Raw genomic sequence first — 72,089 nt, 5'->3', positions numbered from 1 at the left:
TAGAGAGACAGAATCAGAACATTGGACAACCATATCAGAATAGGTTAGTAAACATTTAATTATAGCATAAAGGATAAAGGGAAAGGAAGCATCAAAAATAACTATTACTACCTCAATTTGGTAATAAACTGACAACTCAAAAAACCAATAATTTATGACAGCAAAAACATAGATGGGGAAGAGGAGAGGCATGGAACCTGCATAGGCTAATGGAGATAATAGGCTCAGTCTGAAATCATAAATAAAGAGAAAATGAAGAAGAAAATCACAGAAAACCACCAAACTGAAATAGCGGTCGGGAATACAAGGAGAAAGAAACAATGGAAATATAGAACAACCAGAAAACAAAAATAAAATGGTAGTATTAAGCCCTCAAATATCAATAATCACTCTAAATGTAAATGGACTGAATTCACCAATCAAAAGACACAGAGTGGCTAGATGATTAAAAAACAAGACTCAACACTTTGCCGCCTCCAGGAAACACATCTCAGCTCAAAAGCCAAACATAGGCTCAGAATGAAGGGATGTAAGATGATGCTCCAAGCAAATGGCAAGCAAAAGAAAGTGAATGTTGCCCTACTTATATCAGACTAAACGAACTTCAAGATAAAAAAGATAGCAAGAGATAAAGATGACCACTATATAATGATAAAAGGGACATTCCACCAAGAAGATGTAACATTTATTAATATATATGCACCTAACACAGGACCACCAAAACATATAAGGCAACTATTAACAGACCTAAATGGAGAAATTGACAGCAACACGATAATGGTAAGGAACGTTAATGGTCCACTTACGTCAATAGATAGATTATCCAGAGAGAAAGTTTGCAAGGTAAGAGTAGCTTTTAATGAAACACTAAACCAGATGGACTTAGATATATATAGAACATTCCAACCAATAACAGTATAATACACATTCTTCTCAAGTGCACATGGAACATTTTCAAAGATATACCATGAGTTGGGAAACATGACAAGCCTTAATAAATTTAAGAAGATTGAAATCATATCAAGAATCTTTTCTGACCACAATGGTATGAAACTAGAAATCAACTACAAGGAAAAGTCTGGGAAAGTCAGAAATTTGTGGAGACTAAACAACATGATACCGAACAAATATTGGATCAATGAAGAAACCAAAGGAGATATCAAAAAATACCTGAAGACAAATGAAAATGAAAACACAACATACAGTTTATGGTATGCAGTAAGAGAAGTACTAAGAGGAAAATTTATAGCATTACAGGCCTATCACAAAACCCAAGAAAAACTCAAACAAACAAATACCTAAGTGCAACTAAAAGGACTAGAAAAAGAAGGACAAAGAAAGCCCAAAGTCAGTAAAAGGAAGGAAATAATAAAAATCAGAGCAGAAAGAAACGTAATAGAGACAAAAAACCAATAGAAAGAATCAGTGAACCTTAAGAATTGGTTCTTTGAGAAAGCAAACAAAATTGACAAACCCTTAGCAAGACTCACACACACACAAAAAACTCAAACAAATACAATCAGAAAAGAAAGAGGAGAAATTAGAATCACACCACAGAAATACAAAGGATTATAAATGAATCTTATGAAAAGCTATATGCTAACAAATTGGATAACCCAGAATAAATGGATAAAGTCTTAGAATCATACAACCTCCCAAAAGTGAATCAAGAAGAAATAGTGAATCTGAATTGAACAATCACAAGTAAATAGATTGAAACAGTAATCAAAAGCTCCCCCAAAACAGAAGTCCAGGACCAGATAGCTTCTCTGGTGAATTTTACCAAACAGTCAAAGATTTAATACATAGACTTTTCAAGCTCTTCCAAAAAATGAAGAGGTTGTAACACTTATTAACTCATTTGATGAGGCCAATGTTACCCTGATACCAAAACCAGACAAGGAAAACACAAAGAATGAAAATTACAAGCCAATATTGCTGATAAGCGTGCATGCAAAAATCTTCAACAAAATATTAGCACATCAAATACAACGATACATTAAAAGGATCATGCACCACGATCAAGTGGAATTTATTCCAGGGATGCAGGGATGGTTCAGCATCTGAAAATCAATCAATATGCTCCATCACATTAACAAAATGAAGAATAAAAATCACATGATCCTCTCAATAGATGCAAAGAAAGAATCTGACAAGATCCAACATCCATTTATGATAAGAACTCTGAATAAACTGTGTATAGAAGGAAAGTTCCTCAACATAATAAATGCCATATATGACAAACACACAGCCAACATCATTGGCAACAGTGAAAAACTGAAAGCTATTCCTCTGAGAACAGGAACAAGACAGGATGCCCACTTTTATTCAAGATGGTACTGGAAGTTTTAGCCAGAGCAATTAGGCAAGGAAAAGAAATAAAAAGGATCCAAATTGGAAAGGAAGTAAAAGTGTCACCATTTGTGGATGACATGATTTTATGCATATAGAAAGCCCTAAAAGAGCCACCAAAACCTATTAGAAATAATCAATGAATACAGTGAACTTGCAGGGTACAAAATCAATGTACAAAATTCAGTTGCATTTCTATACACTAGTAACAAACAAGCAGAAAGAGAAATCAATACAATCCAATTTACAATTACAAGAAAAAGAATAAAATATCTAGGAATATATTTAACTTAGGAGGTGAAAGACCTATACACTGAAAACTATGAGACATTATTGAAAGAAATTGAAAGAAGACATAGAGAAATGGAAAAACATTCTTATGTTCGTGGATTGGAAGAAAAAACATAGTCAAAATGTCTATCTCACCTAAAACAATCTACATATTCAATGCAATCCCAATCAGAATTCCAATAACATTCTTCATGGAAATAGAACAAAGAACTCTAAAATTTGTGTGGAACAACAAAAGACATTGAATAGCCAAAACAATCCTGAGAAAAAGGAACACATTTGAAGATATCACCCTTCTTGAATTAAAAAATACTACAAAGCTATAGTTATCAAAACAGCATGGTGAGGCTGGCCCTGTGGCTACATGGCTAAAGTTTTGTGCTCTCTGCTTCACCGGCTGGAGGTTCACGGGTTGGGATCCTAGGTGTGGACTCACTCTACTCATCAACCATGCTGTGGAGTCTTCCCACATGCAAATAGGGGAAGATTGGCACAGAGGTTAACTCAGGGCTAATCTTCCTGATGCAAATAAAAAAGAAGAGGACTGGCAACGAACGTTAGCTCAGGGTGAATCTTCCTTAGGAAAAGAAAAACAACCCCCAAAACAAAAACAAGCATGGTACTAGCAGAAAAACAGACACACGGATGAATGTAACAGAATTGAAAGCCCAGAAATAAAACCACACATCTGTGGACAGCTAACAAAGTGGCCAGGAACACACAGTGGAGAAAGGACAGTTTCTTCAATAAGGGGTGTTGGGAAAACTGGATAGCCACAGGCAAAAGAATGAAAGTAGACCAATATCTTACATCATACACAAAAAATTAACTCAAAATGGATTTAAGACTTGAATTTTAGACCTGGAACACTAAAACTCTTAGAAGAAAATGTAATCAGTACACTCTGACATGAATCTTAGCAGTATCTTTTCATATATCTTGTCTCCTCTGGAAAAGGAAAAAAAAGAAACAGTAAGCAAATGAGACCACATCAGACTAAAAAGCTTCTGCATGGCAAAGGAAACCATGAACAAAATGAAAAGACAACCCACTAACTTGGAGAAAATATTTGCAAATCATATATCCAACAAAGAGTTAATTTCCAAAATACATAAAGAACTCATAAAACTCAAAACAAAATAACAAACAACCTGATGAAAGAAGTAGGCAGAGGATATGGACATTTTTCCAAAGAAGATATACAGATGGGCAATAGGTATATTAAAAGATATTCAACATCACTAATTATCAGGGAAAGCGAGTCAAAACAACGAGATATCACTTCACACTAGTCAGAATGGTTGTAATTAACAAGACGAGAAATAATAAGTGTTGGAGATAATGTGGAGAAAAGGGAACCATCATACACTGCTGGTGGGAATGCAAACTGGTGCAGCCACTGTGGAAAACAATATGGAGATTTCTCAAAAAAATTAAAAATAGAAATACCATATGATCTACCTATTCCACTACTGATTATTTATCTAAAGAACATGAAATCAATAATTCAAAAAGACATATGCATGTTCATGTTCATCACAGTATAATTCACAATAGCCAAGATGTGGAAGTAACCCAAGCGTCTATAAACTGATGAATGGATAAAGAAGACATGGTGTATATATATACAATGGAATACTACTCAGCCATATAAAATAGAAAAATCTTCCCTTTTGCCACAACAGGGATGGACCTTGATGATGTTATGCTAAGCGAAAGAAGCCGGATAGAGAAAGCCAAAACACTGTATGATTTCATTCACATGTGGAAGATAAACAAATGAATATATAGACAATTGAACAGATTAGTGGTTGCCAGAGGAGAAAGGGGTGCAGGAAGGGTGAAAGGGGTAAAGGGTCACATATGTATGATGACAGATGAAAACTGGATTGTTGTTAGTGAACAAGATTCAATCTACACAGAAACTGAAACATAGTGATCTACACCTGAAATTTACATAATGTTATAAGCCAATGTGACCTCAATAAAATAATTTTCAAGAGATAGAAGCAAATAAGCCTATGTCTCATATCTAATATTATTATGTCTATAATAAGGCTCACGTTTTAATTTTCAGAAAAAATGAGCAAAGGACTCAGGCTTTTATCCAAATTAGATATACAAAAGCCCAATTAGTACATGACAAGATGCTAGACATTATTAGACATCGGAGAAATGAAATTCAAAACCACAGTGATACACCACTTCATAGCCACTAAACCATGTCGACAATGTAACCTCAAAATTCCTTGACCTTGTTACACTACCAATCAGCCTGGACAGAGATTCTGGGCTTCCTACCAACTCTTTCCTCCCCAGGAAACAAAGAGCTGTGGTTTTTGTCCCCTGGTTCTGTGTTGAGCAGGGGGAAGGATCAATGGTGTCTACTAACTCAAGACACTTCTGTTCTCCCCTGGGTGGCTAGAGCGTACCTGACTTATCAGAACTCCAAGACGGGCAAGACAGAAGTCAGTCCTCTGGGGAGCTCTCTTGGAAAACTTGGGGCATTGGATTCATGAACCAACGCTTTTCCTTACCTGGGGAGCTTGGGGACCTCTTCCTGATAGTATGTGCTGTGCTGGGGGCAGGATCTCTGGTGGGGGGGTGTCTCCAATCTCCTTACCAGCTTTGGTGAGTCTGGTTTTGCATTCTCCAAGGGTGCAGGAATCTTTGAAGTAGTTTCTGATTATGACAAAGATAATTTGTCTGTGAATTGTTGCCAAATTGGTGTTTTTGTTGGGGTAAGGAAGATCCAGGTCTTCCTATGCCACCATGTTGCTGACGTCACCATGCAAAGGGTTCTTTTTTTCGTTTTTTAAACCTTTTCTGAAGTATAATAAACTTCAAGTATAATAAACACACACACATAAAGAATATGGTTTCATCAGATTTGTCTGTTGTATGCAAGTCGTGAAACCACAGCTGCAATGAAGCAAAAGAGTGTTTCAATACCTCCCAGTGATTTCTTATGCCCTTTTGCAATCCATTCTTCTCTCTGACCCTGGCTCCAGGCAACTACTGATTTGGTTTTGAACAGTATAGATTAGCATGTTTTGTTTACAATTCTATAAGATGAGAATGATAAAGTATGTACTCCATCTCATGTGACGTTTTGTCTCAGCATAATTATTTTGAGATTCGTTCATAATGTGTGTATCCACAGTTTCTTTTAAATGCTGAGCAGTATTTCATTTTATAGATATAACACTTTTTTATCCACTCACTAAATTGGTAGGCTTTCGGGTTGTTTCCAGTTGGGGCTTTGTGAACCAAGATGCTATGAACATTGGAGTCACTTCTTGTGTGGATATATATTTCCATTTGTCTTGGGTAAATACTTTGTAGTGGGGTTGCTAAAAGAGATGCTGTTTAAAATTTTGAGAATTTTCAAACCATTTTCCAAGTGGTTCTATTGTTTTCCATTCCCAATTTTTATGGTGAGAGTTCCAAATGCTTCAAAACCTTGCTAACATTTGGTATTGTTAGACTTGTTTAAATTTAGCCATTTAATGGGATTGTAATGATATCTATTTAGGGTTTTATTTTGCATTCTCCTGATAGTTAATGTAGCGAAGTGTTTTCTCATTGCTTTTTGACCATTTATGTATCTTCTTTAAGTGTCTATTGAAATCTTTATTCTATTGTTAAATTGGCTCTTTTACTTCTTGAGTTCTAAGAGTTCTTTATATATTCTAAATCAAGGGTTAGCAACATTTTCTTGAAGGCCAGAAAATAAATATTATAGGCTTACAGGCCATATGATCTCAGTCAAAACTACTTATCTCTGTCATTTTAGTGCAAAAGCAGGCACAGACAATGTGTAAACGGATGGTCATGGCTGTGTTTCTAGTAGAAGTTTATTTACGCGAACAGGTGGTTAGTCCACAGTCTATAATTTGCCAACCTGTTTTCTGAATACAAGTCCTTTGTCATATGTAAGCACTACAAATATTATTTCCATTCTGTATTTATTTAGTATCAGTTGATGGATAGTGTCTAGTGAGGCCTCATTCCTGGCTTGTAGGCAGCTGTCATCTCACCGTGTGCTCACATGACCTTCCCTCAGTGTATGCACCTAGAGAGAGAGAGGGAACAAGCTCCTTTTGTCTCTTCTTATGAGGGCACTAATCCCATCGGACCAGGGCCCCACCCTCCTGACTTCATTTAACCCTTATTAACTCTCATAACCCTATCCAAATACTATCACACTCAGGCTTAGGAATTCAACACATGAATTTTTTTGGAAACAAACATTTAGTTCATGAAAACCAATGTATCTATTTTTCAAACTTTTTGGTCTGTGCTGGTTGTGTAATGCCTGAGAAATCTCTGCCAAAATGTGACAATTTTCTCATATATTTACCTCCAGAAATTTTATTGTTTTATCTTTCGCATTTATAGTTGTAATACATTTTGACTTAACTTTCATATATAGTGTGAGAGTTGGTGTTATTTTTTTCCATTCGGATATCCAGTTGTTCCAGTAACATTTGTTGAAAACACTTTCTTTCCTCATTGAATTGCCTTTAACATTTGTCTAAACTCAATTGACCATATATATTTGTGTCTATAATGGACTGTCTTTTCTGCTCCTTTGGACTGTAACCCCATCCTTTCATCAATACAACACCGTCTTGATCTATACAGGTTTATGATATCTTGAAATCATATATTGTCAATACTCCAACTTTGTTCTTCCTTTCTAAAGTTGTTTTTCTTATTCCAGCCAGTATCATATCTATATAAATTTTAGGTTTGGTTTATCAAAAGTTACTAAAATAATTTTGATGGGGATTTCACTGATTATAAAAGTCAATTTTTGAAGAATTGACATTTTAATAATATGCCTTCTAACGCATGGACATGTATATCTATCTCCATTTATTTAGATCTTCATTTTCTCTCATCAGGATTCTATAATTGTTAGTGAGGAGGTCTTGTGTGAGTTCTCATGAATTTATTCCTAAGCATTTTGTGTTTTTTGACCTGTTGTAAGTGGATTTTTATTTTCTCATTTTCAATCATTTACTCCAAATATCTAAAATATAATTTATTTCTTATATTTTAGACATATATCCTTCAACCTTGCCATTTAGTTCTAGTGTATGCTTTAGAAATCTCTCAAAATCTTCTATGCAAACAGGTGTGCTATCTGCAAATAGAGACAGTTTTGCCTCTTCCTGCCTGATCATTCTGATTTTATAACTTTTGCCTATTGCAAAGCCTAGCATTTTTAGTAAAATGTTGAATACATGTGGTGTGAGTGGACTTTGCTATTTCCGAGTCTAAGGGGAAAAAGTATTTAATATCTTACCAGTAAGCATATTAGTTGAATAGTTTGCATGGTGCTGTCTGTAAGGTTGTGTTTTGTTCACCTCTTCCCCTTCTTGTCTTCTTTTGGATTGTTTGAATATTGTAACATTTAATTTACCTGTCTGCATTATTGCTACAATACTGAAAGAGTGGAAGATATATGAGTGCGTATGTGTGTATTAACGTGAATGGTAGAGGTGTGCAGAATGACAGTAGATGAATGTACGAAAATTGTGGATCAATAAAGAATGGTATAAGCTGTATAAGTACAAATTTTAAAGTGAAACTTATTTAGTTCATCATTGATTAAAATTAAAGCTACAACCAGAGGAATTACAGTAATAGCTGGAAGCTTGAAGGAGTAAGAAATTGAATTACTAAGTAATGGACATTGAGATTACAATTAACTGAGCTAGCCATGACATTTTGTTATATAGATATGAGTAAAATGTTGGAAAATAGATATATGATCATTATTTAACAAACTAAAAGCATGTTTTTAGGGAGTAAGATTTATATTTATTCTCTTTTAGAATAAAGTTGAATTGCTTATTTGTAATAAACTCTCCTGTGAGATTGCACCTTGACTCTACTTACTTATTGTTATATAACTTTCAACTTGAAACCACAATATTCTATTGCTTGTTAGCTATGAGATAATTTTTACCCTTATCTTTATAACAGAATATTGAATTAAAATATATTCTCTTTTTTGATATTTAACCCATTGATCTTCTGTTTTGAGCTGGTATAATAAACTCAACAAAAAAAATCCCTAATGATCCTCTCAGACTTGGGAAAACCACTGGTTTTTGTATCAATTATGTTTAAATTAAATATATAGGAAAAATTGTAGAAACGCAGAGATAAATTCCGACTTTTCTTTAGTAAAGTAAATTATTTACAAATACTGAGGTATTCCAGTCCTGAAATAGTTTAAGGAGTCAAAAGTGGGCTTCATGAGGAGTTAGACATTGGCTTTGTAAAGGATGGGGCAAAGGACCATTTTTTTCTCTTATGAGTCATTTTAACTAAGTGCATGTAATTATTTGATACTGTAAAAATAATACTAAATTCTTTTAATAAATAATTCAGTCTGGCTGTTATGTGAAAGGCCAAAAATGAATATAGGAACATGAATTAGGACATCTATGGCAGTGTGGAGATGGAGAGAAGTGGATTCATTTGATAGGAATGTAGGAGGTAAGATCAATAGGAGTTTGTCATTGGTGAGCATATGAAAAGAAATTAGGATCCTGAGTACTGGCCTAGGCTCAGGGCCAGACTGTAGCCCTAGTCAGTTTTAGGGTTATAGGCAGAGTGTTGAAGGTGGGGAGAGGAAACTGTGAACCAGGGAGCAGTTGGGAACCAGTGGTCATCGCTTAGCACTTAAGTCTTGAAGTTGACTAGACAACAGGAGTAGTGAGGAGTACACATTCCAGAATTCACTCCGACCTAAATTTTAAACCTGTATTTAATTCAATGGGTTGAGTACATTTGAAAAAGTATCTTAAAGTAAGCCTCAGTTCTCTGTCTGTCAAATTAGGATAATAAGAATTCTTAGTTCACCAAATTATTGTGAAGATCAAATGAGGAAATGTAAGTGGAGTCTTAAGTGTAGTGCTTGTCAAAGAGTAAGTTCTGAATGAAAGTTAGTTGGCATTATTAATGTGAAGTCCATAAAGGGTGCATCAGGATGGTGAGAGAGCACTTTATATAATTAGAATTAGCAAGAGACGTAGATTGTCTTCAGAGTGAAGATAGCTGTTTGTACCATCATCCATCTAGTCAAACAAGCTTCTAACCAGTAATTGCCCCTTTGAGGCATGCAGACTAAGTCTGATCTGGAAGTCATCCAAAGCTCTCTTTACTTCACAGTTCTCTATCTATACAACTTTAAAGATATTCATTCAAACGTACTTCTTGCTAGAAAAAAATACACATATCTCAAACATTGCATTATTTAAAATTCAACCTTACATGACATTCTACCCTATTTCCCAAGGCACCTAACAGAGTGCCTTACATATACCACATAAAACACTTACGAAATGAACAAATGTAGAATGAATGAAACCAAGGTTATTCTTTTAGATTTGAAATTTAGTATTTCTTAACCAGAAATATCATAGTAAACGTAGAACCATTATTTAGCTATAAGATATTATATTATACTCCCAATAATTATCAAATGAAAGAGTATCAACACCTAGATAAAAAGAGCAAAAGATAATCACTTGAGAATTGAAAGAATCCTTAAAGATTACTTGTGTTTGTGTGAAGTGAACTGCTCAATATTCACTTGAGAATGTGATAATGATCCCCAGTGATTTTGAATTCACATTTGAATCTCTGGATTTTCAGAGATTTATCCTCAAAGGCAAACAATAATAAGCCAGCTTGGCTGCTATATAACGACAATGACTCTGGATTTATTGCTGCAAGAGGAATGAATTCTTATTTCAAGAGGTAAAATTTTAGCTTTTGTGAGTTAATCTGATGCATTGATTTTCATTTACCATTTGAGAACACTTTATTCTCTAAAGTTGCATCTGTACTCACAGCCATACTTGAGAAACAGGGCCGGTGTAATCCAGCGTCAGCTAGCAAGTAACCCTAGCTGAATTAGCCTAACTTTCTACAGTCTATTTAGTGTGTATAAATAAGCACGAGTCAAGATACCAGGATTCCTTATTTTTCTGTCCAGAAGACCAAAAACTCACACGGCCTTTCAACACTATCTAAACTTGGTACTAAGCCATAGTGTTAGTAAATTAACTAGCTTTGAGATGCTTTGGGGACTTACTGTTAGTAATTATCTTGTGGAAAGACTTCCTTTGTTTATTGTTCTGAATACTTTCACTTACAGGCCACAAGATACTTTGGACAAAGTTGAGACTATAAACTCAGAAAACTTGGAGATGAGGTTTAATGTGGCCACCTGCTGGGTGAACCTGTGTAAACTTAACTTTTTAGGCTGGTATTTATTCAAACAGCTGTATATTATGTTGAAACTAATATTATTTCATTTTGTAATAGCCCAATTAGAAAACATTGTTACATTAGGAAGTGATTTGATGTATTTGAATAAATGTACTTTAATTATATCCGAGATCTTAAACATATGAAATTTTGCATAGTAATTAGATTGATATTTCAAACTACTTGGCAAAAAATATTTTTGTTGCAAATATTAAAAATTTATAATAAATTTATAATTGCTGACTTCATTTATAACCTAAATTTGAAACTCCTTTCTATTTCTCCTTTGTCCCATTAGGGAAATTTTTTTCTCCTTTTAAAAAATGATCTTGATTTTCCAATAGAAATTGTGAACTTTGTGGTTAACTAGGCACTTATTTTATACGTAGCTGTCAGAAACTAGAATGGGTAATTTATTATCTACCCATTTCCAAGAAACTTGACTTCATCACAAGTAGTATTTAATTTCATTTATAGAAAATTACTAAAGGAGTGGAGCGAATTTAAATTGCTTGAGATTCACATCTTGATCCCACCATTTGCTAATGTAAATTTAGATAAATTAGTCAACATTGTCAGTTTCTTCATCTATAAATAAAATTAATGTACTTAGAATTATTTCATGTAAATTAAAATAGAACTCTAAATATAAAGCTCTTCATTTTATATCCTTTACATCCTTCATCGTCCATATCCTTTTGTAAGCATAAAATAAGCTAGTTATTACTCAAGTCTCCATTACATAATAATACATTTGTATACTTTTATCTTTTGTGTTGTAAATATCATTCCTGCTTGCTATTCTCATAATGCTTATGTTTTTTCATGTTTAGTTTTAAAGCAAATTTAAGTATGTTTTATAAATATATAAAGGGGAAAGATATACATTATTTGAAGCATGTTTTTGGCTAAAAACAATTTTTAAAATATACAAGATTAATTACACAAAAATATATGAACTCTAGACTCTGAAGTAAAAAAAAGTCCAAACTTAGCTCGAATGATTTGTTTAAATAATGTCTATGTGTATTAATGAAATGAAACCATTAAATTTACAACTTCTTTAATATGATCTTACATCACAGGTTCATTTGGGTAGCAGCTACGTTGTGTCATGGATGCACTGGGGGATAGAAACCGCACTGAAGTGACAGGGTTCATTTTATTGGGCTTAACTGACGATCCAATCCTTCGAGTCATTCTCTTCATGATCATCCTGTGTATCTACCTGGTGACCATATCTGGCAATCTCAGCACGATCATTCTTATCAGAATCTCTTCTCAGCTCCATCATCCTATGTATTTTTTTCTGAGCCACTTGGCTTTGGCTGACATAGGCTATTCATCTTCTGTCACACCCAATATGCTTATAAACTTCCTGGTGGAGAAAAATACCATCTCCTATTTTGGATGTGCCACCCAACTTGGTTCTGTTGCTTTCTTTGGGGCAACTGAATGCTTCCTTCTGGCTGCCATGGCATATGATCGCTTTATGGCAATCTGCAGCCCATTGCTGTATGCCACCAAAATGTCCACACAAGTCTGTGTTCAATTGCTTGTATTGGCTTACATAGGTGGCTTCTACAATGCTTTCTCTTTTACTATTTGTGTCTATTGTTTACTCTTCTGTGGACCAAATTGAGTCAATCATTTTTTCTGTGATTTTACCCCTTTAGTTGAACTCTCCTGTTCTGATATGAGTATCCCCGCAGTTGTCCCCTCTTATATGGTTGGCTTTATCATTGTGGTCACAGTGTTTGTCATAGCTGTTTCCTACATCTACATCCTCATCACCATCCTGAAGATGCACTCCACTGAGGGACGCCGAAAGGCCTTCTCCACCTGTGCCTCACACCTCACAGCTGTCACTCTGTACTATGGGACCATCACATTCATTTATGTGCTGCCCAAGTCTTACTACACAACTGACCAGAACAAAGTAGTGTCCGTGTTCTACATGGTGGTGATCCCTATGTTGAACCCCCTCATCTACAGCCTCAGGAACAATGAGATTAAGGGGGCTCTGAAGAGAGAGCTTGCTAGAAAAATATTTTCTTAGTGAAGCCTGTTATTTTGTAGGGTTTGATATCATAATATCCCATAAATACAATAATAAAAGAAAATTGAATGTCTGTGGTCTATCAGTCCATACGTTATTTCATTAGCCAGTGTGGAGCTTTTTAGTAAATAGAGGGTAAGGATTTTCTGATATCAAATTGTAAATCAGAGGGCTATAGTGAGTAAAATTTAATAAAATTACAGTAAGTTTATAATTAGTAACACGCTATTTAACATAAAACACTTAATCGTCTAAAAATCATTTTAAAATTTTATTCATGTATTTTAAAAGTTGTTCTCTGCTGTAAGTTAAGGTTACTGTACCACCAAACCTTTAAGACTGTGTTCAGATTTAACTTCAGTGTATCCTGAAATAAGCATGATAATTACAGTTATAACTGAGTATATTCTGAGAGGAAATGACCAAGTGGAGCCAAGTAGTAAAATGACCGAGGACATTCTTCTTGTGGTAAGGTTATCTTCTGGTGATGGGCATTTTGGACCCAATATGCTGTCGTGTTCCTAGTCTCTGGCTCCCCATGAGAGACCTCATGAAAGAACAGGATGAGATGCCCCTGACCAATCTGTGAATTCTGTGTCAGATCAAAACACGTGACTTCTCTGTAGGAATGAGCAGGATTCCTGAGCTTCTCAGGGACTGAGTGGAAGAAACGCTTGGAGTTACTTCTTCATGGTCAGACTCAGATCTTGTTAAAGAAGTCTGAGGTAACTGGATTGTGTTTACTCTGTGAAGCTTAATTTATCTGTGTCCTGATGACCACCATTACTTGCTGTTTTAGACAAAAATATTTTTGCCTATTGTGTCTCAAGAAAAAATCACCTAAACCTAAAGTAATTATTTCCTTCCACTGCCAACTCCAACTTGCTCCCCTCCAATGTTCTGTATCTCAGTAAGAGGCACCATCTTCAAACAATTTACTGACTTAGAAACCTGAGAGAAATTTCTTCCTTTTTCCCCCTGTATATGCCTACTTTCAATGACAAAGTCTTGTACATTCTGAGTCCAATATTTATCTCCTATTTCTCTTCATTTTCATTGTAAGTCCTTCTATTTCAAGCTACCAACTCATACATTTAGTTTACATTAGTATTCCTACAATAGTTAATTTTATCTGTCAAATTGGCTGGGGAATGGTGACCAGCTGTTAGGTTTAACACCAATTTAGATGTTGTTGTGAAGGTATATTTTAGATGTGATTAACATTTAAAGCAGTAGACATTGTGTAAAGCAGATTACCCTCCATAATGTGGGTGGCCGTCTTCCAATCAGTTGAAAAACTTGAGAGAAAAACACTGAGGTGCTCTGAAAAATGAGATTCTCTCTCCTGACTGAGTTTGGACTCAAGTCTGCAACATCAGCTCTTACTGGAATTTCCAGTCTCCTGGAATGCCCTGTGGATTTTGGAATTGCTAGCATCCACTATCATGTGAGCAAATAAAACTATTCTGTTTCTCTGGAGAATCCTGACTAATAGAACCCTAACAAGTTTTCCTCTTCCCTCTCTTACTTTCTTCCAATTCATTCTCTGTACACCAAACATGGCAGTAAATCTCAATAGATTAGTTCTTTTGTTAATGTAACACAAATATCTCAGGAAAAAGGCAACACTTCTTAACATGGCTTGTAAAGTCCTGAATATTGCCCATATTATTTCTCTATCTCTCCCCACTCTTCCCTCAATCTCCAACACCCAAATTCTAGGAATCAATCTTTGGTATTTTTTTTAAAAAATCCTTAACCACGTCCATATTCTTTGCTGCCTCAGGACCTTCTCATATGCAGTAACTCTACCTGAATGCAATTTTCCCCTCATCTGGATAATGCCTTTTTATGCTATAGGTACCAACCTAAATGTTGTTTCCCATCCTCTCAGAAGCCTTCTTGAAGCTTGAAACCAGATTAAGTACACCTATTATCCCACTTAGAACCCCATATATTTTCTTTGGAATATTCAGTGCGCTTGTACTTACAGAATCATTATTTGTTTTCTCCACAATGCTGGAAGCTTCATACAGACACTACAGCATCTTTCCCCTTTCCCCATGCATCTAATTTTCACAGTTCTTGGAACATAGTAAGCATAAATGCATATCTGACATGAATGAAAGAAAAATTAATAAATGAATGGATGATTAAATGAAGCTTTTGCTCTGGTATGAACTAATGACTGTGCTGCCTTTGAATCTAAACGTCAGCCTGATTCAAGTGATTGAATGTTTGTGTCAGATCCTGCTACAACTGGGACAGGCTTTTACACAAACCCATGTTCACCATAATTATGCCACTGCCTCAAAACCGTGTAACTCAGATTGACAGCTAGAATCAGCCTAGATTAGTAAAACTTTTGTAATCACTGTCAGCTGGGGAACACATATCTCCCTTATGCATTTCCATGGTTGTAGTGTTGGAAGATCTAGAAGCCAAATGTTAGTAATAGTAGCAATAGTAAGAGCATTAGCCATAGGGACTATAATATGAGATTGCTCACTGCCTTCTAGGAACTGTTCCCAGTGATCTACAGACATCACCCAATTAACCCTCAGAATAACCCTATAAAGTTTTAAAATTTCATTTGTATTTTACAGATGATGTAACTGAGGCACATAAAATTTAAGCAAAAGCTCAAGGTCACAAATATCCTCTTAATACTTTGACTTTTTGGGGGCATATACTCTCTGTGGAGGGTAATAGGGAGGGGTTGTTTGAGAATACTTCACCACAAGAGGACTTTAATTTGTCTCTGACACATTCTATTCCAGCCAACCCTTTCTATTTAAAGAAGGTATGAAGACTTCTACATCTAGATATATCAGGATAACTTGTATTACACTAAGTTTCTGGCAAAAAACAAGTAAGAAGGTAAATAAGTATCTTTAAATTTTTAAAGGCTTAGATTTCTGGTTCACACTGTAGATGAAGTAGCTCCATTCCTCTGGGTCTTCCTCATTACTATTAAAAACACACCTACAGTAACACAGCAAACAAGCACAGGAAAACTCTGAAAAGAGGAAGAAGAAGGCAGACTCCTAAGAACTTCAGAACCTGAGGAACCACATAGTGATGAATTCCTGATTTTCCTTATTGCTTCCATATATCCTGCACAGGGTGCTGCAGAAGCTTCCAACCCAGAAAAACCAAGAGATACAGACCAGAAGAGCTCTAATAAGAGCCTGTTTCTCTGAGCTAAAGAACTGGGGAAAAGACGGCCTTAACAGAACAGAAAACCTTTTGGCATACCTGCCCTACTCCCTAAAAATGCCAATGGAAAAATCGTACCTGCTTCCCACCCCCAGGTTTCAGTGGGGCCAAGAACAGAACTTTTCTTTATTCTGCCCACCCTCCAATTCTCCTGTCTGGGTAATATCACTGGGGTCCAGTGTGGAAATAAGCCTCCTCTGCCATCTGGCTGCAATGAGTCTTGAGGGAGTGTGAGGTGTAGCTAGATGGTACTCTGCCCCCCAGCTAAAATTCCCACCTGCAACCTTTTGTAAGTGGACTGGTGGGGAACTAAGTGTCCACCTCTATCCTGCAACAACAATGCAGTGTGAACCAGCTCTCCACTTCCCCTTCCCATTGGAGAGAAGCAGCTCTCTGCAATGTCCTTCCCTAGTGGCATTGAGGCCCAACAATGAGCTGATCTTTCTTGGAGGATAGGAGGCATACAAGTCATGGTCACACTATCATTGGGAAGGAGACAACAGGGCAGAAGGGGGAGATGAACTTCCATCTCACTCATCTGCAAGGAGGCGGTGTGAGTCAGCACTCTCTTTTTGCCAGAGATTTGTCAATAGTGCTTAACAGGTAGCTGAACACGCACACTCACCTGCTGGTTGCAGCAACACCTCAATGGGGGAACTTCCTTCCAAAAAAAGATTGAATATGTTCCAGAGCCTCATAATATCCTAAATGTCTATGAAACAATCAAAAGTCACTTGTCATGCCAAGAATCAGAAAAATTACAACTTCAATGAGAAAAGACAGCATATAGCAACACCAAGAGGAATAGGATGTTGAAATTATCTGAGAAGGGTTTTAAAACAACCATCAAATAAATGCTTCAACAAGCTATCATTAAAATTTTTATACAAATGAAAAAATAGAAAATATCAGCATGAAGTAGAAGTTATAAAAAAAAGCCAAGTAAATATTCTAGAACTGAAAATACACTCACTGAAGTTAAAAAAAGAAAAATCTTAAAAGCCCCAGAGAGAAAGGAATCATTATTTATTCAAAAAAGCAATGTGAAATACAGCAAGTTTCTCATGAAACTATGAAGGCAAGAAAGAAATGGCACAATATTTTTCAAGAAATAAAGAATTTTAAAATGTAAATTCTATATCTGGCAAAATAGCCTTCAGGAATGAAGGAGAAACAAAGATATCTCCAATGAAGAAAAGCTAAGAGAATTTGTTCTCAACAATTATACCTTTAAGTAATGGCTAACGTAAATTCTCTGTTCAGAAAGTAAATAATGAAAAGAAAACTTGGAACTCCAGTATTTAAAAAAATATATAGAACACAGACTGAAAATTTTAAAAGGCAACATATGAGAACATGTGAGATTCAGGTAAAGCAGTGCTGAGGGAAATTTACAGCACTAAATCCTTACATTACTAAAGAAGAAAGGTCCTAAAATACTTAAAATAACCTTTAAGGTGAAGAATAAAGTGGGAGGAAGCAACTACTGATATTAAGGCTTGCTATATAGCTACAGTCATCAGGACAGTGTGATACGGGTGGAAGAACAGACACACAGATCAATGAAGCTGACTGAAGAACCCGGAGAAAGACCCACACAAGTATCCCTGACTTATTTTTTCAAAAGGAACAAAAACAATCCATTGAAAGAAGGAAGTCTTTTCAAAAATGGTGCCGGAGCAATTGGACATCCATAGAGGATGGAAAACCCTCAACATAAACCTCACATGTCATACGAGGATTAACTCAAAATAGATCATAGACTTAAATGTAAAATGTAGAACTACAAACTATAACTTTAGAAAACCATAAGAGAAAATATTCAAGATATAAGACTAATCAAAAAGTTCTGGGAATTTACACTAAAACTACAATCCATAAACAGAAAGTTTCATCCAACTATTGTGATGAAAATGCTGTGTTCCAAAACACGTTTTTATTCCTTTACTGCATGCATATCCGTGTATATACATAACACAGATATGTACATATGTGCAAGTACACATCCACACACACATATTAAAAATATTTTAAGACTGTGTTCTTTTTGTACTAGAAAAATAGTGATACCATGACAGATCAGGTAAGTAGATAGCATTTTAATTGCTTTGTACTCGAAGTGATGATTTTTATTGAAAGCACTCCACTTTATGCACTTTTATTTATTGACGTGATATAAATTTTTAGATGTTCAGCGTACTTTTATTTACTATCTTAGGGGTAAATCCATTTGCAGTGTCTCCCATCCTCTCTAGAGCTTCTGCATTTTTTTGTTTCTTAGACTTATACTCTGGGATTAAGCAGAGGTGTCAGCACTGTATATGTCACAGACACCAGCATATCTTCATGGAATGAGTCACCGTCCTTGGGCCTAAAGTAAACAAAGCAAGCAAATCCATAGTGGATGCACACTACAGTGAGGTGAGAAGAGCAAGTTGAGAAGGCCTTATACTTCCCCTTTGCAGGAGGCATCTTCAAAGCTATGGACCCAATGAAGACATAGGAAATCATAATTAAAATAAAGCTGCCACCAACCACAAAGGCAGAGAGCATAAAAATAGCCATTTCATGAAACAAAGCATAATCACAAACAAGGGATACCACAAGCGAGATGCTGCAGAAGAAGTGCTGGATGGTGTTGGAGTCACAGAAAGACAAGTTGGATAGTGATGGCAATGCACAGAAAAATGAGGAACCCAACCATCCAAGAGGCCAAAATCAGCTGAAAATTGATGTTATACCTCATTTGGATGGAAAAATGCAGTGAGTTGTGAATGTTAGTGTAAGAGTCATAGAAGACAGCAGCCATGTTGAAGCAGTTAGTGCCTTCTAAGCCTAAGGAGAAAAAAATCTGTGTGGCACACTTGGGAAGAGAATTGGCCTTGCTGTCTGATAGCAAGTCCACTAACAAGTGGGGGTACAAAATTCTAAAAAGGATAGGCCACAGAGGAAAAAGTATGTGGGGGTGTGAAGGTTGTGACTGAGCTTGATGGCTACCTTTATGGACATATTTGCAGTTAGGGTGGTCACTTGGGAGAAGAAAATCACCACAAAGAGGAGATTATGCAGGTCTGGGAAACCGGGAAAACTCTACAGAAGGAGTGTGCACACTGTGTTACGATTGCCCATCCTCCTGGTGTGCACAGCAAGTTTCTTTCAAAGTTCCAGAGATTCTTGAGGTTAAGACTCTGAGATGATTGTAAAAAGGTCCATATGCACTCATGTCACCTAGACTTTAATCAAGGGAACCTGGGAAACTTCAGGCAAATCTTCATGGGAGAGCCTCAGAAAGGGACGCTAAATGCACTTGACAGAAGTTAAAGTTCTGTAGTCAAGAGTGATGAGAAGGATTCTATTATGAGAATCTGCATAAATGACAGAGATGGGGCCCAAATATCTCTTGGATTCTACTCACAAAAGCACTCTTTATCTTTCTCTTTTCCACTCAGGATCTGCATTTAGGAGGGAAAATAGAAATAAAATTGCTTTGTTCTGACCCACTGGATTTTGTGATGCCACATTTTTCAAGTGCTTTTGGGATCTAATAGTACCTTGGTACTCAGGAATGCTTAATAAACGATTGTTGTAATGAATAAAGGTATTCAATCCTTTAAATCACTTAAAATGAAAATAACACAAAAATTTAGAGACATCTGTGAAATTTTCCAAAAGAACTTTGACTTTTCTTTTAGCGCAATCCCCTTTTCATCACTGCACCACCATCAAGTGGCATCAGGTCATAACCGTGACAATGACTAGACCACACAAATGAATTTAACATGTAATTTCTGCTGGGTTCCTATCCATGGTAATAATTGGGGGTTGAGATTCATAATATCACTAGTTCTTTTTTTTTTTTTTTAAAGATTGGCACCTGAGCTAACAACTGTTGCCAATCTTCTTTTTTTTTTTCTCCTTTTTTTCTTTCTCCCCAAATACCCCCAGTACATAGTTGTATATTTTAGTTGTAAGTCCTTCTGGTTGTGGCATGTGGGATGCCACCTCAACATGGCCTAATGAGCAGTGCCATGTCGGCACCTAGGATCCGAACCCTGGGCCGCTGAAGCAGAGCGCAGGAACTTAACCACTCAGCCACGGGGCTGGCCCCACATCATTAGTTCTTAATACGTATCAATGATTTTTAAGTTCTTAAGAACTTCTCATTGAAGTTCTTTTCCTGATGCCTAATATAACATAATGGACTAGCTTGGAGTCCATATAATTTTGGAGGTACGATGTCATTCTAGAATGGCATATTCTGGTCATTTTGTTGTAATGCACTTTGGGTTTTTAGCAAAACTTCCAGGACATTTTCTAGCAGGTATACCTGTTATGTGGTTTGCTTTGCAGTACACAACTGAATAGAATCAATCCGCATTTCTTAGATCACTTTGTCAAATTATATTTCTATTTTTATTTTTCATTAAAAATCCAGTCTTGTGGGAGGTGAGGGCAGAAAAGTGGTATGAAGACACTCCATAGAATTTTGATTTTAACTTCTGTCACTGTTAAAGGTAAAATTTTTCTTATGTCCCTGCCACACACAGCCGCCTATTGATTGGAAGACTGTCAATGACTTTCATTGGAAAAATACCTTTTCTAATTTTAAGTCTATTTTTTAATTGGTTATTAGATTTTTTTGCTGTTGAGTTGTAGGAGTTCCCTCTATATTTTGGAAGTTAACCTGTTATCAGATATATGGTTTGCCAATATTTTCTGTCATTCTCTAGGTTGACTTTCCTCTGTTGATTGATTCCTTTGCTTTGCACAGGCTTTTTAGTTTAATGTAGTCCTACTTATCTATTGTTGCTTTTTATTTTTGCCTATGCTTTTGGTGTCATATGCAAGAAATCATTGTCAAAACTAAAGTCATGAAGCTTCGCCCTATATTCTCTTCTAGCATTTTTACAGTTTCAGATCTTAATTAAGTCTTTAATATATTTTGAGTTGATTTTTGCATATGCTATAAGGATCTGACTTCACTGTTTTGCGTGTTGGTATCCATTTTCTGACACTGTTTATTGAAAAGACTATTCTTTTCCCATTTTATAGTCATGGCATTCTTCTCAAAGATCATTTGACAGTGTATGTGTGAGTTTATTTCTGGACTCTCTGTTCTATTTCATTGGTCTAAATATCTATGTTTTATACTGATACCATACTCTTTTAATTATTGTAGCTTTCTAACACATTTGAAATCAAGAAGTGTGACGCTTCCAACTTTGTACTTATTTCTCAAGATTTCCTTGTCTATTAGGGATCTTTTGTGTTTCCAATCAAATTTTAGAATTGATATATCAACTTCTGAAAAAAGTGCATAAGGATTTTGTTAGCGATTGCATTGAATAGGTATATGGCTGTGAGTAGCAGGATATGTCAATACTCCTCCGATCCATAAAGGCTAGGTGACTTTCTATTTATTGGTGTCTTACTTAATTTCCTTCATCAATGTTTTGGAGCTTTCAGAGTACAAATCTCTCACCTTCTTAGTTAAGTTTATTCATAAGATTTTATTCTCTTTCATTCTATTGTAAATGGGGTTGTTTTCCTAATTTCCTTTTCAGATAGTTCATTCTTAATGTTTAGAAGAGTGACTGATATTTGTGCATTAATTTTGTATTCTGTGGCTTTAATGATTTTTTTTCATTAATTTTAACTGTTTTTTAAAAATCTTCATCGTTTTCTACATAAGATCATGTCATCTGGAAGTAGAGACAATTTTGCCTCTTCCTTTCCTATTTAAACGACTTATTTTTCTTTCCTAATTGCTCTGGCTAGGACTTCTATGTTTAATAAAAGTGGCAAGAGTGGGCATTCTCGCCTTGTCCTAAGCTTATAAGGAAAGCTTTCAGTGTTTTACTGTTGAGTATGATGTCAGCTGTGGGATTATCATATATGGCCTTTATTTTGTTGACGTAAATTTCTTCTGTACCTTGTTGTTGAGTTTTTATCATGAAAGGATGTTAAATTTTGTCACATAATTTAACTGCATATGTTGAGATGACCATGAGATTTTTATGCGTCATTCTGTTAATGTGGCGTATCTCATCAATTGATTTGCATGTGGCGAACCATCCTTGCATCCCACGAATAAATCCCACTTGGTCATGGTGTATGATTTTTTTAAAAATGTGCTGTTGAGTTAGATTTGCTAGTATTTTGTGAAGGATTTTTGCATCTATGTACAAGGTACATCAAGAACATTGGCCTCTAGTTTTCTTTAGTGAGGTATATTTTTCTTTCTTTCTATGAGTGCACTGCTGTCCTCATAAAATGAATTTGGAAGCAGTCCCTCTTCTTCAGTTTTTTGGGAGAATTTGAGAAGGATTGGAGTTTATTTTTCCTTAATTGTTTGGTAGAATTCGTGAGTGAAGACATCTGGTCCTGAGTTTTTCTTTGTAGGTTGATTTTTGATTAGTCCTTCAATCTGCTTACAGGTTTTCTGTGGCTTTAGATTCAGACTTTTCAGGTTGCCTGTTTCTAGGAATTGATCCATTTCTTTCAGGTTATCTATTTGTTGGCTTATAATTGTTTCTGATAGTCTGATACTCTTTTTGTTTCTGTGATATAATTAGTAATGTCTCTTCTTTAACTTCTAATTTTATTTATTTGAGTCTTCTTTCCCTTATTCTTGGTTAGTCTAGCTAATGGTCTGTCAATTTTATTTATTTTTTCAAAAACAGAACTCTTAGTCCCATTGAGTTTTTCTAATTTATTTATTTCAACTGTAATCTTTGTTACTTTCTTCCTTCTGCTAGCTTTGGGCTTAGTCTGTTTTTCTTTTTGTAGTTTCTTGAGATGTAAAGTTAAGTTGCTTAGTTGAGACCTTTCTTTTCTCTGAATGAATCATTTATCACTATAAACTTTCCTCATAGTACTGCCTTTGCTGCTCCTCATAAATTTTGGTATGTTGTGTTTTCATTTTCATTTGTCTCAAGATATATCCTAATTTCACTTTTAATTTCTTTTTGATCCATTTGTTGTTCAACTCTGTGTTGTTTAATTTCCATATATTCGTGGATTTTCCAGTTTTTCTTCTCATCCTTATTTTTATTTTCATTCCATTGTGGTCAGAAAAGATACTCAGTACGATTTAATCTTCTTAAGTTTGTTAAACTTGTTTGTGACCAATATAAGCTCTATCCTGCAGAATTAGCTGCATTTACTTGAGAAGAATGTGTTTCCTACTGCTATTGGATGGAGAGTTCTGTATGTGTATTAGATTCATTTGGTCTGTCGTGTTGTGTAAGTCTGCTATTTCTTTATTGATTTCCTGTATGGATGTTCTATCCGTTATTGACAGTGGAGTATTCAAGTCACCTACTATTATTGTATTTATGTTTATTTTTCCATTCTGTTTTGTCAATGTTTGCTTTATATATTTAGGTTCTCTGATGTTAGGTGCATTATATTTATAATTGTTATATCTTCCTAGTGGATTGACCCTTTTATCATTATAAGATTTCCCCCTTTGTCTCTCGTGAAATTTTTTACTTAGTCTATTTTGTCTGGTAAGTATAGCCACCTCTGCTCTCTTTTGGCTACTATTTCATTGGATATCTTTTGCCATCCCTTCACTTTCAGCCTATGATTGTCCTTAAATTTAAGGGGTTTCTCTTGTACACAGCATCTTGCTCCATCTTGCTTTTCATTTCATTCAGCTACTCTATCTCTCTTCACTGAGGGAGTTTAATCCACTTTTGTTTAAAGTAACTGTTGATATGTAAGGTCTTACTGTTGCCATTTTTTAATTGTTTTCTTCTTTCTGTGTCTTTTGTCCATCTTTTTCTCTTTTGCTAACTTCCTTTGTGATTTGTTGTGTTAATATGCTTTGATTCCATTCTTTTTATTTTTTATGTATCTTCTATATGTGGTTTCTTTGTAGTTACCATGAAGTTTACATACAAAGATCTTAGAGTTATAATAGTGTATTTTAAGCTCTTATAAACTTAACTTCAATTGTATACAAACCCTCTATATTTTAATTTCTCCCCTCTAAACCTTGTGTTACTGATTTAACAAATGCTATCCATTTTATTGTGTATCCATTAACATGGTTTTTATAGTTATTTTTAACATTTTTGTCTTTTAACTTTTATACCATGATGAAAAATGATTAATATACCACCTTTATAATATTACAATATTCTTTGTCTATATATTTACCTCTACCAGTGAGTTTTATACTTCATATGCATTTGTGTTGCTCTTTAGTTTCTTTTTGTTTCAACTTGAAGAAATCCCTGTAGTATTTCTTCTAAGGTGAACCTAGTGCCACTAAATTCCCACAACTTTTGTTTGTCTGGAAAGGCTATATCTCTCCTTTATTTTTAAGGACAGTTTTGCCAGGTATTGTATTCTTGGTTGACAGTTTTTTCCTTTCAGCATTTTGAATATATCATCCCTTTCCCTTCTGGCATGCAAAATTTCTGCTGAGAAATCTGCTGACATTTTTAGGGGTGCTCCCCTGTATGTGATGGGCTGCTTTTCTCTTGCTGCTTTCAGAATTCTCTCTTAGTCTTCACTTTTACAATTTGATTGTAATGTGTCATAGTATAGATACTTTAGATTATTTCATATTTGGAAACCTTTTGGGCTTCATGAATCTGGATGCTCAATTTCGTTTCCAGAATTGAGAACTTTTTTGTTATTAGTGTTTAATTAATCTTTCTGCCTCCTTTTCTTTCTATTTTCCTTCTTTGAATCTCATATTGCACATATTGATTCCCTTTCAGGTGTCCCACAAGTCCATTAGGCTTTCTTCGATCTTTTCCTTTTGTATTTTTGTGATTCTTGACTAGATAATTTTAAGTGACCTGAATTTGAGTTCAGTTATTCTTTTTCCTCTTGGTCAAATCTGCTGTTGAATCCCTGTATTGAATTTTTCAGTTGTTATTGTATTCTTCTGCTTCAGAATTTCTGTTTGCTTCTATTCTATTTTATGTTCTCTATCTCTTTATTGGTAACCTCATTTTGTTAATTTTTTTTCCGATATTTAAGTTGTCTATCGGTGTTGTCTTCAACCTTACTGATCCTCTTTAACATGATTATTTTGAACTATTGTCTGGCAATACATGGATCTCCACTTTTTTAGGGTCAATTACTGGAGATATATTTTGTTTCTTTGATTGTCTCACGTTTCTCTGATTCTTCATGTTCCTCATACCTTTGCTTGTTTCTGTGAATTTAGCAAACAATTCTCTCTTCCAGTCTGTATGGACTGGCTGTAACCAGGGAAGACTTTTGCCAATCAGCCTGGCTGGAGATTCTGGAAGACTCTCAAACTTTTACTATTGCTTTGTCTTTTCTGGCTCTCTCTTCTGTCTTACCAAAGTACCATAGGTCAGGAAATTGTATGCATGCTTTACTTCAATCTTCCTTCATGGAGAATAAACTTCTATTTATTTACCTTGTCCTAATTTAGCAGAACTGTACTAGGAAAATGAAACATCTCACAACTTCTCCTGTGTTATTAGCTGCCCAAGCAAAGTATGCACTCTCTGTCAATGGTCCAGGTATGGAGAGACAGAGATTGGACATTTCAGGATCATGCTGAATGGCTGGAATGTGGAGGTACACTCTACTCCTCTCCTTCCCTCCTAAGGGAGCAGCCTCAGCTTCTGCACCTTCTCCCAATAATGCAGAGCTATACAAATTGCAGCCATCTGCCTACCCCTTTTCTTTTGTTCTTGCCTGTCCCCACCAAGCTATGCTAGTTCCATCAGTTCTGTGGATGAAGCAAGATGGAAACCAAACCCTCAAGCAGTTCAGTGAAAGACCAGGAGGTTGGATACATGCTCCAGTTTCTCCTTTCCCAAGAATGAGCAGTTGTGGGCTGTGGTGACTTTTGTCAGCACTGAGTTGTAACAGCGTGTGGAAAGGGTCAACATGGGGAAAGTAAAATTGCTCTTCTAACCCATTTCAATGTGACTTTACTTGGTTTTGTGCTTTTCTAGGGTAGGACAACTTCTTAACTGGATTGTGGACATCTCATAAAGATATTTTTGTTAGTAATTGTTCAAAAATAAGGTGTTCCTTTCTGGGACTAAGGGATGAGACTTCTTTCTCTGCCATTTGCTAACATCACCTCCCCAAATATTTTCTATTCTTATCAAAAAGAAGGACTAACATGGCACAGATGATATATACATTTATAAATTTGACAAGGATTATGTAAACTCTACTGCTCTTTGTCATAATTTAATCTTAGAATACTAGAAATAAAATATATATCTTCCCAACCACACATTAAGATACAAAGGAACAAAGGAAACCTGGAAGTTTTGTTGAAACAGTATGAAACACTGTTAATATTCATTAAATATCTGCTAAATGAATGAATGAATAAACTACTTTTCCAATCTATAAAATTACTTCATAGTCCACCTCAAGTATCAATTCAAGAGTTTTGGATTATAATAACAGCAGGTGAGTAACACTTATATCAGACTTTCTCATAGATTTCCCTATGAAATAATCATGAAAGCTTGAAAAGGGATGCATGAATTGCATTATCTTAGGGGAGTGATAATGTTGGTCAATGATCTTTGACACCAGGAAGAATTCCCACTAAACAGACATCTGAGTCAGAACAGAGGGGACTCTGCATACAGAGATTTTCCAGCTATACAAATTAAAATGACAAAAGCAATAGCTTGCTTAGTTTCCTGCATATAAAATCACTTGAGGAACTTTTATTAATCCATATGCTCAGGCCATACTACAAACCAATTATTCAGGATCTTTGGGATGAGATTCAGATATGAGCATATTTCAGTTTTCCAGGTGACTCTCATGTTCAGCCAAGATTGAGAACACTGAGACAGCAATTCTCAAACTTTGGTGTACATCAAAAATGACATAAATGGTTTGCTAAAATACCAAGAATGTTCCTGTTAGAAGGGGATAGATGCTTGAGGGGCTCCAGACAACTAACAAGTGTATAAGTAGTGGTCCTTTGAGGAGGGAGGCCAGCCTATCTTACTCCTGTTTCTAGCCTAATACCTCTTCCGGGGGAGAGAGAGCACTGATTGGGGTGTATGTCTCCAAACAGGAAGGAGTTGTTTTTTGCAGAGTCAGTGGAAGGCAGTAAAGCCCAGAAGACAAGCAACTGAGGTACAATGCCTGGATAAACCTCTTTCCCGCTTTCCTCTCTAACTGAAAACAAGGAGGAATACCACTGCCTTTGTACTTTTCTTGTGGGTTGTACAAACAGAATCAGTGGGCAGTTTAGAAGAAAATTTCAGTTATAAAGATGTGCTTATAATATATATTCCCAAAATACTTTAGGATTTCCAGAATCACACAAAAGTGACAAGAAATTCAAATGACAACAGACATAAACTCAAAGAAATAGAATTTGTAAAGCTACCGTAACAAGACTGTGCACTGAAATAAATATAATGATTCAGGAGAAAGTACTACATACACAAAACAAGAGCAGAAGGTTACAAAACATTAACAGGAAGTTATGGAAAAATACATTAGAGATTGTGGAAAGGAACAATACAAGACTATATCACGGCCTTGTTTCAGAGGCTCAATATAGAGAGCCATTTCATCATTTCAGTGGTTACATAGGAGCCCATAGAATGACAGTATCATAATTTTTTTAACCTTTCCCTTATTGATCCACACTAGACCCCTTGCAGTTTTTCTACTATTTAAACAATCATGTAGTGAAGATATTTTATGTGTATATTTATATTCTTGTTATTATTATCTCTAGGATAGATTCTCCAAAGAGGGAGTTTAGAGGATAGCATTCAGAACTAAGAAATTTTGCCAGTTTATTTCCCACTTGCTAGTCCCAGATACATATAATCATTTTAATGTTTCGTTACTCTTCTCTATCTTCAGTGGCTCATTCTTCTCATGGATTTTTAAATTATTCATGTGAATCTGAAGGAAGCAAAAGCTACCTGTAAAGCTCTTACCCCAAACTTTAACTTGATTTGTTTGCTTACTTCATTGTTATATAGTTTTTTTTATTATTTTTCCATCACTAGAATACTAGAATGTAAGTTCTATGAGGTCAGGTATTGTTTTTATGACTTATTGGAAAGAAGGAAAGAGTCACCAATACCAAGCAAATTTGAAACTGAGCACCAAAAATCCCACAAATCCATTAGATTCCAAGGCTTAGGAATAGTCTTCTGGGGCTCAATGCTGTATCCTATGCTTCTGTAGCTCAGATCTCTGTGCACACAACTCCAGCCTCTGTGCCCATGGCTTTTACCCTGGCTTCAAGGTTTCAGTCTCTGAGCCAGTTTCTTTCATTGAAGATATCCTTCCTTTTTCTTGAAGGATACTACATATTTAAACTGAGTCGTTTTATCAGGCTGCTTCCTACCTACAGAATTTTAAGTCTCACAGCTTTCTTTCATTTACTTCTGTCTGTGTCTCTTTCTAAGTGGCCATGTGTCTGATGATATATTATTTAAAAAAACTCTTTTGGTGTCCCATGTGTATTATGGTATTTACAACAGCATACAAGAGGGTCTTCCTCCAATCTTCCCTGGATAATCCCATCTCTATTCGTGACTTCTTCTGAGATTGTTGAGGAATTCATGAGTAACAGGCCTAAACTCTTCAGCACTAGCAAAGCATTTTCCTACGGCACCCTTGACTTTCTCCCTAGTGCATACTTTCCAAACAGTGAATATCACAATTTTAACATCTTTTGCAATCTAGATAGGCTGAGAATTTCCCAAATCATCAAGTCCTGTTTCCTTTTGCCTAATTGTTCTTTCTTAAATTATCTGTGTCTCCTGACATCTTGCTATAACCAGTAAGAAGAAACCAGGCTTCACCTTCAGCACTTTGCTTGTAAATCTCCTCAGGTAAATATCCAAGTTCATCACTTACAAGTTCTGCTTTCCACAAAACTGTAGGACACAACTCAGCTGGGTCTCTTGCCACTATATAACAAAGATCACCTTTTCTCTAGTTTCCACAGATATGTCCCTTATTACTTTTTGGGCCCTCTCTAGCAGAGTGGATTAAAAAACATACCTGTTCTATTCTATTTGCAAGAAATTCAATTGAAATATGTAAGCTTGTTGAAAGTTGAAAGAGGGAAAAATATATAGCATTTAAATATTAATTGAAAGAAAAAAGGAATGGTTATTTTAATGTCAGACAGTGTAGTCTTCAGCACAAGGCAAATTACTAGAGACAGAGAGGGATATACCATAATGATACAATTCTTGAAAAGATAAAGCTTTAGAAATGGAGAACAGATTAGAGATTACCAGAAGTTAAGGAGGGAATGGAGACTAAAGGGCCCTTACTGTGGTTATAATAGGCCACATGAGGGATCTGTATCATATCTGTATCACTTTCACTATCCTGGTTGTGATACTGTACTATAGTTTTGCAAGATATTAACATTCGTAAAATCACAGTAAAGGTATAGGGATTTTTGTATTATTATTTCCCACAACTGCCTGTGAATCTATATTTATCTCAAAATGAAACACTCAATTAAAAAGGTGATATCATCTAGAAGTATATAAAAAACATAAGCTCTTATTTTTTCCCAGAAGGATTTCTATTTTAAAATGAAATAATATGTGCTACGCTATGTTTATTCTTCTAAGTCCCAAAACAGCTGGAATGATTTTAGCAATACATCAAAAGTTTTCATTAAAAAAAATGATGGATACTCAACAACTGTATAGATGTTTGTAGACAAGACATAGTTACATGAGCTTGTGTACCTGTAACTTTCTCCATCTTGAGGGTTTTCAGTGGAAGTTTCACAAACAAGTAATGTACTTGAGGGATTATATCCCAAAAGACCTCAAATCTCATAAATGTAGCCTCGCTTTACAGTGACAATTCTTTTCATTTGTTCTTATTGTTGAGGTACAAACTTCTCCAGGTAATAATTTTTGTTTTATATTGATATAGAAATATGTTTTTCTCATTTTTGTGTTACAATTTAAGGTTTCACTATTCTAAGGAAATAATCATTTGTTGAGCATCCAATTCCCTCTGTGATCCATGCTTGGTGTTATCACAGATATCATTTTGTTCAAACCAAGAACCTTATGAGGTATATGTTTTTTAACAAATAAAGTAATGAAGAGTTGAAGAGTTGATGTAAGTTGTCTAAGATTCCATAGGTAGTCAGTGGCAAAGGCAGAATCTGATCCCAGGTCTGGAAGGCTCCAAAGCTTAATGCACTTTTTCACAACACTTTGCTTCCATGCCACAATGGTACTCATAACCAACTCCAAATTTCTGTCCTATACATCAATTTTCTTTAAAATTTTAAACTTTCATTCAGTCTTGGGTCTATGCCTAGTTACTAAAGTTGCTAGCCATGTCCTGAATAAAGATAACGCAGCTAGGACTTTGAAGTTCAGACTCATAATTATATGGTGTTCCTAACATGGCATACTATTGCTCAGTTAATTCACACATACTATTATTCAAGCATTTCTGTTAAGAGTGAAAATATGACATGTAGCTGGGTGAGCACATGGCTGTGATGCTGGGTGTGTGTGTGTGTTCAATCTTCTTGACTTTGAATATTTGAAGTAGACACATTATTCTGAAATATTAGTTGATATATATTGTTGAAGGAACTTCCACACTACCTACATGATGCAAATATGAATTAAGTTTAAGTTAAACATTTTTAATCTGAATATTCCTGGCCTTATGTCAATGAATATATACACTTCAAGTTTTACATGAGCTATTATGTATAAAATCACTTCCTACTAAATTTCCACTCTAGTGTCTAGGATTTATAATTTCTATTATATAGCCATTTAAAAAATAAGTATACAAATTATGATATTTACTTCCATTCTGATATTCACTTGATCTTTTTTCAGTGGGCATCATTCCTGGTGTAGATGGGGACTGGAAACTACACAACTGTGGAAGAGTTCATTCTTTTGGGGTTAACAGAGGATACTACAGTTTGTGCCATTTTATTTATTGTGTTTCTAGGAATCTATGTGGTCACTTTAGTAGGCAATGTCATCATAATCATATTAATCAGAAGCAGCCCTCAGCTTCATATCCCAATGTATCTTTTCCTCTGCCATTTGGGCTTTGTAGACATCGGATACTCCTCATCAGTCACACCTGTAATGCTTGTGGGCCTCCTCAGAAGAGGAACTACTCTCTCTGCTGCTGGCTGTGTTGCTCAACTTTGTTCTGGAGTCACATTTGGGACAGCTGAGTGCTTTCTGCTGGCTGCCATGGCCTATGATCGCTATGTGGCCATCTGCTCGCCACTGCTCTACTCCACCCACGTGTCCCCCAGAATCTGCGTTCTCTTAGTGGGAATATCCTACCTGGGTGGATGTGTGAATGCTTGGACATTTACTAGCTGTTTATTAAGTCTGTCCTTCTGTGGACCAAATAAAGTCAATCACTTTTTCTGTGACTATTCACCACTTTTGAAACTTTCTTGTTCTCATGAATTTACTTCTGAGATAATTCCAGCCATCTCTTCTGGCTCCATCATTGTGGTCACTGTGTTTATCATTGTTCTGTCTTATGTCTCCATACTTTTCTCCATCCTGAAGATGCACTGTACTGTGGGGCGGCACAAAGCCTTCTCTACCTGCACCTCCCACCTCTTAACAGTCACTCTGTTCTATGGGACCATTACATTCATTTATGTGATGCCCAAGTCCAGCTACTCAACAGAACAAAACAAAGTGGTGTCTGTATTCTACATGGTCGTGATCCCCTTGTTGAATCCCCTCATCTACAGTTTGAGGAACAAGGAGGTTAAAGAGGCCATGAGAAAATTGATGGCTAGAACACAGTAGTGGTCCTGAACCAATTTGGTTTTATTAATAAACACTGTTTAAGGAGGACTTATTCTGCAGATGAATAGATAATGTACTAAGTAAATTTCAGTGTATATTCGTAGTATTCTAGAGTCACAAATTTCATTTTGTTATTCCCAAGAAAATTTTCAGTTTAGAGAATAAACATGGATTCACTAATTTAGGAGCATCTAGCAAAAAGTTTTGCTTTATCCTTACTTCACCCACCATTTCTTCCATCTGTAATTACAAATCTGTTCCAGGATTCTCTGTGCTGTTTGAATGCAGTCTTTGCAATTAAGAGCTGGAAGCATTGAAACTCGTTGAATGGGAAAAATAGTAGTGTTACCATCTGAGATCTTGCCCTTTGAAAGAGATGGTGTCCATGCTGTACAGATAATCTAAAGAGTGAATCAGTCATGCTGGTAGTTCAACTGTGAAAATGCTGTCTCTAAACGACACCTAATTTCATTCATAAAATTTAAAATTTTTTGTATTATTAGAGACCGCTTTGTGTTTATTCTCCCAGTTTTTTTCCTATGAGAATAATTTTGATAAAAAAGGAATAATATTTATAGGAACAAAATTTTTTCTTTAATAAAATTTAAATATCAGATTAATCTTAATACAAGTTAAATGTGATTTTTCTCTTTAATCATCAGCAATAATTCTGTCCAAACCTTCGAATTCAGAGTGATGTCAGCTTCATGGCAGTGTGATATGTCCCTCCTTTTTTCCTCTTTTTAAACAATTAACTGGGCATCAATCCACATACACAAGTGCCTTAGGGGGAGTTGTGAGACCCAGCACCATATACCAAGGAATCTTGAAGGAGTATTGCCCACCCATGCATCCAGTATTAGTCAGAAAGACCTCAATATGGGTTGCAAAACCAGAAGGATCCAGTGACCCTGCCCCAACCCCTCTCAGCCGTGATCAGGAAAATCTGGAGAGTGCTACCTTGGGCAGAAACTCACAGATGAATCAGATTTTGCAGAAGTCCACCCTTCCAGAGGGGGCATTCCTGCATGCTGCTTGAGCAAAAAAAAAAAAGTGTGTATATACATATATATATATATATATATATATATATATATATATATATATTTGAGTTTTGATGCATTGGAGACTGTAAGAGGAATTTTACCAGTGCCACCCCTTCCCCAAGGTGTTACTGCTTGGAGCTGAACTAGCTGGCATCCTCTCCTGGGAAGGAAAGGGAGATCAGTGAGTGAGTGCTCGGCTTCCCAAGGAATGAAGGAATTTGCTGGAGAAACCCATTTAAAAAGAGTTACTGAGGCAGGATCTCCATCCCTGGGGGTAGGGAGAGATCAGGAAACAGGCAGATAAGAATATGAAAAGGCATTAAGGGGATGCAGTTGAGCTGAGTGTGCTCAGTACTTCAGCGGGAAGTTTACCCATGAGACTGAGAGAACTTCACCTGAGGATCCCATCACTGGGCCTGTGGCACTCTCAACACCCCAAGTGGTAAACCCACATCTCCTCCCAATTCTGCAGCTAGCTTCTTGTGTGCATTCCTGGGTACAGTGAGAGAAGCTCTAGTAAATGGTGTGCTCTCAGAAAACCAGAACAGGGTCTGTAGGCAAGGAAGAAACCACAAACTTGAACTGTAGCACTACCTCTGGAAAACAAAAGAGAGTTTCCAGCAGCCAGCTTGGTGAGTCTTAAGAACCAGAGAAACATAACAGTTTAAGAATTCTGTCTCAAGGAGGAACAAGAGATGTGGAGCAGGTGTGTCCATACAAGGTCAGAGAGAACCCCAGATGTAACAGAACCGACAAACAATATATCCCACCTGAAGGCATGTAGTAAAGATACAAGGAGGTGTCCACTACTTCAAATGTGAAAACAGCAACATAAAATTACAGGAAATATGAAACATAAAGTAAACATGCCATCACCAAAATATAACAATAATTCTTCAGTAACTGAACTCAATGGCACAGAATATTGTGATAACACTGATAAAGAATTCAAAATAGCAGTTTTGAGGAAATTCAACAGGTTACAAGAAAACACAGAGAGACAAGTCAATGAAATCAGGAAAAGCATGCATGAAAAAATAAGAAATTTAACCAAGAGATAGATATCATAACAAAGAACCCAACATGAATCTGGAGCTGAAGAATTCAATGAATGAAATGAAAGATGCAATAGAGAGCACTTATAGCAGAGTAGACCAAATAGGAGATAGAAATAACCCAATCAGAGGAGAACTAATTAAAAAGAATGAAAAAGAGCAAAGAAAGCCTATGGTTATTTTTGAGACTCCATCAAATGTACAAATGCTGGAATAATTGTTACTCCAGAGAGAGAAGAGAGGGAGAGGGGAGCAGAAAGTTTATTTGAAGAATAACTGAGAATTTGCCAAACCTGATGAGATACTTGGACATCCAAGTTCACAAAGCTAATAGATCACCTAGTTGTCTCAATGCAAAAAAGATCTTGTCCAAGACACATTATAATGAAACTGTCAAAAGCAAAGATAAAGAGATAATTCTAAAAGAATACAGAAAAAAGATTGTAACCTACAAAGAAACCCCCATTAGGCTATCAGTAGACTTTTCAGCAGACCCTACAGTCCAGGAGACAGTGGAATGATGTATTCAAAATGTTGAAACAGAAAAATTCCCAGTCAAGAATACTCTATCCACCAAAGTTATCCTTTAGAAATGAAGGAGAGAGAAAGAATTTCCCAGATAAACAAAATCTAAGGGAGTTCATCACCACTAGACCTACCTTGCAAGCAATGCTGAAAACAGTTCTGAAATAAAAAGGCACTAATCAGTGACACGAAAATGTGTGAAAGTATACAACACACTGGTAAAGGTAAATATACAGTCAGATTTAGAAAACTCTAATTCTGTAATAAGATGGTGTACTACCCACTTAACTATAGGATAAAGGTTAAAGAAAAGGAGTATTAAAATAACTATAGCTCCTATAATTTGTAAATGAATACACAATATAAAAAGAGGTAAATTGTAGGGCTTGCCTGGTAGTGTAGTGGTTGAGTTCATGTGCTCCACTTTGGCAGCCTGGAGTTCGCAAGTTCGGATCCTGGGTGCAGACCTACACACCACTCATTATGCCATTCTGTGTCAGCATCCCACATACAAAATAGAGGAAGATTAGCATGGAGGTTAGCTCAGGGACAATCTTCCTTGAGCAAAAAGAGGAGGATTGGCAACAGATGTTAGCTCAGGGCCAATCCTCCTCACCAAAAAACAAAAACAAAAAAGAGGTAAATTATGACATCAAAAATATAAAGGGGGCAATAAATTGTGGAACTTTTGTATTTGAAAGAAACTAAGTTGCTATCAGTATAAAGTGGACTGTTTTATCTATAAGATCTTTTAGGTAAGCCTCATGGTCACCAAAAAAGCAAAAACCTAGAGTAGGTGTGCAAAAGATAAAGAAAGAGGAAACAGAGCACACCATCACAGGAAGACCCCAATTTACAAGGTTAGGCAGAAAGAGAAGAAACAAGAAACAATTGAATTAGAAAACTGCCAGTCAGCAATTAATAAGATGGCATTAGTAAGTTCTTACATATCAATAATAACTTTAAATGTAAATGGATGGAATTTATCAATTAAAGTCACAGAGTGGCTGGATGGATAAAAAGTAAGACTCAACTATATGCTGCCTATGAGACTCACTACAGATTTAAGGACACACATAGGCTCAAAGTGAAGGGATGGAAAAAGATATTACATGCAAGTGGAAACCAAGAGAAAACAAGGGTAGCTTTACTTAGACAAAATAGACTTTACACCAAAAATGGTAATAAGAGACAAATAAGGTCATTATATAATGATAATGGGGTCAGTTCATGGAGAAGATATAACCATCATAAGGATATACGCATCCAACATTGGAGCACCTAAATATATTAGGCAAATATTAACAGATGTGAAGGGAGGAATAGACAACAATACAAAAATACTAGGAAACTTCAATACTTTACTTTCAATAATGGATAGATCATCCAGACAGAAAATCAACAAGGAAACATCGAACTTGAACTATACATTAGACCAAATAGACATACAGAGACCAACAGACATATATAGAATATTCCATCTAATAGCAGCAATGCACTTCCCAAGTGCACACAGAACATTCTTTAGAATAGATCATATGATAGGACACAAAATAAATCCTAATTAAAATTCAAGTTGTACAAATACATTTTCCCTGAATGATTCCCTCAGGTATATTTTCCTTCTTCCTCAATACCATGGATTTCATAGCTCTGAAAATTTGCCAAGACCCACATATCTTCTGTCCCGTATACAGGGAATCAGGTCCTCTGCCCTGTCTCCCAAGGAATCCATCAGAAGAAAGGTAGAAAAGAAAATGGACACACAGAATGATTGTTGTGACTGCTTCGTCAGGAAGTAACTCTTCCATGGAAGGCCTTGCTGAAGAGGAAAATCCACTGTAACTGAAATCCCCAATTACTGCATTACCACTCAAAATGTTTCCAATATTTCATTATTAAAATTATAAAACATAAAGCCATGCTAAAACAATTATACTGTCAGCATCTGTATATCCTCTACCTAGATTGTTCTGGTTATCTACTGGTGGACAATGAACTGTCCCAAAGCTGAGTGGATTTAAACAATTCATATAGACAGAAGTTAGTAGGGATAGCAGAGGTATCAAATATTTTGTTCACTCTCGTCTCTGGTTGTTGATGCTGGCTATTGTCTGAGAACTTAAACAGAGATTCAACCTTTCTGTGTGGGCAAGGTGACTGGGTTCCACTGGTGAGTATTACCTGAGAGCCAAGTCAATGCTATACCAACTTTTATGCCTGTGATGACGAATTTTATATGTCAACTTGACTGGACTAAAAGATGCCCAGATAACTGGCAAAACATGATTTCTGGGTGTGTCTATGAAGATGTTTCCAGAAGAGATTAGCATTGGAATCAGTAGACTGAGTAAAGAAGATCCACCCTCACCAATGTGGGCAGGTATCATCAAATCCATTGACGGCCCAAACAGAGCCAAAAGACCTAGGAAGAGTGAGTTCTCTATCTATTCTTGAGTTCAGACATCAAACATCTGCCCTCAGATGTCAGAGGCCCTGGTTCTTCAGTTTGGGACTATTGAACTTACACCAGAAGCCTCCTTGGTTTCGGGTCTTTGGCCTTGGATGGAATTATGCCATCAGGTTTCCTGGTTCTCCAGTTTTCAGATGGCAGATTGTGGGACTTCTCTGCCTCCATACCTGTGAGAGATAACTAATTTCTGTATAAATCTCCTCTAATATGTATCTATATATATCCTATTGGTCTGTTTCTCTGAAGGAGGCTGTCTAGTATAATGCCCTATCTCAATGCACTGCCTTCTTTTCATTCAGGCAGCCAAAGAACTGCCCAGGTTCTAGGAGAGAGAAATAGACTCCATTTCTTGATGGGACAGTGACAAAATTCTGGAAGAGTATGTGGGACTAGAATTATGGCTGTCATCATTTTTGGAAGATACATCATGCCACCCATTAAGATTTGTCTATATTTGCTTTATCGCATATATCTTTGAAGTTTATCTATACATAATCTATCTTATTTTATGATCATATCAAAGGAAATTACAGACATCAGTACACTTTCCATAAAAATTTCTGTACACATATCAATAACTAGACTTCAATACTTTTACATGTTTTATTCCATGCAATTTTATGCAACTTTACTTAAAGTGAAATGTGCACATCTTAAGTGTACTATCATTATGTTATGGCAAATGCATCAACCTGTGTAACTCAAACACCTCTCATAGTATAGATAATTAACATCAGCCCAAGAAATTCCCACATTCCCCTCCACAGACAGTGCTAGCTCCCACAACACAGATACCCATTATTCCAATTATTTTTTCACTATAGCTTAGTTTTTCAGATTCTAGAATTGCATATTAATGGAATCATATGATATGCCCTCCTTTTTGAAAGGTTCTTTTAATTAATTAGCACAATATTTATAAATGTATTTATATTTTTGGGTGAGTCTATAACTTGTTTTCCTTTGTTGATAATATTTCATTGTGTGAGTATACCAGTTTGCTTAACTATTCCTTGACTAAATAAAACCGGGAATGTTTCTAGTTTATGAGTATTAGGAATAAAGCTGGCATTAGAATGGAAATTAATAACATAGAGAATAGAAAACAATAAAGTCATTGAAAGTAAAACTGATCCTTTGAAATGATCAACAAAATTGTTACGCCTTTAGCGAAACTGACCAAGAAAAAAAGAGAGAAGAAAGGCTGAACTATGAACATGGTAAAAAAATCTGTGATCACCAGGATTATAGGGTGGAGTTGGGATGAATAGATGGAGAACAGAAGACTTTTAGGGCACTGAAAATACTCTTTATGATACTACAGTGATGCCTATATGTCATTATACATTTGTCCAAACTCATAATTGTACCACATCAAGTGTGAACCCTAATCTTAACTATGGGCTTTGGGTGATTATGATGTGTCACTGTACGTTCACTAGTTGTAACAAATGCTCCACTCTGGTGGAGTATGTCAATAATGAGCTAGGCTATGCATATTTAGGGACAGAAAGTAATGGGACGTTTCTGCACATTCCTCCCAATTTTGCTATGAACTTAAACCTGCTCTAAAAAAATAAAATCTTAAAAAAAGAGAGAGAAATCTCAAATAGCTAGAATCAGAAATGAAAGAGATGACATTATTACCATCTTACCGAAATAAAAAATATCAGAAAAGAATACTGTGAAAAACTGTATACCAATTAATTAGATGACAGCAGAAATGGACAAATTCCTAGGAAGTCACAAGCTACCAAAACTGACTCAAGGAGAGATAGACAGTCTGGATAGACTTAAAACAATTAATGAGACTGAATTATTAAGCAAAGAAACTATCCATAAAGAAGAGCCCAGACACAAATGGCTTCACTACTGAATTCTGCTAAACACTTAAGGAAGAATTAAGTATCCATTCCTCACAAACTTTTCCAAGAAATCAGATGGAATGGAACAGTTCTATGAGGCCATCATTACCATGATTCTAAAACCATACAAAGACATCACAAGGAAAGAAATACAGACTAATATCTATTAGGAACACATACAGGAAAATCCTTAACAAAATAGTAGCACAATGATTTCAGCAACATGCAAAAGGAATTTTACACATGACTAAGTGGGATTTATCCCAGGAAAGCAAGGTTGGTTTAACATCTGGAAATAAACTATGCTTACACTATTTAATATAATAAAAACCCAAAACCATATGATCATCTCAATATAGGTAGATAAAGCATTTGACAAAATCCAATAGCCACTCATGCTAGAGACACTCAAAAAACTGTTAATAGAAAGGAAATTCTTAATCCTAATAAAAGGCAAATATCTATGAAAGACCTACAGCTAACATCATACTTAATGGCAAAGACTGGATGCTTTCCCTCTAATATCAGGAACAAGAGAAAGATGTCTGCTCTTGCCAATTTTATTCAACATCGTACTAGAAGTTCTACCCAGAGCAGTTAGGGAGAAAATGAAATAAAAGTCATCCAGGTTGGTAAGGAAGTACAACTATCTGTATTTGCAGACAACACAATGTTGCATATAAAAAATACATACTTATAGAAAAATATAGAAATACACAAAAAAACTATAGGAACTAATGAGTTCGGCAAGTTTGTAGGATACAAGATAAATGTAAAAATTAAATTGCATTTCTTTGTACTAACCATGAGTAATCCAAAAAGGAAATTAAGAAAACAATTTCATTTACAATAGCATCAAAATGTAAAATATTTAGGAATAAATTTAACAAAAAGTGCAAAACTTGTAAAAATTACAAAACATTGCTGAAAGAAAAGAAAGGAAAACTAAATAGATGAAAAAAGATCCCATATTCATGGATCTTTAATAACGTTAAGGTGGCAATATTCCACATATGATCTATGGATTCAACACCATCTCTATCACAATCCCAACTGGCTTCTTTGTAGAAGTTGGCAAGATGGTTCTAAAATTTTGTGGAAATTAAGTGACACTGTATAGCCAAAACAATCTAGAAAAATGAGAACAAAGCAGGAGAAATCACATTTCCCATTTCAATACTTACTACAAAGCAAGAGCAATCAAAACAATGTGTACTGGCCTATGGGTTGATGTGCAAATCAAAGGAATAGAGCTGAGAGTTCAGAAATAAACCACATGTCTACAATCAACAGATTTTCAAAAATCGTGGCAAGAACTTTCAATGGGTCTAGAATTGTCCTTTCAATAAATGGTGCTGGGTTAATTGGATATCCACGTTCAGAAGAGGGACCTTCCCTCACACCATTACAAAAATTAATCCAAATGGATCAAAAATCCATCTTAAGAGCTAATATACTATAATACTCTTAGAAAGTAGTATTCTTGACCTTGGATTTAGTAGTGGATCCTTAGTTATGACATTAAAAGTATGAGCAATGAAAGAAAAAATTGATGAATTAGACTTCATTAAAGTTCAACTTCTGTGCTTCAATTGAAACTATCAAAAAAGTGAAGAAATAACATACAGAATAGGAGAAAATATTTGCACATCATATCTCTGATCAGGTACTTGTATCTAGAATTATGAAGAGAGTAGTTACAATTCAATACAAATAACCCAATTAAAAAATGGGCAAAGGACTCAAATAGACTTTTACTGAAATTAGATATACAAACGACCAATGAGTACATGATTATATGCTGAATGTTATTAGACATTAGAGAAATGAAATTCAACACCGCAGTCATACACCACTTCACCCCCACTATAACCATGTGGACAACATAACCTCAAAATTCCTTGACCTCCCTACACCACTAATCAGCCTGGACAGAGATTCTGGGGCTCCCTCCCAACTCTTTCCCACCTCAGGAAAGCAGGCAGTTGTGGTTTTTATCTGCTACCTAGGTACTGAGCAGGGGGAAGGATCAGTGATATCTACTAGCCCAAGCCACTTCCTCCATTTTCCACATTAGACGGCTAGACTGTGCCTGACGTCACCCCGACTTATTAGAGCTCCAAGATTGGCAAGATATAAGCCAGTTCTCTAAGGAGCTCTCTTGGAAAAGTCGAGGCACTGGATGTATGAAACAACTCCCTCCCTTACCTGGGAAGATAGATCTCTTCCTGATAGTATGACACTTTGCTGGGAACAGAATCTCTGGTGACATGGGGTCTTGAGTTTACTTACCAGCTTCAGTGAGTCTGGTTTCGCATTCCCACAGGGTGCAGGAATCTTTCAAGTAGTTTCTAATAAGCAAGATAATTTGTTTGTGAATTGTTGCTGAATTGATGTATTTGTGGTGGTAAGGATGGTCCAGGGCTTCCTATGCTACCATGTTGCTGACACCTCTATGCAGTGTTTGTGGTTTTTTTTTTAAACATTTTTTGAAGTATAGTAAACACACACACATAGAGTGTACAGTTTCAACAAATTTGTCTGTTGTATACAAGTCATAAAACCACAGCCTCAATCAAGCAAAAGAGCATTTCAATACCTCCCAATGATTTCTTATGCCCCTTTGCAATCCATTCGTCTCACTGACCCTGGTCCCGGGCAACTACTGATTTGGTTTTGAACAACGTAGATTAGTGAGTTTTGTCTGGAATTCTACAAATTGAGAATGATATGGTATGTACACTATTTCATGTGACTTCTTTCTCTGAGCATAATTATTTTGAGATATGTTCATAATGTGTGTATCAGCAGTTTATATTTATGCTGAGCAGTATTTCATTATATGGATATACCACTGTTTTTATGCACTCACTAATTGGTAGGCTTTGGGGTTGTTTCCAGTTTGGGGCTATTGTGAATGAAGATGCTATGAACATCCACATCCTTTCTTTGTGGATATATATCTCCATTTGTGTTGGGTAACTACTTTGTAGTGGGATTTCTAAGAGAGATGTGTATAAGATTTTGAGAATTTTCAAACCATTTTCCAAGTGGTTGTATTGTTTTCCATTCCCACTTGTTATGATGAGAGTTCCAAATGCTTCAAAACCTTGACAAAATTTGGTATTGTTAGACTTTAAATTTGGCCACTTAATTATTATGTAGTGATATCTAGTCATGGTTTTAATTTTCATTTTCCTGGTAATTAATGTATCTAAGCATTTTCTCATTGCTTGTTGGCTATTAGTGTATCTCCTGTAAGTGCCTGTTCAAGTCTTTCATCTATTGTCAAATTGACTGTTTTACTTCTTATTTCTATGGGTTCTTTATGTGTTCTAGCTCAAGAGTTGGCAAAATTTTCTTGAAGGCCAGAGAGTAAATATTATAGGCTTACAGGCCATATGATTGTCAGTCACAACTACTCATCTCTGTCACTGAAGTGTGAAAGCAGACAGATGACGTGTAAACAGAAGGGCACAGTGTATTCTAGTAGAACTTTACACAAACATGCAGTCAGCCCACAATCTGTAATTTGCCAACATCTTTTCTGAATACAAGTCCTGTGTCAGATATATGCACTACAAATGTTATCTCTATCCCATATTTATTTGGTGTCATTTGATGGTTGGTTTTTGGTGAGGCCTCATTCCTGGCTTGTAGGCAGCTGCAATATCATTGTGTGCTCACATGAGCTTTCCTCAGTGTGTGCACCGAGAGAGAGAGAGACAGACAGAGACAGAGACAGAGAGCAAGCTTTCTGGTGGCTCTTCTTATGAGGACACTAATCCCATTAGACCAGGACCCCACTCTCAAGAACTCATTTAATTATAATTACCTCCCCAACCCCATATCCAAATACTGTCACATTGGGGATGAGGAGTTCAACATACGAATTTTGGGGAGAAACTAACATTAAGTTCTTAAAAACCAATCTATCATTTGTTTATTTTTTTACTTTCTGGTTAGTGTTTGTTATGTAAAGCCTAAGAAATCTTTGCCAAAATGAAACAATTTTCACCTATATTTACCTCTATAAGTTTTGTTTTATCCTTTGCATTTATAGCTATGATACATTTTGAGGTAATTTGCATATATGGTGTGAGTAAGGGTTGGTGTTATTTTTTTTCCATGTAGATATCCAGTTGTTCCAGTAACATTTGTCGAAAACACTTCTTTTCCTTGTTGAATTGCCTTTAACATTTGTCTAAACTCAATTGACCATATATGTTTGTGTCTATGTTGGACTGTCTTTTCTGCTCCTTTGAACTGTATGCCTATCCTTTCATCAATCCAACACCGACTTGAGTACTGCAGGTTCATGATGTCTTGAAGTCATGTATTGCGAATACTCCAACTATTCCAGCCAATATTCATATCCATATAAATTTTAGGTTTAGTTCATCAATCTCTAAAAAAGTTACTAAAATAATTTTGATGGGAATTTCATTTATTATATAAGTCAATGTTTGAAGAATTGACATTTTAATAATGTTTTCTTACCCATAAACATGGTATAGCTCTCTCCATTTATTTAGATCTTCATTTTCTCTCATCAGGGTTCTTTAATGGTTAGTGAAGAGATCTTGTGTGAGTTTTCGTGAATTTATTCCTAAGCACCTTGTATTTTTTGACCTGCTGTAAGTGGATTTTTCTTTTGCCATTTTCAATCATTTACTACAAATATCAAAACTATAATTCATTTCTTATATTTTAGAAATATATCTTGCAACCTTGCCATTTAGTTCTAGTGTATGTTTTAGAAATCTCTCAAAATCTTCTATGTAAACAGGTGTGCTATCTGCAAATAGAGACAGTTTTACCTCTTTCTGTCTGATCGTTCTTGATTTTATAACTTTTGCTTATTGCAATGCCTAGTACCTTCAGTAAAATGTTGAATAGATGTGGTGTGAGTGGGCCTTCCGGTTTCCCAATCTAAGGGGTAAAAGTGTTTAATATTTTACCATTAAGGATGTTAGTTGAATGTTTTCCATAGATGCCCTCGTCAGGTTGTTTTTTGTTCCTCTCTTTCCCTTCTTGCCTTCTTTTGGATTAATGGAATATTTTAAAATTTAACTTTTGTGGCTGCATTATAGCTACAACACCGAAGGAATCGAAGATATATGAGTGAACGTGTGTGTGTGTATTAATGTGAATGGTGGAGGTGTGCAGAATGTCAATTGATGAATATCTGAAAATTCTGGATCAATAAAGAGTGGTATAAGCTGTAGAAATACACATTTTAAACTCCAAGTTATTTAATTCATCCTTGATTAAAATTAAAGTTATAACTAGAAGACTGATAGTAATAGCTGGAAACTTGGAAGATTAAAAAACTGAATTATTAAGTAATAGACTTTGAGATTACAATGAACTGAGCTAGCCATTATGTCTTGTTATATAAATATGAATAAAATGTTGGAAAATGTATATGTGATCATTATTAAAAGAAACTAAAAATATGTTTTTTAAGGAGGTAATATTCATGTTTATTTACTACTTTGCTAGAATAAAGTTTAATTGCTTATTTGTAATAAACTTGCATGTGAGATTCCATTTTAACTCTACTTCTTCGTAATTATATAAATTTCACCTTGATACCACTGTATTCTGTTGCTGCTTAGTTGTGAGATGATTAATTTTTAGTTTATCTTTACAATAGAATATTGAATTAAATTTATTCTTTTTTTGATATTTAACCCATTGATTTTCTGTTTTGACCTTGTTCTAATAGACTCACAAATAAAATCTGTAGAGATCCAATTGGATTTGGAAAGACCAATGGTTTTCTCCTTGTATCAATTATGTTCAAATTAAATATGTAGGAAAAATAGCAGGAACACAGAGATAAATTCCAATTTTTCTTTAGTAAAGTATACTATTTACAGATACTGAGATATCTCAATCCTGAAATAAAGAGTCAAAAATGTTTTTTATGAGGAGCTGGACTTTGGATTTGTAAGGGATGAGGCAATGGACCATTTTTTTCTCTTATGAGCCATTTTAAGTAAGTGCATGTAATTATTTGATACTGCTAAAAATGAATAATATTACATTCTTTTAATAAATAACTCAATCTGGCTGTTGTGTTCAAGGCCAAAAATGCATATAGGAAAATCAAATAGGACAGCTATTGTAGTGTTGATATGGAGAGAAGTGGACTCATTTGATAGGAATTAGGAGGTAAGATCAGCAGGAGTTGGTTATTGGTGAGCATATGAGATGAAATTAGGAGCCTGAGTACTGGCCTGGGCTCAGGGCCAGACTGTAGGCCTAGTCAGTTTTAGAGAATTAGGCAGAGTGTTAGAGGAAGGGAGAAAAAACTATAAATCAGGGACTAGTTGAGAACCAGTATTCATCATTTATCACTTAACTCTTGAAGTTGACCAGACGGCAGCAGTAGTGAGGAGTACACATTCCAGCATTCACTCTGATCTGAATTTTAAACCTTGACTTAACTTAACCAGATGAGCATATTTGGACAAGTATCTTAAAGTAAGCCTCAATTCTCTCTCTGTAAAATTAGGATAATAAGAATGCATAGTTCACCAAGTTGCTGTTAGGATTAAATGAGAAAATGTAAGTAAAGTGTTAAGCACAGTGCTTGGCAAAGAGTAAGGTCTGAAAGGAAGTTGGTTGGTATTATTAGTGCAAAGCCCATAAGAGGGAGCATCCAGATGGTGAGAGAGGTCTTTCTATAGTTAGGATATACAAGAGAAGTACATTGTCTTCAGGTTGAAGATAGCTGTTTCTATCGTTATCCATCTAGACAAATAAACCACTAGCCAGTAATCATCCCTTTGAGGCAGGTAGACTAAGTCTGATCTGGACGTCATCCAAACCCTTTTTACTTCACAGTTCTCTATCTATACAACTTTTAAGATGTCCATTCATTTTATACTTTTTGCTAGGAAAAACATATATACGTGTCTTAAATATTGTGTTATTTAAAATTCAACTTTACATGGCATTCCACACCATTCCTTAAGGTACCTAATGTAGTACTTTACATATGTCATATAAAACACTTATGAAATGAACAAATGTACTATGAATGAAGCTAAGGTTACTCTTTTATATTTGAAGTTTAATATTCCTTAACCAGAAATTTCGAAGTAAACTTAGAACCAATTTAGCTATGAGATATTGTGTTATACTATACTCCCAATAACTATCAAATGAAAGTGTATCAATATCTATATAAAAGGAAAAGTTATTGATCTCTACAGAATTGACAGAACCCTTCAAGATTAGTTATGTTTGTGTGAAGTGAACTGCTTGATATCCACTTGAGAGTGTGATAATGATTCCTGGTGATTTTGAATTCACATTTGAATCTCTAGAATCTTCAGAGATTTATCCTCAAAGGCAAATAATAATAAGATAGCATGACTGCTATATAACAACAAGGACTTTTGAATTTACTGGTGTAAGATGAATAAATCATTATTTCAAGAGGTAAGATTTCGGCTTTTGTGAGTTAATCTGATGTATTGCTTTTCTTTTACCATTTGAGAAGGATTTATCCTCTAAAGTTGTATTTGTACTTGTGCAGCCAGAGTTGAGAAACAAGGCAGATGTAAACCAGCATCAGCTAGCAAGTAACCCTAGCTGAATTAGCCTAAGTTTCTACAGTCTAGTTAGTGTGTATAAACAAGCATAATTGAAGATAGTAAGATTCCTCCTTTTTCCACCCAGAAAACCAGAACCTCATAGGATCTTTTAACACTATCTAAACGTGGCACTCAGCCATAATGTGGCACTCAGCCATAATGTTAATAATTCACTAACTTGGAGATGTTTTGGGGACTTACTATTAGAAAATGTCTTATGGAAATACTTCCTTTGTTTGTTGTTCTGAGTGCTTTAGGTTACAGGCAACCAGATACTTTGTTACAAAGTGGACAACACAAAGTCAGAAAACTTGTATATGAGGTTCAACCTGGCCACTTACTGGGTGAACCAGGGTAAACTTCTTAAATTTTTATGCTGGAACCTTATTCAGCTGTATAGTATGTTGAAACTAATATTATTTTGTTCTATAATACTCCAATTAGAAAACCACTACATTGTTAGCTTGTTACATTTGGAAATGTTTTGATTTTTTTTGAATAAATGTGCTTCAGTTGTGTGCTATATATTAAACATTTAATGTTTTGCATAGTAATTAGATTGATATTTCAAACTACTTTACAGAACAGTATTTTAATTGTAAATATTAAAAATTTATAATAAATTTACAATAGGTGATTTCATTCAGAACCCTAATTTGAAATTCCTTTCTATTTCTATTCCTTTTTATTCCTTGTTTGTCCAATTAGGAAAATTGTGTTTCTCCTTTTAAAAAATTGTCGTGTTTTACTGATAGAAATTGTAAACTTGTGGTTTACTAGACACCTTTATTATACGTAGCTATCAGAAAGTAGAAAGTGTCACTTATCCACTCATTTCTAAGAGACTTGACTTCATCTTATTTAATTTCATTTATAGCACAGTTACTAAAGGAATGGACTGGATTCAAACTGCCTGAGCTTCACATCTTGATTCCACAACTTGCTGCATAAATTTAGATAAATTACTTAACATTGTCAAAGTCAGTTTATTCACGTATACGTAAAATTAAAGTACTTAATATTATTGCATGGAAATTAAAATAGAACTCAAAAGATAAAAGTCTTCATCTTGTGTCCATATGATTTTGTAAACATTCAATAACTGCTGGTTATTACAGGAATCTTCATTGCATACTCGTATATTTATACAATTTCATCATTTTTATACATACCATTCTTTTTGTTATTCTCATAATGCTTATGTTATTTAGTCTTTAGCTTTAAAGCCAATGTAAGTACATTTTATAGATATATAATATAAAGGGAACAATATACATTATTTAAAGTAGATTTAAAAGTGGTTCTGATAAAAACAACTTTTAAAATATAGAAGATTCATTACACATAAACATATAAACCCTAGACTCTGAAGTAAAAAAAAAAGTCCAAACTTAGCTTGAAAATTTTGTTTTAATAACCTCACATGTGTCAATGAAAACGAAACTGTGAAATTTACAACTTCTATAATGTAATCTTTCATCACAGGTTTGTTTTAGGTAGAAACTGTGTTGTGTCATGGATGCCTTGGGCGATGGGAACCACACTGCAGTGACAGGGTTCATTTTATTGGGCTTAACTGGTGACCCTATCCTTCGAGTCATTCTCTTCATGATCATCCTGTGTATCTACCTGGTGACTGTACCTGGCAATCTCAGCACAATCATTCTCATCAGAATCTCTTCTCAACTCCATCATCCTATGTATTTTTTTCTGAGCTACTTGGCTTTTGCTGACATGGGCTTATCATCATCTGTCACACCCAATATGCTTGTAAACTTCCTGGTGGAGAAAAATACCATCTCCTATTTTGGATGTGGCATCCAGCTTGGTTCAGCCGCTTTCTTTGGAGCAGTTGAGTGCTTCCTTCTGGCTGCCATGGCATATGATCGCTTTATGGCAATCTGCAGCCCATTGCTTTATTCCACCAAAATGTCCACACAAATTTGTGTTCAGTGGCTCATAGTAGCTTATGTATGTGGTTCTCTCAATGCTTCCACCATTACTATATCCTACTTTACTTTATTCTTCTGTGGACCGAATCAAGTCAATCATTTTTTCTGTGATTTTGCTCCTTTAGTTGAACTCTCCTGTTCTTATGTCAATATCTCCACAGTTGTCCCCTCATTTGTGGCTGGCTCGATTGTTGTGGTCACATTGTTTGTCATAGCTGTCTCCTACATCTACATCCTCATCACCATCCTGAAGATGCGCTCCACTGAGGGGCGCCACAAGGCCTTCTCCACCTGTGCCTCACACCTCACAGCGGTCACTCTGTACTATGGGACCACCACATTCATTTATGCAACACCCAAGTCCTGCTACTCAACTGACCAGAACAAGGTGGTATCTGTATTCTATATGGTGGTGATCCCCATGTTGAACCCCCTTATCTACAGCCTTAGTAACAATGAGATTAAGGGGGCTCTGAAGAGAGAGCTTGCTAGAAAAATATTTTCTTAATGAACCCAATTTTTTGGTAGGATTTAATATAGTAATATACCATAAATGTAATAATAAAGGTAATTAAATATTTATGGTATAAATATTTCAGTCCGTATGTCAACAGCCAGTGCAGAACTTTTTAGTAAAAGTAGGGGGTGGTTTATAAGTATCAAATTGTAAATCAGAGGGCCAGAGTTCATAACCTTTAATAAAAGGAAAATAAATTTATTAAAAGCAAAGTTTTATTACCATGAATAATTACTTAATCTGCTTAAAATCCTTCTAAAATTTTATTCATATCTTTTCAAATATTGTTCTCTGCCATAAGGTACTATTACTGTACCTCCAAGTCTTTCAGACTGTGTCCATTTTTAACTGCAGCTTATCCTGAAATGAACATGATAATTACAGTTATGACTGAGTACATTCTGAGGGGAAATGACCAAGTAGAACCAGAGTAAAATTACTGGAAACATTCTTCTTGCTGTAGTAAGTAAGGTTATCTGCTGGTGATGGAATTTTTGGACCTATAAATTCTGACTTGCATTCCTGGTCTCGAGCATCAGTCTAGGTAAAGGGGACCTCATGAAAGAGCAGGATGTGATGGCCTGACCAACCTGTGAATGCTTCTGTCAAGTCACCTGCTGGGAGAATGAGCAGGGTTCCTGAACCCCTCAGGGGCTGGGGGCAACAAACTCTTGGAGTAACTTGTTGATGGTCAGACTCACATCCTGTTAAGGAAGATTGAGAGAACTGGATTGCTTCACCCATCAAGGTTAAATAAGCTCTGTATCCTGAGGACAATCACATTTATTTCCAATTCCCTGTCCTCTAGTTTTTTTTAGACAAAAATATTTTTGTCTATATAATATCAATCACAAACATCTAAAACTAAAGTAATTATCTCCTTCCACTCTCAATTTGCTCCCCTCCAATGTTTTTTAGCCCAGTAAGAGGCACCATCATTCAATCAATTTTTTGATTCGGAAACCTGAGGGTTATTTATTTCTTTTGCCCCCTTCCCCTGCTTACATTCAATCTCAAAGTCTTGTACATTCTGAGTCCAGTACGTATCTCCTACTTCTATTCATGTTCATTGTCAATACTACTATTTCAAACTATCAACTCATACATGTTTTTTATGATAGTGCTCTTGTGATAGGCAATTTTATGTGTGAACTTGGCTACGTTTGTGACCAGTTGTTTGGTCAAATACCAGTTTATATCTTGCTGTGAAGGTATTTTTAAGATGTGATCAACATTGAAATAAGTAGACTTTGCGTAAAGTAGATTACCTTCCATAATGTGGGTGGCCCTCCTGCATCAGTTGACAGCCGTAGGAGAAAAAAACTGAGCTCCTCTAATAAGGAGGCATTCTATTTATTGGCTGTCTTAGGTCTCAAGTTTGCAACATAAACTTTTACTGGAATTTCTAATCTGCTGGACTGCCCTGTGGATTTTGAAATCGCCAGCATCCACTATTGTGCGAGCAAGTTCCTTCAAAAAAAAAATAAAAATATTTATCGTATTGGTTCTTATTCTCTAGAGAATCCTGACCAATAGAACTTGAACCAACTTACCTCTTTCATCTCTTACTCTCTTCCAATTCATTCTCCACATGCCAACCATGGTCATAAATCTCAATATATTAATTCCTTTGTTCGTATACCTCAAAAATCTTAGAATAAAGGCAAAAATTCTTCAAAGCAGCTTACAAAGTCTTGAATACAGCTGTCGTTTTATTTCTCTTTCTCTCCACTTTTTCCCTGGTTCCAAAACATTCAAACTCTAGGAATCAATCATTGGTCTATTTATAAATCCTTAAACACACCCATATTCTTTGCTGCCTCAGGATCCTTTCAGATGCAGTACTTCACCTGAATGCATTTTTCTCCTTACCTGGATTACACTTCTTATGCCATAGGTACCAACCTAAATGTTGTTTCTCATCCTCTCGGAAACCTTCTTTAAGCTTGAGACCAAATTAAGGACACCAGTTACCACCCCCCCACCATAGAACCCTGCATATTTTCTTTGGAATACTCAGTGCACTGGTACTTACAGAATCAGTATTTGTTTTCTCCACAATGCTGGAAGCTTCATACAGACACTACGATGTCTTTCCTCTTTCCCTACATATCTAATTTTCACACAGTTTCTGGAACATAGTAAGCATAAATGCATATTTGAAATGAATGAATGAAAAGTTAATAAATGAATGGATGGCTGAATGAAGCTTTTGCTCTGGCATGAACCGCTGACTCTACTTGAATCTGCTGAATGTCAGCCTGATTCAAGCAATTGAATGTTTGTGTCAGATCCTGCTACATTTGTCACATGTTTTTACACAAATCCGTGCTCAGCACAATATGCCACTGCCTCAACACTGTTTCACTCAGATAGGCAGCTAGAATCCGAGCCTAGTTCAGTAAAAGTTTTATAATCATCCTCTGCTGGATAATTTCTTCCTATACGTTTGTGTGGTTGGAGAATTAGAAGATCAAGAAACTTACTAATAGTAGTAGCAGCAGTAGTAAGAATATTAGCAATAGGAGCTGTAATGTGAGGTTGCTAACTATACTCCAGGTACTGTTCACAGTAATTTACAAATAGTGACCCAATTAATCCTAAGAATAACCCTATAAAGTTTTTTCATCTGTATTTTACAGAGTATGTAACTGAGGCACTTATATAAAAGTTAAACAAAATCTCAAGGTCACAAATATCTTCTTCATACTTTGATATCCTTTAGAGCATATACTCTCTGTGGAGGGGTGGAGTGGGGAGCTCTTTGAGAATATCCCACCACTAGAAGACTTTCATTTGTCTTTGACACATTCCGTTCTGACCAACCCTTTCTGTTCTAGGTAAATATTAAGACTTCTACATCTGGATATGTCAGATTTATTTGTATTAAACTAACTCTCTGACACAAGACAGTTAAGAAGGTGGATAAATATCTTCAAATATTAAAGCCATAGGCTTCTGGTTCCATTGGAGATGAAGTAGCTCCATTCCTCGAGGCCTTCCCTCTTATTAGTAAAAACATCCCTAGATGTCACACAATAAACAAGCATAAGAAGATTCTGAAAGGAGGAAGAAGAAAGCAGACTCCTAGGGACTTCAAGACTGGAGGAACCACACTACCTGTGAATCCCTGGGTTTCCTTATTGCTTCCATATATCCCGAATAGGGTGCTGCACAAGCCTCCAACCCAGAACCACCAAAGAGACACAGACAAAAAGAGCTCTAAGAAAAGCCTATTCCTCTGAACCAAGGAACTGGGAGAAGGGTTGCCTTAGCAGAACAGAAAATCTTTTGGCAGTACCTGCCCTGCTCCACACAAACACCAATGGAAAAATCATACTCCTCCCCAACCAGATTTCAGTGGGGCCAAGCAGGGAGCTAATCTTCACCCCACCCACCCTCTGATTCTCTAGCCAGGGTAGTGTCAGTGGGGTCCAGTGAGGAAATGAGCCTCCACTGTCATCTGGCGGCAATGAAACTTGAGGGACTATGAGGTGGGGCTAGTTGGCACTCTGTTCCCCCAACTAGCATTCCACCCTCTCAACGTTCTGTAAGTTGACCAGTGGGCAGCTGAGTAGCCACCTCCACCCTGCAACAACAAAACAGAGTGAACCAGCTCTCTGTTCCCTCCTTCCCTAGTGGCATTGGGGCCCAACAAGGAGCTGAGATTACTTGGAGGAGAGGAGGCAAACTGTCAGTGTCACACTATCACAGAGAAAGAGACAACAGGGGAGGGGGGGAACTGAACTTTAATCTCAGTCATCTACAATGAAGCAGTGTGTGTCAGCACTCCATTTTTGCCAGACTTGTGTCGATAGTTCTCATCAGGAACCTGAACATTCACCTGGTGGTTGCAGGGACACCTCAACAGGGGAACTTCCTTCTAAAGGAAGATTGAATATGATCCAGAGTTTCATCATATAATATCCTAAATATCTATGGTACAATCAAAAATGACTTGTCATATCAAGGATCAGAAAAATCACAACTTCAATGAGAAAAGACAGTATATACCAACACCAGGATGAATAGGACATTGAAATTATCTGACAAAAGTTTTAAAGCAGCCATCGAATAAATGCTTCAACAAGCTATCATTAAATTTCTTGATACAATTGAAAAAAAATAGAAAATTGCCTTGTTCTGACTCACTGGATTTGTGATGCCACATTTTTCAAATATATTTGATGACCTAATGGTACTCTGGTCCTCAGGAGTGCTTAATAAAGCATTGATTGAATGAATGAAATAATCTAATTGTTTAAATCATTCAAAATGAACATATTGGGGGCTGTCCCTTTGGCCAAGTGGTTAAGTTTGCATGCTCTGCTTCATCTGCCTGGGATTCACCAGTTCGGATCCTGGGCATGAGCATACACACTGTTCATCAAGCCACGCTGTGGAGGCATCCCACATAGAAGCACTAGAATGACTTATAACTAGGATATACAACTATGTACTGGGGCTTTGGGGAGAAAAAGAAAAGAGGAAGATTGGCAACAGATGTTAGCTCAGGGCCAATCTTCCTCACCAAAAAAAAAAAAGAAAGAAAGAAAGAAAGAACATATTATTTTAAAAACTTTAGGCAGATCAGTGAAATTTTCCAAAAGAACTTTGACTTCTCTGTCAATGCAATGCTCTCTTCATTAGTGCACCACCATGAAGTGGCTCCAAAGGTGATAATTTTAGCAATGACTAGACCAAATAAACGAATTTTACATATTGTAACTTTTGCTTCATTCCTATCCATGGTAATAATTGGAGCTTGAGATACATACTATCATTATTTTTTAATATATATGAATAATTTTTAAGTTCTTAAGAATTTCTCACTGAAGTTCTCTTCCAGGCGCCTAATATAATATTATGAACTAGCTTGGAGTAAAAGTGATTTTGAAGGTGCTGTCTTATTCCAGAATGACATATTCCAGTCATTACAGTCTAATCACTTCTGAGTTTTCAGCAGATCCTCCAAGACATTCTAGGTAGGCTTACTGTGGGATTTGTTTTGAGGTAGAGACCTGGATAAAATCAACTCAAATTCCTCAGATCAGTTTGGCAAACCATATTTCTATTTTGATTGCTCATTAAACATCCAATTTCGTATGAGGTGTGGGCAGAAAAGTGATATGAAGACACTCTGTAGAATTTTGATTTTTTTAACTTTTTCGACTGGTAGGTTGTCAAAGATTTTCATTGGAGAAATACCTATTCAAGTCTTAAGCCCATTTTTTTAATTGGATATTAGGTTTTTTGGTATTGAGTTGTAGGATTTCCTCACATATTTTGGAAATTAACCCCTTATCACATATATGGTTTGCAAATGTTTTCTACCATTCAGTAGTTTGCCTTTTCACTCTGTTGATTTGCTTTGCAGAGGCTTTCTAGTTTGATGTAGTCTCTTTATTTGGACCACGTTTTTGGTGTTATATCCAAGAAATCATTGCCAAAACTGAAGTCATGAAGCTTCCTCTATTTTTTCTTGTAGAAGTTTTACAGTTTCAGGTCTTATATTTGAGTCTTTAATATTTTTTGATTTGGTTTTTGTGTATGTTATAATGGTCCAGCTTCATTGTTTTGTATGCATATAGCCATTTTCCAGCACTATTTGTTGAAATGACTAATCTTTTCCCATTTTGTAGTCACGGCACTCTTCTCAAAGATCATTTGACAGTATATGTGTGAATTTATTTGGATTCTGTCCTATTCCATTGGTCTCTATATCTATATGCTGATATGATAGTGTTTTAATTTCTTTAGCCTTATCAATTTGAAGACAGAAAGCTTGATGTTTCTAGCTTTGTACTTATTTCTGAAGATTTCCTTGGCTATTCAGATCTTTTGTGTTTCCAAACAAATTTTAGAATTGATTTTTCTTTTTTCTGCAAAAAATGCTATAGGAATTTTGATAGTGATTGTATTGAATTGGTATATGGCTTTGAGTAGTATGGACATCTTAACAATATTCTTTTAATCCAGGAACAACTGGGGGTATTTATTTATTTGTGTCTTTAATTTCTTTCATCAATGTTTCTAGCTTTCAGAGTACAAATCTTTCACTTTCTTGGTTAAGTTTATTCCTAAGTATTTTATTCTCTTTCTTCCTGTTGTAAACGGGTTTATTTTCCTAATTTCCTTTTCAGATAGTTCATTGTTAATGTTTATAAGAGCAACTGATATTTTCATGTTAATTTTGTATCCTGGGACTTTACTGAATTTGTTCATTAATTCTAACAATTTTTTTACTCTTATGGTTTTCTACATAAGATCATGTCATCTGCAAGTAGAGATAATTTTGCCTCTTCCTTCTATTTGGATGACTTATTTTTCTTGCCTAATTGCTCTGGCTAGGAATTCTATGTTTAATAGACATGGCAAGAGTGGACATTCTTGCCTTGTCCTAACCTTATAAGAAGAGGTTTCAGTTTTTCAACATTGGGTATAGTGTCAGCTGTGGGCTTATCATACATGGCCTTTATTGTATTGAGGTAAATTCCTTCTATACCTAGTTGTTGAGTTTTTAGCATGAAGAGATGTTGAAATTTTCAAATACTTTTACTGCATATATTGAGGTGATCATATGATTTTATCCTTCATTCTATTAATGTGGTGTATCACATTAATTGATTTCCATATGTTGAACCATCCTTGTATCCCAGAGAGAAATCCCACTTGACCATAGTATATGATCCTTTTTTTTTCAAATGTGCCATTAAGTAGGCCAGCCCTGGTGGCCTACTGGGTAAGCTCAGCACGTGGTCCACGTTTGGCTCAGAGCCTGAACCTACACTGCTCTGTTAGTGGCCATGCTGTGCTGGCAGCCCACTTACTAAAAAATAGAGGAAAATTGTCATGGATGCTATCTCAAGGTCAATCTTCCTCATCAAGGAAAAAAAATATGAGGTTGAGTTATATTTACTAGAATTTGTGAGGGTTTTTGAATCTATGTACAGTGTACATCAGGAATATTGGCCTGTAGTTTTCTTTTATGATGGGTTTTGTCTGGCTTTCTATCACGATACTACTGGCCTCATAAAATTAGTTTGGAAGTAGTCCCTCTTCAATTTTTTGGGGAGATTTTTGAGAAGGATTGAAGTTAATTTTTCTCTAAAAGTTTGATAGAATACATGAGTGAAGCCATCTGGTCCTGAGCTTTTCTTTGTAGGGAGAGTTTTGATTACTGCTTCAATCTCCTTACTTAATTTTAGTCTATTCAGATTTTCTATTTCTTTATGATTGAGACTAGGTAGGTTTTATGTTTCTAGGAATTGATCCATTTCTTTCAAGTTTTCTCATTTGTTGGCTTACAGTTGTTCATAGTAGTCTCACAATTCCTTTTATTTCTGTGAAATCAGTAGTAACGTCTCTTCTTTCACTTCTAATTTTATTTATTTGAGTCTTATTTCCCCTTTTTCTTGGTTAATCTAACTAAATGTTTGTCAATTTTATCTATTTTTTAAATAACAGAACTCTTAGGTTCAGTGAATTTTTCTGTTTTATTTATTTTTTTCTGTAGTCTTTGTTACTTTTTTTCCTTCTGCTAAATTTGGGCTTAGTTTGTTCTTCTTTTTCTAGTTCCTTGAGGTATACTTACTGGAGATCCTTCTTTGTCTTAATGAAGGTATTTATCACCATAAACTGTCTTCTTACTACTGCTTTTGCTGTACCCCATAAGTTTTGGTATGTTGTGATTTCATTTTCAATCGTTTCAAGATATATTCCACTTTCTTTTTAATTTCATTTTGACCCATTAGTTTTCAACTGTGTTGTTTCATTTCCATATATTCGTGGATTCTCCAGTTTTTTTCTCTTTTTATTTTTATTCCATCGTAATCAGAAAAGATGCTTGGTATGATTTAAGTCTGCTTAAGTTTGTTAAGATTTGCTTTGTGACCAACATATATTCTATCCCAGAGAATTATCTCTGTTCACTTGAGAAGAATGTATATTCTTCTATTGGGTGGAATGTTCTATATATGTGTATTAGGTCCATTTGGTCTATAGCGTTTTTCACGTCTGCCACTACCCTGTTGATTTTCCTTCAGATGTTCTATCCATTATTGGAAGTGGACTATTCAAGTCTCCTACTATTATTGTAGTAATGTTTATTTTTCCCTTCTGTTTTGTCAATGTTTGCTTTATGTATTTAGGTACTCTGATGTTGGATGCATATACATTTATAATTTTATATCTTCCTAATGGATTGATCCTTTTATCATTAAAAAGTATCTTTTTTTGTCTCTTGTGACAATTTTTGACTTAAAGTCTATTTTGTTTGTTAAGTATTGCCACCCCTTCCCTCCTTTGGCTAACATTTCAAGGAATATCTTTTTCCATCCTTTCACTTTTAGCCTGTAATTGTCCTTAAATCTAAAATGCGTCTCTTGTAAGCTACATATTGCTCAATATTCCTTTTTATTCCATTCAGCTACTCTATATCTTTTGATTTGAGAGTTTAATCCATTTTTGTTTAAAGTAACTCTTGAAATGTAAAGACTTACTATTGCTATTTTATTAATTGTTTTTATATAGTCTCCATTATTTTATTTTATTTATTTATTTTTTCTTTATTATTTTCGGATGTATATCATATTTCGAATTCTGTGTACGTTACATCATGTTCACCACCCAAACACTAATTATAGTCTATCCCTTCACATGTGATCGTAATCACCCCTTTTGCCCTCCCCCCCCTTCCCCTATGGTAACCACCAATCCAATCTCCAGTGCTATGTGTTTTTTTGTCATTGTTTTTATCTTCTACTTATGACTGAGATAATATGGTATCTGACTTTCTCCCTCTGACTTATTTCACTCAGCATAATACCCTCAAGGTCCATCCATGTTATCACAAATGGCCAGATTTCATCATTCTTACGGCTGAGTAGTAGTCCATCGTGTATAAATACCACATCATCTTTATCCATTCGTCCCTTGATGGGCACCTAGGTTGCTCCCATGTCTTAGCTATTGTGTATAATGCTGCAATGAACATAGGTGTGCAAGTATCTTTATGCCTTTGTGTTTTAAAGTTCTTTGGATAAATACCCAGCAGTGGAATAGCTGGATCATATGGTAGGTCTATTGTTAATTTTCTGAGGATACTCCATACTGCTTTCCATAGTGGCTGCACCAGTTTGCACTCCCACCAGGAGTGAACAAGAGTTCCCTTCCCTCCACATCCTCTCCAACATTTGTTGTTTCCTGTTTTGTTAATTATAGCCATTCTGACCACAGTGAGGTGATACCTCATTGTAGTTTTGATTTGCATTTCCCTGATAGCTAATGATGTTGAGCATCTTTTCATATGCCTGTTGACCATCCGTATATCTTCTTTGGAGAAATCTCTGTTCAGATCTTTTGCCCATTTTCTTTTTTTTTTTTTAAGATTTTACTTTTTCCTTTTTCTTCCCTAAGCCCCTGAGTACATAGCTGTATATTGTTAGTTGTGGGTCCTTCTAGTTGTGGCAGTTGGGATGCCGCCTCAGCGTGGTTCAATGAGCGGTGCCATGTCTGCACCCAGTATTCGAACCAACAAAACCCTGGGCCGCCTGTAGCCGAGTGCACGAACTTAACCACTCGGCCATGGGGCCAGCCCCTGCCCATTTTCTAATTGGATTGTTGGGTTTTTTTGTTGTTGAGTTGTATTAGTTCTTTGTATTTTTTGGATATTAACCCCTTACCTGATATATGGTTTGCAAATATCTTCTCCCAATTGTTAGGTTATCTTTTTGTTTTGTTGATGGTTTCCTTTACCGTGCAGAAGCTTTTTAGTTTGATGTAGTCCCATTTGTTCATTTTTTCTTTTGTTTCCCTTGCCTGGTCAGACATAGAACTTGAAAATATGCTGCTTAGACCGATGTCAAAGAGCGTACTGCCTATGTTTTCTTCTAGAAGCCTCATGGTTTCGGGTCTTACATTCAAGTCTTTAATCCATTTTGAGTTGATTTTTGCGCATGGTGTAAGGGCATGGTCTGCTTTCATTCTTTTGCATGTGGCTGTCCAGTTTTCCCAACACCATTTATTGAAAAGACTCTCCTTTCTCCATCATATGCTCTTGGCTCCTTGTCAAATATTAGCTGTCCATAAACATGTGGGTTTACTTCTGAGCTCTCAATTCTGTTCCATTGATCTGTGTGTCTGTTTTTGTGCCAGTACCATGCTGTTTTGGTTACTATGGCTTTGTAGTATAATTTGAAATCAGGGAGTGTGATACCTCCAGCTTTGTTCTTTTTTCTCAGGAATCCTTTGGCCATTCGGGGTCTTTTGTTGTTCCACATAAATTTTAGGATTCTTTGTTCTTTTTCTGTAAAAAAAATGTTGTTGGAACTTTGATAGGGATTGCGTTGAATCTATAGATTGCTTTAGGAAGTATGGACATTTTAATGATGTTAATTCTTCCCATCCAAGAGCACAGAATATCTTTGCATTTCTTTGTGTCTTCTTTGATTTCTTTCAACAATGTTTTGTAGTTTTCGGTGTACACATCTTTCACCTCTTTTAGCCAAAACAATATTGAAAAACAAGAATGGCGTAGAAGGAGTCAAACGTGCCCATTTCAATACTTACTGCGAAGCAACAGTAATCAAGACAGCCTGTACTGGCATAAAGATGTAGAGATAGAACAATGGAATATAATTGAAAGTTGAGAATAAACCCATTTGTTTATAGTCAACAGATTTTCAACAAAGATGAGAAGAACATTCAATGGGTAAAGAATAGTCCTCTCAATAAATGGTGCTGGGTCAATTGGATATCCACATGCAAAAGAGTAAGTTTGGACCCTTACTTCATACTATATGCAAAAATGAATTCAAATGGATCAAAGACCTAAATGTAAGAGCTAATACTATAAAGCTGTTAGAAGAAAGCATAGGGGTAAGCCTTCATCATCTCGGATTTAGTACTAGATCCTTAGTTACAACATCAAAAGTAAGAGCAACAAAAGAAAAAGCGATAAATTAGACATATTAAAATTAAAATGTGTGTTAAAGGAAACTATCAAGAAAGTGAGGAAATAATGCACAGGACTGGAGGAAATATTTGTATATCATATAACTGATTAGGGGACTGTACCTAGAATTATAAAAAGCATTCACAATTCAATAGAAATAACCCAATTAAAAAATTGGCAAAAGACTCAAACAGCCTTTTTCTAAATTAGTTATACAGATGACCAATAAGTGTATGAAAAGGTCCTTGATATCATTAGACATCAGAGAAATTAAATTCAAAACCACATTGACACACCAGTTCACATTCACTATAACCATGTGGACAATAGCCTCAAAATTTCTTGACCTTCCTACACCAGCAATCAACCTGGCCAGATATTCCAGGATCTTCTACCAACTCTATCTCCCCAGGGAGAAGCAGACAGCTGTGGGGTTTTTGTGCTTCTCTGTGCTGGGGGAGGTGGGGAGAGTGTCTATCAACCCAAGCTTAAGCCTTCATTCTTGCCTGGATGGCTAGGCTGTACTGAATCTGTCAGAGCTTCAAGACTTGGAAGACAGATGCTAGTCCTTTGGACAGCCTCAGAGAACTTGGGGCATCAGGCTCACAAATCAATGCTTTCCTTCTCCAGTGGGAAGCTGCAAGCTGGGATATTTTGTCCTTTCTGCTCTGTACTGTGCAGGGAAAAGGATCAATGGTGTCTACCAACCCAAGCCACTGACTTGTTTCACACTGGGTGGCTAGACTGCAACTGACCTATCAGAGCACCAAGACTGGCAAAACAGAAACCAGTACTCTTGGAGCCCCCTCAGCAAAGTTGGGATGCTGGGTGCCTGAAATAACCCCTTCTCTTCCCTAAGTGAAGCTGGGAGCTAAGGGGTCCCTTCTCGCTATTATGATGCTGTGCCAGGGGCAGCATCTCTGATGACAGGTCATCCCGAATCTCCCAGCAGCTTCTGATGAGTCTGGTTTTTCATTTTCTGAGGTTGCAGGAGGCTTTCAATTAGTTTCTGATTCCTAACAAAGGTAATTTGTCTGTGAATTGTTACCAAATTGGTGTGTTTGTGGGGGTTAAGGAGAGTCTGTGCTTCTTACTCTGCTGTGCTGCTGACAACACTATGCAGGGCTTTTGTTTTATGAAGTAAAATAATCACATCTATTTAAGGTATACAATTTGATCAGATTTGTCTATTGTATACAGTTATGAAACCACAACCACAATCAAGCAATGAATCTTATGCCTTCCCAATGATTCTTTCTGCACCTTTGCAATCCTTCTTCTCACTCTCCCTGACCCCTGGCAACTACTGATTTGCATTTTGACTATATAGATTAGTTTGCTTTTTGTAATTTTATAAAATGAGAATGATACAGTGTATGCACACATTTTCATCTGACTTCTTTTTCTCAGCATAATTATTTTGAGATTCCTTCATAATGTATGTACCAGCTGTTTTTTCCCTTCTATTTCTGAGTAGTATTTCATTATATAAATATACCAGTTTTTTGTCCACTCACCAATTGGTGGTCTTTGGGGTTGTTTCCAGTGTTGGGCTATTGTGAATGAAGCTGCTATGAACATAAGAGTCATTTGTCTTTTTTTCTCTTGTGATGAGAACTTTTACGATCTACTCTCTTAACAACTTTCAAATGTATAATACAGTTTGATTAACTGTAGTCACCCTGCTGTACATTACATCCCCAGGACTTATTCATGTTATAGTGGAAGCTTATACCTTTTGACCACCCTCACCCATTTCACCCATCCCCTACCTCTGGCAACATAGGAGTCATTTCTATGTGGATACATATTTCCATTTGTCTTAGGTAAATACTTAGGAGTGTAATTTCTGGGAGATATGGTGTATAATTGCTGGGAGATATGACTTTTCCTCATGCATGCATCCAGAGGCAGAGAGCAAGCTCTCTGGTGTGTCTTCCTACAAGGTCACTAATCCTGTCAGGCCAGAGTCTCCACCCTTATGACCTCATTTAACCCTAATTATCTCCTAAAGTCCCATAATCAAATACTGTCACGTTAGGGATTAGGAGTTCAACATACAAATTTTAGGGAGGACCTTAACATTCAGTTCACAACAATCAATATATCTATTTTTTTTACTATTATGGTTTGTAGTTGTCCTGTAATGTTTGAGAAAATCTTTGCCCATCCTAAAATGCAACAATTTTCTCCTATATTCACCTCTAGAAATTTCATTGTTTTATCTTTTGTATTTATGTTGTGATACATTTTGACTTAATTTTCATATATAGTGTAAGTAAAATTGGTATTATTTTTTTCCACGTGGATATGCAGTTGTTCCAGTAACATTCATTGAAAACATTCGTTCCTCATTGAATTGTCTTTAACATTTGTCTAAGTTCAATTGAACTTATAGTATTATTTGTGTCTATTTTTGGACTGTCTTTTCTGGTCCTTTGAACTGTATGTCTTTCCTTTCACCAGCACTATGCTGTCTTGATTACTGCAGGTTTATGACAAGTCTTGAAATCACGTATTGCAAATACTTCAACTTTGTTCTTCCTTTCCAAAATTGTCCTTCATTCTGTTCTTGTTGTTGTTGAGGAAGACTGGCCCTGAGCTGGCATCTGTTGCCAATCTTCCTCTTTTTGCTTGAGAGAGATTGTCGCTGAGCTAACATTTGTTCTAATCTACCTCTATTTTGCATGTGGGATGCCACCACAGCATGCCTTAATCAGTGCTGTGTAGGTCCATACCTGGGATCTGAACCTTTGGACCCCGGGCCACCAAAGTGGAGCATGTGAACTTAGTCACTGTGCCACTGGGCCGACCCCTAAAATTGTTTTTCTTTTTCCAGCCAGTATTGATAGCTACATAAATTTTAGATTTTATATATCAATTCTACAAAATTCCTACCATATTTTCACTGGGATTTCATTTAATATATAGGTCAGTTTTTGAAGAATTATCATAGGTGTGCAGATTTTGTTATCCTCATAAAATAGGTGGTCGTAAGATATTTTCAATAATTAGAATAACTAGATATAAGATGTATATTGCATAAAATTTCTAAGTTTACCAAAATAGAAAATCAAAATATACTTATACTGAAAGAATGAAAGTAGTGAAAGACATATGAGTGTGTATGTGTGCATGCTTGTGTGTGTATTAATGTGAATGTTGGAGGTATGCAGAATGACACCTCCATATAGATGAATATATAAAAATTCTGGATCAATAAAGAATGATATAAGCTATAGAAAAACCAATTTAAAGCTCCAACTTATTTAATTCAGGCTTGATTAAAATTAAATTACAACCAGAGGACTTAAATTAACAGCTGGAAACTTGAAAGATTAATAAACTGAATTTTTAAGTAAAATAGACTGAGATGACAATGAAGTGAGCTAGCCGTTACATCTTGTTTTATAGATATGAATACAATGTTAGGAAAAAGATATATGATCTAACTAAAGAACTAAAGAAACTAAAATTGTGGTTTTTCAGAGGGTAAGGCTTATACTTATTCTCTACTTTCCTGGAATAAAATTGAGTAGCTTATTTGTAATAAACTTGGATGTGAGATTCCACTTTAACTCTACTTGTTTAATGCTATATATCTTTCAGACTTGATACCACCACATTCCATTGATTGTTAGTTGTGAGAAATGAGAAATAATTAATTTTTATATTATATTTACAATAGAATACTGAATTAAAATTTATTGTATTTCTTGATATTTAACCCATTAATATTTGGTTCTGCCTTTGCTATAATAAATTCAACAAAATATATGTAATCCTCTCATACTGGAAAAACCACTGGTTTTCTTCTTGTATTAATTATGTTCAAATCAAATAAAAAAGAAAAATAGTAGGAACACATGTTTTCTTTAGCAAAGCACGTTATTAGTGAAAAGTCCATCCAGGAGTGCATCAGGAGAGTGAGGTAGGACTTTCTATAGTTAGAATTAGCAAGAGAATTACATTGTCTTCAGGCTGAAGATAACTGCTTCCATCATCATCTATCTAGTCAAATAAGCCACTAATCAGTCATCATCCTCTTGAGGCATGTAGACTAAGGCTGATCACAAAGTCATCTGAACCTCTTTTGACTTCATAGTTCTCTATCTGTACAACTTTAAAGATATTTATTTTATACTTTTTGTTAAATATATATATACACGTCTTAAGCAGTTGTGTTATTTAAAACTCAACTTTCCATGGCATTACATCTCATTCCCCAAGGCACCTAATGGAGTGCCCTACATATATCATATAAAACACTTATAAAATGAACACATGTAGAAAGAATGAAGTTAAGGTTACTCTTTTATATTTGAAATTTAGTATTCCTTAACCTGAAATATCAAAGTAAACTTAGGACCAATATTTAGCTATGAGATATTATATTATACTGTACTCCCAATAATCACCAAGTGAAAGTACACCAACACTTACATAAAAAGAAAAAAACTGATCACTTGAGAATTGACAGAGCTCTTAAAGATTAGTTATGTTTGTGTGAAGTGAACTGCTCAATATTCACTTGAGAATGTGTAATGATCCCGGGTGATTTTGAATTCACAATTGAATCTCTAGAATCTTCAGAGATTTATCCTCAAAGGCAAAAGATAATAAGATAGGCTGGCTGCTATATAATGACAATGACTGAATTTATTGCAGTAAGAGGAATGAATTCTTATTTCAAGAGGTAAGATTTAGGCTTTTGTGAGTTAATCTGATGTATTGATTTTCATTTACCATTTGAGAACACTTTATTCTCTGTGGTTTTGTCTGTACTCACAGCCATACTTGGGAAACAGGGCAGATGTAAACTAGCATCAGCTATCAAGTAACCTAGCTGAATAAGCCTAAATTTCTATAGTCTATTTAGTGTGTATAAATAAGCATAATTCAGGATACCAGGATTCCTCATTTTTTCCCCCATAAAACCAGAAACTCTTATGGTCTCTCAACACTATCTAAACTTGGCACTCAGACATAATGTTAATAAATTCAATAGCTTTAAGATGCTTCAGGGACTTCATGTTAGTAAATATCTTGTAGAAACACTTCCTTTGTTTAATGTTCTGAATGCTTTAGCTTAGAGGACACCAAATACTTTGGATTAAGTTGAGAACATAAAGTCGAAAAACTTGGAGATGAGGTTCAATCTGGCCACTCACTGGTTGAACCTGGGTAAACTTAACTTTTTAGGCTGGAACTTTATTCACCTGGGTATTATGTTGAAACTAATGTTATTTTGTTCTGTAATACTCCAATTAGAAAACATTGTTACATGAAGAAATGATTTGATTTGTTTCAATAAACGTACTTTAATTATATCTTAGATATTAATCATATAATGTTTTGCATAGTAATTAGATTAATATTTCAAACTACTAGATAAAACATTTTACTTGTAATACATAATAAATTTATGATAGGCAATTTCATTAATAACCTTAATTTGAAATTCTTTTCTGTTTCTTCTTTCTCCTGTCAAGAAAATTGTATTTCTCCTTTTAAAAAATGGTCTGTCTTTACTGATAGAAATTGCAAACTTTGTGGTTAACTAGGCACCTCTTTTAAACATTAGCTGTCAGAAAGTAGAAAAGGTAATTTGTTTTCCACCCATTTCCATGAAACTTGACTTCATCATAAGTAATATTTAATTTCATTTATACCATAGTTACTAAAGCAATGGACTGGATTCAAACTCCCTGGGACTGACATCTTGATTCCACTACTTGCTATGTAAACTTAGGAAAATTATTTAACGTTTTCAAAGTCAGTTTTTTCACCTATAAATAAAATAAAAACAAAATATTATTTCATATAAATTAAATAAACCTATATAAATAAAATTCTTAACACTGTGTCCTCCATTTAGTCAGCATTAAATAAGTATTAGCTATTTTCAGTCTCCATTACATTATCCTATATTCATACTTTTTTCCTTTTTGCTATACTTAGCATTCCTTTTTATTATTTTCATACATCCTATGTTTCTAATCTTTAGCTTTAAAGCCACTTTAAGTACATTCCTAAAGAATATAGCATAGAGAAAAAGACATACATTGTTTCAAACAGATTTTCTAGTGCTTCTTCTGAAATTTTTACAATATAAAACATTCATTATACATAAATACATAAACTTTTTTCTCTAAAATATATATAAAATATGAAAAACATAAATTTTTTACTCTAAAGTCAAAAATGTTAGTCTAAACGGAATAATTTGTTTACAACAACCTCTATGTGTTAACAAAAAATGAAACAAAATTCATAATTTCTTTAATGCAGTGATTTCCTCACAGGTTCATTTTGGTAGCAGCTACGTTGTGTCATGGATGCCCTGGGGGAAGGGAACCACACTTCAATGACAGGGTTCATTTTATTGGGCTTAATTGACGATCCGATCCTTTGAGTTATCCTCTTCGTGATCATCCTGTGTATCTACCTGGTGACCATATCTGGCAATCTCAACACAATCTTTCTTATCAGAATCTCTTCTCAGCTCCATCACCCTATGTATTTTTTTCTGAGCCACTTGGCTTTTGTTGACATGGGCTATCCACCTTCTGTCACACCCAATATGCTTGTAAACTTCCTGGTGGAGAAAAATACCATCTCCTATTTTGGACGTGGCATCCAGCTTGGTTCAGTTGTTTTCTTTGGATCCACTGAGTGCTTCCTTCTGGCTGCCATGGCATATGATCGCTTTGTGGCAGTCTGCAGCCCACTCCTTTATTCCACCAAAATGTCCACACAAGTCTATGTCCAGTTACTCATGGTGGCTTATGTAGGTGGTTTTCTCAATGTTTGCTCTTTTACTGTTTGCTTCTATTGTTTACTCTTCTGTGGACCAAATCGAGTCAATCATTTTTTCTGTGATTTTGCTCCTTTAGTTGAACTCTCCTGTTCTGATATCAGTATTCCCGCAGTTGTCCCCTCATTTACAGCTGGCTCCATCATTGTGGTCACGGTGTTTGTCATAGCCGTCTCCTACATCTACATCCTCATCACAATCCTGAAGATGCGCTCCACTGAGGGGCGCCACAAGGCCTTCTCCACCTGTGCCTCACACCTCACAGCTGTCACTCTGTTCTATGGGACCATCACGTTCATTTATGTGATGCCCAAGTCCAGCTACTCAACTAATCAGAACAAAGTGGTGTCTGTGTTCTACATGGTGGTGATCCCCATGTTGAACCCCCTCATCTACAGTCTCAGAAACAATGAGATTAAGGGGGCTCTGAAGAGAGAGCTTGCTAGAAAAATATGCTCTTAGTGAAGCCTGTTATTTTGTAGCATTTGATATAATAATATACTGTAAATATTATAATAAATGCACAGAATGGTTTGATCAAAATATAAAGGTCCATATGTCATTAGCCAGTGTGGAGGCTTTTAGTAAATGTATGGGGTGGATTTTCTGATATCAAATTGTAAATCAGAGCCCAATAATATGTCACCTTTAATAAAATAAAACTAAATTTAAAACCATTTTCAAAATGGATAACATGGAAATATACTTAATCTGCTGAAAATCATTTTAAAATTTTATTCATATCTTTTTAAAAGTCGTTCTCTGCTATAAATTAAGGTTATTGTATATCTGAAGCTTTAAGACTGTCTACTTTCAACAGGAGCTTATCCTGAGATGAACAAGATAATTACAGTTATGACTGAGTACATTCTGAGAGGAAATGACCAAGTGGAACCAGACAGTAAAATTACTGGAGATATTCTTCTTGCAGTAAGGTTATCTGCTGATGACGGGCTTTTTGAGCCCATCGATTCTGACCTGTGTTCCTGGTCTCTGGCTCCAGCCTAGTTAAAAGATACCCCATGAAAGAAAAGGATGAGATACCCCTGACTAAACTGTGAATCCTTCTGTCAGATCAAAACAGGTGACTCTCTGTGGGAATGAGCAGGATTCCTCAAGGATTCAAGAGTGGAACACACTCTTGGAACAACTCATTCATGGTCAGCCTCACATCCTGTTAAGGAAGCTTGAGAGAACTGGATTGTGTTTCCTCTGTGAAGCTTAATTTATCTCTCTATCCTGATGACTACCACATTTATTTTCCATTTCTTGTCCTCTACTTAGTGTTCTAGACAAAAATATTTTTATGTATTGTATCTCAAGCACAAATCACCTAAAACTAAAGTAATTATCTCCTTTCACCCCCAACTTGCTCCTTTCCAATATTCTGTATCCCAATAAGAGGCACCATAATTCAATAAATTTATTAATTCAGAAACCTGAGAAATTTATTTCTTTTCCTCCCTCCATGTGCTTACATTCAATCACAAAGTCTTGTACATTTTGAGTACCATATTTATCTCCTACCTCTCTTCATTTTCATTTTCAGTACTTCTGTTTCAAGCTACTAACTCATACATTTTACAATAGTACTCCTGTGATAGCTAATTTTATGTGTCATCTTGGGAAGGAAATGGTCACCAGTTGTCTGGTCAAACACAAGTCTAGATGTTGCTGTGAAGGTATTTTTTAGGTATGATTAACATTTATATCAGTAGACTTTGAGCAAAGCAGATTAACCTCCATAATATAAGCAGCTCTCATATAATCAATTGAAAACTTTAAGAGAAGGTCCTTCGAAAAAGAGAGATTCTATTTCCAGTCTGTCTGTGGATGAAGACTGTGACATCGTCTACTCTTCCACTTACATGCAAAATTTACCTTTGAGGCTTTTATTCCAACTATGGCAGACTTGGTAATTTTAATCAATCCCATGGTGAGCGCAATTAAAACAAATGATAAAATGGAGTTTCTGGTCTGTTGGACTACCCCATGGAGTTTGGAATTGCTAGCACCTGCTATTGTGTAAGTTAATTCCTTAAAAGAAAAGGAAAAGAATATACCATGTTTCCTAATGGTTCTGTTTCTCTGGAGAATCTTGACTAATACAACCCTAACTAGTTTTCCTCTTCCCTGTCTTACTCTCTTCCAATTCTCTCTCCATTTGCCAACAATTGCCGGAAATCTAAATGGGCTAGTTCCTTCATTAATATGACCCAAAGACCCTAGAAAGCAGGTAACAATTCTTAATATGACTTACAAAATACTGAATATGGCCCCTGTTTTATTTCTCTGTCTCACTGTTCTTCCCTCAAGTCTCTAATACACAAATTCTAGGAATCAATCATTGGTATTCTTTTAAATCCTTAAACAGGTACATGTTATTTGCTGCCTCAGGATCCTTTCACATGCAGGCACATCACCTGAATGCATTTTTCCCCTCACCTGGGTTTCACTTCTTATGTTAGAGGTACCCAACTAAATGTTTCCCCTCCTTTCAGAATCCTTCCTGAAGCTCGAGACCAAATTAAGGACAGCAGTTATCCCCCAATGGCACCTTGAGTATTTTCTTTGGAATAGTCAGCGCACTCGCAGTTACAGAATCAGTATTTGTTTTCTCCACAATGTTGGAAGCTTCACAGAAACACTACAATGTCTTTTGTCTTTCCCCGAGCATTGAATTTTCACACAGTTTCTGGAACATAGAAAGGATAAATACGTATTTGAAATGAATGATGAAAAATTAACAAATGAATGGATGGCTGAATGAAGCTTTTGCTCTGGCACGAACCACTCTACTCTACTGACTTGACTCTACTGGCTTGAATCTTGAATCTCAGCCTGATTCAACTGATTGAATGTTTGTGTCAGATCCTGCTACAACTGGGACAGGCTTTTACACAAACTCATGCTCACCACAATTATGCCACTGCCTCAAAACTGTTTCACTCAGATTGTCAACTAGAATCCCAGCCTAGTTCAGTAAAAGTTTTCTAATCACCCTCTGCTGAATAATATCTCCCTTATGTGTTGGCACGGTCGGAGAGTTAGAAAATCTAGACAGCAAGTGTGAGTAATAGTAGAAGTAGCAGTAGTAAGAACATTAGCAATAGCGGCTATAATATGAGTTTGCTCACTACATTCCAGGTACTGTTCCCAGTGATTTACAAGTATTGACCCAAAAGAATCCTCAGGATAACCCTATAAAGTTCGTTTTTAATCTGTATTTTACAGAGGATGTAACTGAGTCACATAAACATTAAATAAAAGATAAAGGTCACAAATATCCTCTTAATATTTTGACTTATTTTAGAGCATATAATCTCTGTGGAGGGGCAGAGTGAGGAGATCTTTGAGAGTACTTCATCACCAGAGGACTTGCATTTGTATCTGACACATTCCATTCTAGCCAACCCTTTTTGTTCAAAGTAAATATGGAGACTTCTACATCTGGATATGTCAGGCTAATTTGTATTAGACTAAGTTTCTGGCACAAAATAAGTAGGAAGCTGGGTAAAAAATCTTTAAATGTTTGAAGGCATAGACTTATGGTTGCATTGAAGATGAAGTAGCTCCGTTCTTCTAGGTCGTCCCTCTTATTACTAAAAATGCCCCTGGATGTGACACAACAAGCAAGTACAGGAAGACTCTAAAAGGAGGAAGAAGAAGGTATAATCCTAGGGACTTCAGCACCTGAGGAACCAAATAATGGTGAGTTTCTGAGTTTCCCTATTGCTTCCAGATATATTGGACAGGGTGCTGCAGAAGCCTCCAACCCAGAACTGCCAAGAGACACAGACAAAAAGATCTCTAAGAATAGCCTATTCCTTCTAGTCAAAGAACTGGGAAAACGGTGCCCATAACAGAACAGAAAACCTTTTGGCAATATCTGACCTACTCCAGACAAACACCAATGCAAAAATCGTACCTGCTTCCTACCCCTAGGTTTCAGTGGGGCCAAGCAGGGAGCTGATCTTCACCCCACCCACCCTCTGATTCTCCAGCCAGGGTAGCGTCAGTGGGTTCCAGTGGGGAAATGAGCCTGCACTGTTATCTGGAAGCAATGACACTCAATGAGGGAGTGTGAGGTGGGGCTCTTTGGTAGTCTTCTCCCCCGACAATCCCCTGCCCTCTTGTGAGTGGAGGCCCAGTGGGGTGCTGAGTGTCCACTTCCACCCTGCAACAGCAAAGCACAGTGAACTAGCTCTCTACCTCTTCCTTCCCTAGTGGCAATGAGGTGGGGCCCAACAAGGAGCTGAGCTTTCTTAGAAGCAAGGAAGTTTGCAAGTCATGGTCACACTATCACTGGTAAGAAGACAACAGGGCAGAGTGAGGAGCTGAACTTTCATCTCACTTATCTGCAAGGAGGCAGTGTGAGTCAGCACTCCCTTTTGCTAGAGTTGTGTCAATAGTGCTGAGCAGGAATTCACCTGGTGGTTACAGTGACACCTCTATGGGGGACTTCCTTCTAAAAAAGTGGTTCAATATGATTCAAAGTCTCATAATATAATATCCTAAATGTCTATGATATAATCAACAATCACTGTCATACCAAGAACCAGAAAAATCACAATTTCAATGAGAAAAGACAATATATGCCAACACCAAGATGAATAGGATGTTGAAATTATCTGAAAGGGATATTAAAGCAGCCATCAAACAAATGCTTCAACAAGCAATCTTTTGGCACAAATGAAAAAATAGAAAATTTTAGCAAATCAATAGAAGTTATAAAAACAACTAAGTAAAAAGTATAGAACTGAAAAATACAACAACTGAAGTTAAATAATAAAACAACATGTTGAGTGGCCCCAATGAAGTGGATATGACAGAGGACAGAATCAGTGAACTTGAATAAAGATGAATAGAAATGACTGATATAAACAACAAAAAAATAGATTGGAAAAAATGGAACAGAGCTATGGGAATCTGTGGAACAATGAAAAACAAGTTAACATTCATATTTTGGAAGTTACAGAATGAGAGAATGAGGAAAGGGGGGCTGAATAACTATTAAAGCATCCTAAATTTTGTGAAAGACATCAAACTACAGATTCAGGAAGTTGAGCGAAACTCAAACAGGATAAAGTCAAATAAATTCATACCAAGACACATATAATTAGAGTTTTGAAAAATTAAAAACAAAGAAAAAATATTGAAAGCACTCAGAGAAAAAGGATTCATTACTTATTGGAAAGAGCAATATGAAAGATGAGTTTCTCATCTGAAACCATGAAGGCCAGAAGGAAGTGGCAATAT

The 72,089-nt window shown here is 35.8% G+C and overlaps 2 protein-coding genes and 3 pseudogenes across 2 annotated transcripts; 4 read left to right on the top strand and 1 right to left on the bottom strand.

The window, feature by feature from the left end:
• The first annotated feature begins 12,052 nt into the window (after positions 1 to 12,052).
• On the top strand, positions 12,053 to 12,997 carry LOC103547522 (olfactory receptor 5P6-like; annotated as a pseudogene).
• Positions 12,998 to 18,499: 5,502 nt separating this feature from the next.
• LOC139084276 (olfactory receptor 10Z1-like) lies at positions 18,500 to 22,712 on the bottom strand (annotated as a pseudogene).
• An 8,371-nt stretch (positions 22,713 to 31,083) lies between these two features.
• On the top strand, positions 31,084 to 32,016 carry LOC103547241 (olfactory receptor 5P3-like). The gene has a single exon (XM_008514332.2). The coding sequence runs from the start codon at positions 31,087 to 31,089 to the stop codon at positions 32,014 to 32,016; it is 930 nt and encodes a 309-aa protein (XP_008512554.2). The 5' UTR covers positions 31,084 to 31,086.
• Positions 32,017 to 48,105: 16,089 nt separating this feature from the next.
• LOC103547246 (olfactory receptor 5P76-like) lies at positions 48,106 to 49,050 on the top strand. Its single transcript, XM_008514344.2, has one exon. It carries the CDS (start codon positions 48,106 to 48,108, stop codon positions 49,048 to 49,050), a length of 945 nt encoding a protein of 314 aa, XP_008512566.2.
• A 17,297-nt stretch (positions 49,051 to 66,347) lies between these two features.
• Positions 66,348 to 67,292, top strand: LOC103547529 (olfactory receptor 5P76-like; annotated as a pseudogene).
• Positions 67,293 to 72,089: the final 4,797 nt, after the last annotated feature.

Source organism: Equus przewalskii, chromosome 6 (assembly GCF_037783145.1).
Source record: "Equus przewalskii isolate Varuska chromosome 6, EquPr2, whole genome shotgun sequence".
NCBI classification, from domain to species: Eukaryota; Metazoa; Chordata; class Mammalia; order Perissodactyla; family Equidae; genus Equus; species Equus przewalskii.
Note: the sequence above shows the minus strand (reverse complement) of the source record. Positions and strands in the feature narration are given on the sequence as shown.

What these genes read in the sequence shown, in the direction of transcription:
- LOC103547241 (XM_008514332.2), top strand. Translation starts at nt 31,087, where the DNA reads ATGGGGACTGGAAACTACACAACTGTGGAAGAGTTCATTCTTTTGGGG.
- LOC103547246 (XM_008514344.2), top strand. Translation starts at nt 48,106, where the DNA reads ATGGATGCCTTGGGCGATGGGAACCACACTGCAGTGACAGGGTTCATT.